Source organism: Antechinus flavipes, chromosome 2, assembly GCF_016432865.1.
Source record: "Antechinus flavipes isolate AdamAnt ecotype Samford, QLD, Australia chromosome 2, AdamAnt_v2, whole genome shotgun sequence".
Taxonomy (NCBI): Eukaryota; Metazoa; Chordata; class Mammalia; order Dasyuromorphia; family Dasyuridae; genus Antechinus; species Antechinus flavipes.
This window is the reverse complement of record NC_067399.1, coordinates 449,953,474-450,025,562: the sequence shown is the minus strand read 5'-3', so window position 1 is coordinate 450,025,562 and position 72,089 is coordinate 449,953,474. Positions and strand designations below refer to the sequence as shown.

The window sequence follows — 72,089 nt, the reverse complement described above, 5'->3', positions numbered from 1 at the left end:
CCTCATATAGGATGCTAGGTTAAAGGTCAGCTGCCTCTTTAAACTTGGGGATCACCCCTAAGCATACCTGATTAGAAGCAGATACTGGCAAGCTGAAGGAGAAATAAGATAGGATGGAAGATCTAAAGAAAAAAAAGACATTCAGATTTTCAGGTAATGATTACTGGCTTAAACATCACTAGGGGTACAATTCTCACAGTCTGCTCATTCCCAAATGAGACATTTGGCTTCTTAACCTGAATCTAAAATAGCTTTTTCAGAAATCAACAATCTGGTGTGGGGGGGGGGGGGGAAGCGGAAGAGGGGGAGGTGTAATTTATTGTTGTTCTGTTTTGTTTTAGTAGAATGAAAGTTTAGTGAAAGTCAACAGTGTAACAGAGCATGCAAGTCGCATAAACTCATGGTATCTTAGACTGAATTAAGAGAAGAATAGTGTCCATAAAGGAGATTATCGTACTGCTCTTCTCATGAGACCACATAGGGAGTTCTGTGTTCAGTTCTAGTGGGCTGGTAAGGGGCCTTGAATTTATGCCAAATGAAGCCTGGATAAAGAAACTGGACCTGGTTAGCTGTCTTTGAAGGTTTGTCCCAGGAAAGGTGGATTAGACTAGTTCTGCTTGGCTCTCACGAGGAGCAGTGGGTACAGTGCAAAGAAGTAGCTTTAGGTAGGTTTCAGAAATACAGTTTCCTAAATGTGCTTCCTAGTTTGGAGATAATAGATTCTCCCTCAATGAAATTCTTCAAGCAAAGGCTGGGGGACCTCTTATCAGGCACATTGTGGAAAGGATGCTTGTTCAGATGGGAACTGGACTCTTTCAACTCTGAAATTCCCAGTCTGTCCTCCCTGAAGTCCTACTGTGTCTATGTTACAGAAAGAAGAATGCCCTATTGATTTCCCAAATCCTTGGTGCAAAAATGGTGAGTGCTACAAACCCAAAACCACTGGATAACTAATTTTAAATGATGAAATGCCTCTGATAACGCTGAGTCCTCATTACGTAGACTAAAGATAATGGTTATGAAATCAATATAAAAGCAAAAGGGGTTCTCTAAGAGGCTGAGTTCTGTCATTCCTACAAGGCTTTCAGGTTTACGAAGCACTTCCTTCCCAACCATGTCAGGTAGTATGAGCATCATTATTCCCATTTTGCAGAGGAAGAAACTGAGGCTTAGAAAGATTATTTCAATGCTATTCCAACAGCAAGTTCTGAAGCTGATGCCTTAGAGGTTCTTTAAACCAGAGGCCCTTAATCCTTTTGTTGTATCAGATTCCCTTGTTAATCTGGTCAAGTCTGTACTCTTTCTTACAATTGTGTTTTTGAAGAGAATATTAGATTTCAGCTAGAAATTAGTGAAAAACAAAGCTAACTTTTTCCCATCGAAAGGAATTGTATTCATGTACTATTTGGGGATTCATTGACCTCAGGTGAAGAACCCCTCTTCTAAACTAAAATACTCTTTTCTAAGGTTTTCTAAATTTTCTAAGATCCCCTTTGTCCTAGTGGACAGGAAAAACACTTTTCTTGGGTCAGAGTATATCAGCATTCAGGTCAGCTCTGCTACTTAACCACATGAACCACATGACTAAAAATGAGCCCTTTCCCTCGCTGCATATATCAAGAGCTTCCTCTGTAAAAGGTAGGGATTGGATTAAATTAGTGATGTCAGACCCAAATAGAAATGGGGACCACTCAGCCATACATGAGGATCCTGGTAGATCATATGTTGACTTAGAAAACCATAAATTAGTATCATCCATGTTTTTATTGTGTTTTTATTCATTTTATTAATATTTCCCAATGATATTTCAATCTGGCTCAGGCTGTACTTGGCACTTTGCAGCCTGCTGCTCTTGTGCTTCATATCTCTGGATTAGAAGATTCTAAAGATCCCAATTCCATGTTTCTATAATCTACATAAATGGTCACCTAGATCGTGGTTGCTTTTGTCTAAGTCATTTCCATTTGCAAATTATTGGGACTGATGCTGAGATTCTTTGATTGATTAATATATTGCACACAATAGAACTTTAATAAATGCTTGGCATAATGTATGAATACAATCATGCACATGTGCCAGATCACCCGGGCAGAAGTTCTGTTCTGCCCCCAAATGCCCTGAAATCAATTATTCAATTGACTATTTGGATGGAGGATTTTCGGGGTGAGGGAAGCATATGATATGAGAGAACAGTCTGAACAAAAGGACAAAGAGAGTCCATCACCTTGGCTGGAATGAAAGCTTTATGAAAGGAAATCTCCCAAAGGTAATATAGCACCTAGAACACAGGAATTATTCAAGTGTTTCTTGAATGAATGAATGAATGGGAAGTTCATTGGTACAAGGTCAAGGAAGGGTTTGATTGCTAAGCCAAAGAGTCCAGACTTTTATTTTATGGGCAATAAATTGCTCATAAACCTTGCTTCTTCATCTGTAAAATGAGGGTATTAGACTGATTGGGCAGCCAGGTGGTGTAGTGAATGGATGCTGGTCCTGGAGTCTGGCCTCCGATACCTAAATGAGCAAGTCATTGAACCTTATCTGCTTTCATTTTCTCATCTGTCAAATGATCTATGTCTTGTGTGTGTGTGTGTGTGTGTGTGTGTGTGTGTGTGTGTGCTATAAAATGTATGATCTTTGGTGCTCTTTGGAATCAGGCTCCATAAACTAACCTTATTATATACACCAGCTACTGAGACGGTTTATCCTTCAGCAAAATGATTTTGGATGTAAACCCCATCGTCTAAACTCAGTGACTGTTTAACTTTTGTTGACACGGTTCTAACATTTTCTTTCTGTGTCTGCCATCAGCAACTGTACCTGATAAAGAAGATTTATTTAAATACACTTTTAAAAGCTGCAGTTTCATCTCTAAGAGCTGTGTGTGTGCCTATTGTGTAAGTGCTATTTTTCATACAATGGTGAGACTAAAATTGAATGTGTTTCTGAATTAAAATATTTTCTAGTAGAATAGGAAACTAGATCCATCTCCTGTCTGATCCCTATTCCTTGAATATGGGTCCATCTGGCTCCAATTCTGGGGCACTGGACAAATATCAGGAGCAGCTAAATGAGATTTCTTATTCATTTTCCTCCATAATAGGTTAAGCAAGTGGCTGGGATGGAAATCAACCAACAAGTTTACATTGATGATGCCCCCAGATTAGTGCCAAGTTGTAGGGAGGGTGAAAGGGGGCAAACAAAAAAAAGAGGGTAAATGCAGCTGGGAATCTGGGAATTTACAGTATGGCTAAAGAAATGTCTTATTCACAAAAACTATTAGAAACCAAAATTTGTAGTTCTCATATTCAATATGACTATATTTCCCAAATAAAAACTCAAGGCATACAGCCTGATTCTTTTCTTTAATGTGCAAATTTATTTTTAAGAAATCTTACAAATATTTTTAAAAATTAAATTGTGCTGAATCTTTTATTTGAAGAATGACTGAGAGGAAGATACTCACATAGAATTAGGTAGATTATTTGAAATTGATCCAATCTGTGGAAAATCCCAAGTCTGGTTGCTGGCTACATTGAGGCTGTACAATTTGGGCTGGTCCCTTATGGCACCAAATCTTATGAGCTTATGAGGGAGTTAAGAGTAGCAGAAAGTCAGGGGGCCCAAGGCAATATAGGAAGACTACAGAGAGGATGAATAACTGGAGTTAGGCAGGATTTGGAAAAGTAGACAGGAAGGGGACAATTTTCCAAGTGGGCGGGAGTGGGGTGGGGCTGGATGGACAGACAGGACACAGAAAAGGGACAAAGCATGATATTTGAGGGACAGCTAGAAGACAGAACTTCCTGGAATAGAAAAGTGCCATCTGTTGTCAGATGACAAAGATCTTTAAATGCCAGGCTTAGGACTTGTGACACTGAACCAATCTCCTTGATTTTCCTAGCATTCCAAGGAGAGACTTGAACTGAGCTTTGGGAGAGGCAGACAAAACTAGAAAACTGTAATTCGCCAATCCAAGAAGACAGTTAGGGAACTGACTTTGCAGTGTTTATTTTACTCCACTCTGAGTCTTTGGTTGGCACTTTCAAAGCCTTCTTTGCATGAGTCTGTTCATGAAATTTAGAATTACAGTCCCTGCTAAGCTCTTGGAAATGGGTTTTTGAGCCAGGAAGTGCAGTGCATCTAAAATGCATTTCATGTCTTTACCTAAGATTGGTAGCTGAGTTTTTCCTGATTTCCCAAAGAGCCTCAAGTATAATGCTGAGCAAGATCGTGAATCAGCAGAGACTTAAGCGATACCCAAGCCGATGGGCGTGTTGCTTAGAATGTGAAATACTGACTCTCTGACTTTCTCTCTAGGCTGAGATAAATTATAATGATAAATCAGTCCCTGTGGCAGGTGGACAACCTTCTAAATCGCAGGCAGGTACTGATGCTGCCTTGGAATGGCATCACCACCTGGTAAAGGCAGCAATTACTCATACTATGAAGAAAGTCTCTGTAAAGGTAAGCATTGTCAAGAGAGATTTCCAAAGGAAATATCCTTGGGGCAGCTAGGTGGTACAGTGGATAGAGAACCGACCCTGAAGTCAGGACGACCCCAAGTTCAAATCTCACCTCAGATACTTAACACTTCCTGGCTGTGTAACCTTGGGAAAGTCACTTAATCCTAATTGCCTCAGAAAAAATTTTTAAAAAAGAAAGGAAATATCCTTGGTCTGGGCCCCTTTCATTCTGAACTCATTTGAAAAGCCATTTTGTTTTTAAATCTCTTTAAGATAGAGTAGTGTAGTAGAAAAGGGCCTGCAATCAGATTTGAAAGGCCTGAGTACTATATTTACTAAGTTAGGTGGCATAGTGGAGAAAATACTGGTCTGGAGACCGGAAAACCCGGGTTCAAATCTGCTCTCATTTGCTTTAGCTGTGTGATTTTTGGCAAGCTGGTAAACCTCTCTCTGAGCCTCAGCTATAAACGTGGGATAATAATAATAGTATCTACTGCCTGCTTCCTTCCATTCCTTCTTCCCCCAAATTTGGCTCCAAAGGATAACAGAATAACAATTCACATAGAACTTTACATATATTATGTCATTTGAGTCTCACAACAAACCCAATATGGTAAGAGCTTTTGTCTCAGTTTTATGGTGAGAAAACAGATTGAGAGAAATGAATTTCCCATGGTCATAGAACTAGGGACAACTGAGGCAGTGCTTAAATTCAGCTCTTCCTATCCACTACATTAATAGTCCCTTCATATAAGTGGAATCCACACCCCCTTCTTGGTAGAGGTGGGGGGTTATGGGTTTAAAGCACAGAATTCAATATGGACTTTTTTCTTCGTATACATTAGTTTTATTGAACCGTTTTTTCCCCTCTCTCTTATTATTTGTTATAAGGGATTGCCCTCTTGAAGGGCACAATCAGAATATTATACAGGGACACAATCAGAAATATAGATGTAATAAAAAAAAAAGAACCCAGAAGATACCAATAAGATTTTTAAAAAATATATTAACAATCCTTTTTTATCTTTATATCCTGTTATTTTCTTTTCATGAACAGACAAACGGTACGGTACTTCAAATAACAACAGTGAAATATAAACTAAGTGACCAAAAATTGGAATTATATTTACTAACAGATGTGATACAGAATGGTGTCAAGATTGGTGAAATAAAATTTGTGAGTACTGAGAAGAGAGTTTGAATTCAGTGACTCTGAAAATTAGACAGATGAATCATTGGGAGAGGTCAAAGGAGACTTGTGCCGCAGGGGAAAGAACATGATTTGAATACAGCTCTGTAGCTTATCTTCTGTATGATCTTGAGAAGATCACTTAATCTTGCCTGGGTTGTAATGACTTCATCTATGAAATCCAGACGAGATGATTTGTAAGACTCCCTCCAGTTCCAAATTCTATCCTTTAAGTTGGACAGTGAAGTAAGGAAGGCAATTTGATTGATGGAGAGAATGAGGAGGGTGAGTTTGAATGTGAAATGGGTTAGATTCAAAGGCATGGGACCAGAGGGTAGAGAAGAAAGGTTATTGTTCAAGATGTCTTATGAAACTACTTTGTAATGTGTAGATTCAAGAGAATTGCAGAGCCAATTATCATTTCTAATTCACTTTATTTTTTCTCTCAATTTAGAAGCTTGTATTTTCACATCATGGTATGATTGATGGTCGTAACCATTTGAGTGGCAGTATGAACCTTATAAGGTATTATATAAATGGCATCACCTATCTAGTACTTAGTAGAATTTCAGGCCATGTTTAGAGGGACCTGTGATAAGAGGCATAAGAAGGAAAAATAGACTGATGTAATAGAGTCTGACTTAGTGATTGTGTGGCTTCTGCTAAGTCAGTCCACCTCTGAGCTTTGTATTTCTTATCTCTAAAATAGGGAAAATATTATTTGCACTCCCTATTTCAAAGATTTGAGGAAACTTTTTATAAACCTCAGAAAGCTATAGAAATTTATTGTTACTATTATTGTTACTGTCATTATCACATCATCATCATCATCATCAACAACAACATCAACAATCATGACATAATGGATTTGATTCTGGGCTTGAAATCAGGAAGACCTGAGTTTGCTAATGCTTATTAGTAATGTGTACCTCTTGCAACAGCTGGTATCAATGATACAGTGCTGGGCCTAGAATCAAAGAGACCTAAGTTCGAAGCCAGCTTTAGAAACTTACTAGCTATGTGACTCTTGGCAAGTCACTTCACCCTGTTTACCTTGCTTTCCTCTCCTGTAATATGAACTGGAAAAGGAAATGGCAAACCTCTCCAATATCTGTCAAGAAAACCCTAAAAGGGATCATGAAGAGTTAGGCACAATTGAAATGACTAATCAACATCACCTTTGGCAACTAGACAAGACAAACATGCTAAATTATAGAGGACTTAATCTGCTGGTGGTGCAGAGAATTCCCAAACAGGAGTTTCCCATGTTGATAAAATCATAGATCGTTCCTGTATCCATATCACATTATTATTAGTTGGGAGATTTTTGATTGGTTAAGGATGGCAGATGAGTCAGTAAGTGATTAACCCAAAAGTCTTAAAAATCATCTGCTCTTGTCCAGTCATCTAGTTATTTCATTAACTATTTCCTAATGTATACTGGAACTCCTGAACTTTGAAGCTTATTGTAGACTGGGAAAAATGAAAGGGAACTACTAACAAAAATCTAAAAATGAAAAAATCTTGTTTAGCAGAGGGATGAAAAACACCAAATAAAACCAAACTTTTCTCATATTTCTTTTCCTGACAGTTCTGAATACAAGTTAGAACCTGAGGTAAGTCAAATAGTTTTGTATCTAAAATCATGACCTAAGTGCATACTATGTACACTATAGTTCAGAAGGAAGAATTAATATGGTTCAAAAGAGAGAAAACAGAAAGCAGGGTGAATCAAAAGTAAAACAGTCAGAAGAATTAGGGTTTAACTCTAGGTTTTTCACTAATAGTGAGCGACCAGAGACAAGCTATTTCTCACCCTCTGCTTCCTGGTCTTAAAATGAAGTAGTTGAACATATGCCTTTACAGGGTCAGTTGAAGGAATTGAGGATGTTTAATGCAGAGAAAATTCAGCATGGCTGAATTCAGAATGGCAAGGTAACTAGCTCTATTCAAATATTTGAAAAGGCTTCAGTGTTGAACTAGGGTTAGTCTTGTCTTGCTAGATGTGGAAGTTTTAATGAAGAAAATTTAGGCTTGATATTAGGAAAAGCTACCTAATAGAGATAGCTAAAGGTAGAATAGGCTGCCAAGATAGCAGCAAGTTCCTCCTGCGTGGCAATCTTCAATGAGAAACTAAGTGACCACTTATCAGTCAAATGGGAATTCTTTTTATGGTATGAGTTCAATTAAAGAGCCACTGAGGTCCTTTATAGTTCTAAAATTAAATGAGGTCATGACCAAATGCTTCTTAATGAATATCCTTTCCTGTTCTGACATCCTATCTTAGATTCCTCTAAACTCTCATGTTCTAAGGTATCTTTCAGCTATAACACTATATATTTTAAGATTCACTTCCAGTGCTAACATGAACATTTTCAGAGAAAGCCTGAGGATAATTCTAATATTGCATTGTTAGAACAATGCTTTCTCTTCTGGGGATGGAACTTGGTCAAGGCTGAACATAGTTTTGTGGAATTATGGGAAAAGATTCATGACTCTATACCTCTCATCATGATTGTCTCCTTATAAGGCAGAAGAGTAAGCATCAGAAAACATTTCTAAGCCCCAGTCATTAGCATAATTCCTTACTTTCATTAGTAATTTCAATTTCAATTCATTTATTTGAAAATTTAAAATTTAATTTAAAAATGAAAAATTATTTTAAAATGTGATGATGACCAAATTATATATCAATCAAATTTACAGAATCATGGAATTTTCACATTTAAAATAATCTTTCAAAATTGCTAAACAGTTTCTATACCCTACATCAGACATGAATCCTGTGCAACATAATTCGTAGATGACAATTGACTTCCAGCTAAAGATTGAGAACTCTGCTATGAAATGCTTTATTTCAACTCTCTTAACTGTCTTAGACTTATTCACCCCCAATAACTGTGCAGTTTATTCATACAACTTTGCTAGAAACAGAAATTATATAAGACAGTTCTGATCTTGGGGAATGTTTTACATATATATCCAATGTTGAGTTAAATAAATGAATAAAAGCTGATTTATCTAGTAAATTGCATATTCGGTAGACAATTTTTAGCTGGAAGAGAGAAACTATAAGGAAACTAGCTAAGTCAATACAAACATTTATTAACCACCTATGTATTTATCTAGTAGGGATTTATCAAAAAGGCAGTTAGTTCCCAATGTATGGCATGGAGCTGGGGCCAATTTCAATTTAAATGCAATAAAAAAGAAATAGTATGGTGTCTTGGGTCTAGATTATAGAAGATCTGAGTTAAAATTCAGTCTCAGAAATGTACTAGCTATATGATCTTGGGCAGGTCCCAACTTCTGCATGCTTCAGTTTCCTTAAGTATAAAATAGGGATAATAACAACATCTACCTCACAGGATTGTTGTGAGGATATATTGAGACAATAATTGTAAAGCATATAGCACAATGACTGGAACATAATAGGAGCTTAGTAAATGCTTCTTCTCACTTCCTAACCTTTTACTAGAGTGAACAAAGGTTTTGAACTCAGAGGACTCAGTCAAAATGTGAATGAATTCCAGCTCTGCCATTTTACTGTATGAGCTGGAGCACATGATTTGATTTCTCTAAATCTCAGTTTAAAAATTAAATGAGGAAGTTAAAGTAGACTATCTCTAAATCCTCTGGGCATGTGAACTATTACTCATAAATCCTTACTACTTTCCCAGTACATTCTGAATCTCTGAATGTTGCAGTTAGGTATACAATCATGTTGAATGTAAATGTACTTTAACATGTTTCAGCTCTCTGAAAATGATAATCCACATCTAGCATATATAGGAACTCATCATGAACCAGATTATTCTTTTCATCAACTATAGTGGAGAGTAGAGTTAGCAGAGACATCAATAAATTGAAGCATATCTGAAGGAAGACGATGAGAGGGAATGGGAGGAGAAACATCAGTTTAAGGAATTAGGTAAATTAGGGAAGAGAAAACTTGAGGGTTGGGGTAAAGAGGAGAAAAGGATGTGAACATAGACTTCAAGTATCTGGGGTTGTCATGTGGAAGAATTAGGTTTGTTCAGCTTGGCCCTAGGAGTCAGTGAAAATGGAGTGCTGGACTTGAGGGCAGGAGCTCCTCAGCTCAGAGGATTAATAGCTATGTGATCCTGGGCAAGTCATTTAATGTCTACTTGTTTCAAGTAGTTTCCCTGGATGTAAAATAAACATACTAACATCACCTATCTCATAGGGTTGTTGTGAGGACCATGTGCTTTGCAAACCTTCAAGTGCTTGTACAAATTCCAGGAACTATTAGCCTTAGAGGGAAGAACAAAGACCAACAGAAAAAGATTATAGAGAAGCACACAGAGCAATAGAAAGAAAAGTTTTCTTATGAAGGGAGCTGTCATTGTGTGGAGAAGGGTCTCTCCAGAATCCCATTCCTCAAGGTCTTTCAATGGAGCACTCTGAGAATGTCACAGAGGAAGCCCCAGCATAAGCAGAAGCTGTATTGGGCACTTCTGAGGTTCCTTCCAATGTGAAGCCCTTTGGACTGATCAGGAGATGAAAATCAAATGAATCGAGCTCCATATCAAGTTCTTTATACCACCTTTAGTAATCAAGTGGTAGCATGGGAATATCCATCACAATAACACTTAGAAAAATGAATTCTTATACTCTGGTAAATGCTGTTACCCCCAAAGGGTGATGCTGAAGTATTATTTCTATCCCTAGACAGAGCAGTGATAGACTAGACGTGTAGAATGATAGATTTTTTTTCAGACAAAACTAAAGTGAAGATTAATTTGGCTAGACTATGCTTTTTATTGGGGTTTTCTTTACGCAGGAGAGTTGGTAATGAAGATGTCAAAAAGAAAAGAAAAAAAGAGCATTAATGAAATATTTTGTTAAATGTATGAAACAGTACAGTGGGCAATTCAAAAGAGACAGCATTGAAAAAGACAACTTTGGAATATGTTAAACTTAAATATCTATATATCTATCTTTATAGTCATGTATAGTGTGTATCTCTCTCTCTCTCTCTCTCTATATATATATATATACATATATATATATATAAATATATGGTCATGATATATATATATATTATACAATGTATATTTTAGTATATATGTGACATAACATTATATTATATATATGTACATATATATCAAACTATACTTGAGACTTGTATTTTTATATAATCCTTTTTTCTTTTTTCTATGTGAAATTGTTCTTTGCTTGATATCTGTGAAGTTCATAACTTTAAAAAATAAAATCATAAAAATAAATATTCTTGCTTTTCTTGCAGAATGATAATATCAAAGAATTGGCAAAACAGTTGCCGATGAAAGTGATGACTCTAATAAATGGTATGTTGAATTGTCTATCTGTAAACTTAGAGGAGTAAATAATATAATGTTTGATCAGTAATGATATAAACTGCATGGTCTAAGTCGCTGGAGATACCATAGCTTCCAAGTGCATATTTAATTCTACCATCGTAAGGTCATTTTTTTGTTTTATATAACCTGCCATTTGAAGGCATAATCTTCACAGTGGCCAAGAGTCAGGTCTTAATAAAGATGTGAAGTGTTCCATTGCACTGTTGAAAGAGGGCTCAGGCCAAATTCAATCAACAGCACTGAAGGCAGAGCAGCAGAGCAGAAAAAAAACCCAGTGAATCTGGTATCTTAAAATCTGTTTTGTTTAGCCCTACTCTGGGAACTTGGACAAGCCAGTGTCTTATGAGCTGCAGGGATTTGACTAAATGCTTTCCATTCTATGATTTTATGTAAACTGAGTTCTTGAGAAACTCTAAAAGTTAAATAAGTAACTCTAGTATCCTACACCAAAGAATGACTTATTTGTGTATCTGATTCATTAGCACAGACCACAAAAGTGTGGCGCAAATGAAGACAAATGAGAATTTCCTACTTCCCTATGGTCAGTTAGTGTTGCGAGAAAAATCATTCCCCACATCATCACATACCAGAAGGCTGGAAGAAATGTGTGAATGCTTGAATGCACTCCATGCCCACTGCTGGAGAAACAACTATACTCAGATGTCTGCCCTCTTTCGTCGTCTTCATACTCCATTAGATCTTAATATCAAGTTTCTCAACCCTAATGCTTATATAAATTTGAGCTAGTCACTTAACTTGTCTGGGCCTTGATTTCTCTTCTATAAAATGAAGGTGTTAGATTCAACATTTCTAAGGTCCCTTCTTGCTTTAAATCTTGATTCTATGTATACTGAGACTTAGTGTGAAAATCCAGAGACACTTTAATTCAAATATAGAAACACTGGGAGAGAGCCAAGAACTTTTAAGTCCTTCACAGGAAATCATTTTCCATGTGCAAAATGGGATACAAAGGTCGTTTCTGAAATTGCCCTTGGTTAGGATGACAGCTCCTCAAATCCCATGAAAGTTTAATCCAATTTCCTTTAACTTTTACATCTCACTAGAGTGTTTTCTTTCATTGCAGATGATTTGCATCACATCAATATGCCATACAGTCTAATGTCTGACTCTTTAAAAGGTAGCCCTGTTCACGCTGATGCTCAGGTAAGAAAGCTTCTTTTATCTTTTTCAGGATCCCTGGAGATCTTTCCAGGAAGACCAAGAACCCTCCTCCTGTCATCTTCTTAAAAACTGTTTCTCTTCCTAGTTAGAATCAGGGTTCTGTATCCCCTAGAATTATCATCCTGGCTTCTCTTCTCTATTCTCTCTATACTCTTATTATGATCTTATCTGCTTCCCTAAACTCAATTATACCTATGATGACGCTGTCAATACAACCCTAGCCTCTGTCCTGGATCTTCAGTCTCACATCATTGATTATCTATAGCATATTTTAAACTGGAAATCTGTGTATCAAATTTAACATGTCCATAATACAACTCATCTTTTTCCCCAAAACTATCCCTATTCTAAATTTCCCTATTTCTACTGTCACTACTGTCAAGGACATACTGTCTTTCCAAGGACCCAGATTCAGAAACTTAGTCTGAGTGTTCTTCCCATATAAGCAACTAGTTGCCAAATCCTCTCATTTTCTCAAATCCATTGCTTCAGTATGTACACTGTTACCCCAGGCTCTCACCACATCAGGCATGTACTACTGTAATGGGCTCCTAGTTAATTAGCATCCCTGCCCCAAGTATCCTAATCTCTATCCCTTCACACAGCTGGGAGGGTAACTTTCCCAAAGTTAGGTCTGACCAAGGCACTCCCTAAACCTGTGGCTTCCTACAACTTGGTACCAATTACTTTTCCAGCTCTATTAGTATCTCTTCCTTCCATTTACTCTACTGCCTAATCAAACAGGACCTCTTACCATTACACAACACTCCATGTTCCGTGCCTGGAATTTCATTTTTCCTCAACTCTATCTCTTAGAATTCCTGGCTTTCTTTGTGATCAAGTTCAAATGCCATCTTTTGGATATGGTCCCCCTGGCTATTACACAGACTTCTTCACTCTCATCCTTCACCAAGTTACCTTGTTTGTTGTATATATACTTGTGCATGTTTTCTATCCCATTTAAGTTCTCTTTTGAGAGCATTTCCATTGGTTTAGTAGTGTCTGGCATCTAGTAGGTGCTTTATAAATGCTTGTTAATTGATCAGATATCATCTAAGATCCCTTACAACTCTATAAGCCTGATGTGCCTAACATTGTAGAGGATATAAATCCTTTTACTCATTAAATCCTACACAGGGGACACTAAATCAGATATTATGCTAGGGAAGCTACTGTCAATTCAAGAGGTGTTCAGAGGAAGGTGAGCTCAGGAAGACTGGGATGCCCATGGAAAGTTTTCTGGAGAAGTGAGATGAGCTAAATAATCAATAGGCTTTGAAAAGAAGTGGGAAGAAGACTTCAGTTAGGTGCTGGGCGTTTGGATAGAAGGAGGACCTGAATCTGAGATTGGCTGGGGCCAGATAATGGAAAGTCTCCAAAAGCAGCATCCATCATTCTTCTTGGTTAGGACAATCACGATCTAATTCCCTGGTCCTCTCATCTCATCATCTTGTTTTTCATGGAAAGAATTATTAACAAACCCTTAACAGTATCTATTTCTTGGTCTCATAAAGATCCATGTTTAGCATGGTGTAGGAGGAAGAACAATGGACACCCAGGTTCACAGTTTCACCTTTTACCAATGGATGACCTCAAAGAATCTCTATCTCTTGGGGCTTATGTTTTTTACATATAAAACAATGATACTAGCTCTGATGCAATTAACTCATAGGAATGTTGTAAGGAACAAATGAATATTAAATACTTTATAATCCTAAGAAGTTATCCTATGAACAATGATTATTCTCTTCTCCCACCTCCTCAGGGTAATCTCATAGCAAGTCAATAAAACCAACATGAAGCCAAGAGGAATTTTTCCAGCCTTCACCAGAAGAGCTCAGCAAGATTACCAAGTCCTGACTGACATACCTTTTTTTTTCCTAATATTTTGAGCCAAGAGCATCCACATGATTGTAGACATTTTGGCATGTCAAAGCACAACTGATTACTGGTATTTTAATCTAACTAATCATTTTTAATCAAATATGCAAAAAGTTCTAAGTACATCTTGGTAATACATACATTTTACATTTCTGTCACTGTTTCTTCAATAAATGACCTCATTTCTTTGCAAAAAAAAAGTAACTTGTTTCACTTAATTTTCCCAAAATAGTGGGATTTAAGCTAATTGTTGATAAAAGCATGAGTTGCTACAGATCTGGGTCATCAACTATACTGATTTAAATAGATAACTTTAAGTATATCATAAACTAGGAAATGGAGTAAGCCATAGACCTACTGCTTAAGTACAGGATAAAGGAAGTTTGATAAGACCATTCACATGCAAGAGCTGTGGAAGTGACAGCAAGCTCAATTATAAATCAATAGTGTGTCAGAGTAACCAAAACTAACACTAGGGAAGTCTTGGGCTTTATCAATGGAAGTTTAATTTTCAGAATGAATGAGAAGATAGTCCTCCTGAGTTCTCCCAACAAACCATATCTGAATAAAAAAAAACATTCAATTTTCAGTAATATGCTTTAGGAAGCATATCAGGAGAGAAGGGGTTTTGAGAGTATGTCATCTGGATCACTTGGATGGAGAAACTAGGGAAATTAAACCTGAAAAGAAAATTTAATGGGGAGGTATAAAATTGAAGTAGCCTTCAACTACTTAAAACATGATCATGAAGGAAAAGGATTAGATTTATTCTTGGTCTCAGAGGGTAGAATTAGGACTAATGGGGGCAGGATGAAAACTATAGTAAAACACCTTTTATTTAAAAATTTAAAACTCATTTAAAATTAGAAGTATCCAAAAATATAATGGACTGTCTGTGGAAGTAGTGAATTTCCTATCACTGAAAGTATTAAAACAGAGATTGGAAAAACACTTGCTAGGAACACTGCAGGTATTCATGCTCATGAACCTCTAAAGTTCACTTCAACTCTTAATTGTGCCCTCAGTGGTTAAGCTTGGAAAAAGGGGAAGGGAGAGGACACAGAGAAAGAAGGAGGAGGGGAGAGTGCAAGTGTTATGGATGAGGCATTGTGCTAAGCACTGGGGATACAAATGTAAGACAAATTCCCTCAAAGAATATATATTCAATCATGAGAAGTCAACACACAAAGGGAAGGGCACATGGGGATAGGGTAGGGAGAAGGAAAAAGAACATTTGTGGCAACATGAGGTAGAGATATCCAGGTGCCATAAAAGATGAGGTGAAAGATTATTAACCCATCTATCACCCATCAACTAAATTAGAAAACTGATGTTCAGAAGATAAAACAAATAATTGACTAAATTTCACAGCATTTAAAAAAAACAAAAAACCATTTTAGCTACAGGGTAATCATTTAATAGTGATTCTTAGAGATGCTTCCATGTAACAGGTAAATCCAGAAGATTCTTTTTCCATCTGACATAAAGTTCCTTCCCTAACTGATGATGATTCCTTGTCAGAGAAATTTTACTATTTAACCAGTCACTTCTCAATTTCTCTTTGACAAAACCTATTCAAGTGCCATTTTATCACAGAATTTCAGAGTTGGAAGTGACCCCAGATTTGTATGTAGTACAATCTGTAGCCACAAGAATCTTCTCACAACATCACTAACAGGGCATCCAGAAGAACTTTGGGGATGTCAATTCAGGTCAGCAACGTGCTGAGAACTCTTGTAGAGATGTTCGGCAGAGAGCAACTCCTTTCAGGCTCTGAGAGTTGGAAGAGGTGATCTGGAAAAAAAGCCACCCAAGAAAAAAACCAAAGTTAACAGGGCCAAAAGCTTCAATTAGTAAAGAATTCATATGTAGCTCTTTGGGGAAAGGGCTACTGTGGAAAAGAGGTATGGTAGCTACTAAAGAATTCCAAGTTACAGTAGTACCAGACAATCCATACAGGAGGACCTATAGAAAAAAAAATTCTGGTGGTCCTCTGGAGAGTAAGAGTTTGCAGAAAGGGGAAAAGAAGGTGGAGAAGTAGATAAGGGAAAGGCAGAGCAATATGACAAGAAGTACAAAATTGGGATGCAAGTCAAAGGAGAACTGAACAAGGCCTGTAGAGAAGAGAGGAGTGAGGACTGTGGTGATGGAAAAAAAAAAAAGGAATGGAGAGTAGTAAGAAGAAAGAACAGGACAGAATTGATTCTCCCAATTCCTTTAAAGTGGGGGAGGAGAGAAGTAAAAGCAAAAAAATTGCTTTTCTCTTCCATTTCTCCTATCATTTTCATATCTCATGCTCTTTGCCAAGAAAAGTATTGAGACAATGGTAAGAAGCCTTTGCCACTCTCCCTTTCTCTTGACTTAGCATCAACTAGCACTGAGTCAAGATAAGAACTAAGAAGCACAGTTTAGAGTAAGTAGAATTTCCATAATACAAATGTGAAGTCAGAAATTGTTGAAATGATTATTGAAACACATTTAATAGAAAAATAAAATGTAAATCATCTAAAGCAAACTTAAACTAAAAATGGATCCATACCTTCACTAATACATAATCTCCTGGCTGGGCTCGGGTTAAGCTCCCAGAGTTAATGCTATCTTCCATCTCGATGTCAGGAAAGATCACTTTAATGTTTCCATCATTCCTTCCACATAACTCAGTGGTAGAGCGCTTACTGGGCTGCAGAGAGAAAAAAATAATGATACTTAGAATAATCACTTGGGATTGGTGAATGGCTGAAAAAATTCAATTACATTAATGGAATATTATAAGAAGTGACATATATGAAGCATATAAAGAAGCAGAAACTTCTATGAAGTGATGAAAACTGAAGCAGAACTAGAGAAACAATATACACGATGACTACAAAAATGGAAATGGAAAGAACAAAAATAACTACATTGAACATAATTATAATGGTCCAACTTGTCAGAAAATGTTTCTTTTCAGAGAAGAAAAGCATGAATATAGAATACTGTACATAGGGTCAGATTTGATTTTCTGATTAGCTTTGCTGAACTGCTTTTCTGCTTTAAAAAAAGTGCTTTGTTACAAGAGATAGGTTTTACAATTTGAAAATTAAGGTGATGTAAAAGATGATGTAAAAACAAATGATATCAATGAACTTTTAAAAAAAGATTTATTACAAGAGGACAGAGCCAAGATGGTAAAGGTAGATATTTGCCGAGTTCTCCCTCAAATCTTGCAAATAGCTTGAAATTATGACTCTAAGCAAATTGTAGAGTGTCAGAATCCACTACAAAATGAAGTTGAACAATTTTCCAGTGGAAGGTAGCTTGTAAAGTCAGCATTGGAGTGGGTCTGGAGCACAATCTTGACATAGGCCAAACCAGCACAGGCCGTAGGACATCTCCATTGGCATCAGTGACAGTAATCTCCAGACCTCTCAGTCCAGAGGTCAAAGACAACTCAGAAAGAAACGTTTGATGTACTAGGATGTCAGGGGAGCCCCTGCTCAGGCTTGGGTTTTAGGAATCAATGAATCAACAGCTACAGCACCAACATTGCAGTAGCAGCATCTGCCATGACAGTAACCAGGAAGCTTCCAGAGATCTCAGCACACAAGTGGAAGGGGGGTGGGGTGGGCATACAACAGCTGGTCAGAGGAAGATTGCAGGGTCTTTTTGCTGGTACTAAGGCAGGACAATTTTCAGGTCTAGGTAACAGTACGGGTTCACAGCACAAGTCTCTAGAAGGATCTCTGAAAAAAGCTGCACAAAACCCCTAAAGCAGAGCCCTGCTTTAAAAAAGAGTTAAAAGCTAAATAAGAGGCTGGGGAAATGAGAAAACAACAGAAAAAATTCTAACCATAGGAAGTTACTATGGAGACAAGGAAGATCAAAACACAGATTCAGCCAAATGGGAAAGGAGGTACAAATGCTAAGGAAAATAATTCCTAAAAATTAGAATTGATCTTATGGAAGGTAATGACTTTATTAGAAATTAAGATATAATAAAACAAAATCAAAAAATGAAAAAATGGGGGGAGGGGAAAGTGAATTCTCTTATTGGGAAAAAAAAAAAAAAAACTGACCTGAAAATCAGTTAAAAATTATTAGTCTACCTGAAAACCATGGTCAAAAAAAGAGCCTGGGCAATGCAGAGGATAAAGAAGTCTTTAAGATGTGGTTCCTGGACATTCAATGAAACTGATGAATTCCATTAATTTTTGATAAAAAGAGCAGAGTTAAACTAAAAAATGTGACCTCCAAATATAGAACTCAAGAGAAGCATAAAAAGGTAAAAAGAAAAAAAAACCGCTTGAGAAATGTATTTCTGTTATGGGTATACATAGAGAGCAAATGTATAATCTGATTTTACTATTATAATATAAAAAAGAAACTAGAGGTGAACAGAGGACAGAAACAAAAGGGGAAAGTAGAGGCAAAGAAAATCTATTATAATTGAGGGAAAGAAGGAAGGATGATGAATATTGTGTGAATTTTAACTCTCATCAGATTCAGCTCAAAGAAGAAATATTAGATATATTTGGTTTCACCGAGAAACTTTTCTCACTCTATTAGAAAAGTGAGAAGGCAAAGGGGAAAAGGGAAGGGGTAGGCTAAATAGAAGGGAAAATAGAAATAGTAGGGGACAAGTATAAGAAAAGGAAAGGAACTTTAAAGGGGGAGGGCTGCTTGAGGCAAGTAGTGCTCATAAGTAAAATACTGGAGAGGAGGTAAAGGGGAAGGAAAGAGAAAAGTATAATTTGGGGTTAATAAGATGGTAGGAAATACAGAATTAGTAGTTTTAACTGTAAATGTGACTGGGACAAACTTTTTCATAAAGCATCAACAGATAGCAGATATCAACACATAGATGGATTAAAAGCTAGAATCCTACAATATGTTGTTTACAATAAACACATTTAAAGCAGAGCGGTACATACAGAGTAAAGGTAAAAGGTTGGAGTAGAATCTATTATGCTTCAGGTGAAGTTAAAAAAGCAGGGGTAGCCAATCCTGATCTCAGATCAAACAAAAGCAAAAATTGATCTAATTAAAAGAGATAAGGAAGGAAACTATATCTTGCTAAAGGGTACAATAGATAATGAAGCAATATCAATACTAAACATATATGCACCAAGTGGTGTAGTATCTACAGGATGAAGGAGAAGTGAAGAGAGTTGCAAGAAAAAATAGTCAGCAAAACAAAAATAGTGAGAGATCTCAACGTTGCACTCTCAGAATCAGATAAATAAAACTACAAAATAAATAAGAAAGAAGTTAAAAGGTAAATAGAATACTAGAAAAACTATATATGATAGATCTTTGGAGAAAATTGAATGGAGACAGAAAGGAGTACACTTTCTTCTCAGCAGTTCCTGGAACCTATACAAAAATTGATCATATATTAGGACATAAAGACCTCAAAATCAAATGCAGAAATGCAGAAATAGGGAAAATATACCAAAAAGTAATTGGAAGCTAAATAATCTCATCTTAAAGAATGAATGGGTGAAACATCAAATCATAGACACAATCAATAATTTTGTCCAAGAGAATGACAATAATGAAGCAACATACCAAAATTTGTGGGATATAGCCAAAGCGGTAATAAGGGGAAATTTTATATCTCTAGATGCTTATTTGAATAAAATAGAGAAAAAAAGATCAATAAATTGGGCTTGCAACTAAAAAAGCTAGAAAAAGAACAAATTAAAAACCCCCAATCAAACACTTAAACTTGAAATTTAAAAATAAAAGAGGTCAATAAAATTGAAATTAAAAAAAACTATTGAATTAATATATAAAACTAAAAGTTGGTTTTATGAAAAAGCCCAACAAAATAGATAAACCTTTAGTTAATTTGATTAGAAAAAGGAAAGAGAAAAATCAAATTGTTAGTCTCAAAAACGAAAAGGGAGGACTATTCACCAATGAAAAGGAAATTAGATCAATAATTAGGAGTTACTTTGCCCAACTTTATGCCAATAAATTTGACAACCTAAGTGAAATGGAGGAATACCTACAAAAATATAGATTGCCCAGATTAACAGAACAGGAAATAAGTTATTTAAATAATCCCATTTTAGAAAAAGAAATAAAACAAGATACTAATTAACTCCCTAAGAAAAAATTCCCAGAACCAAATAGATTTACATGTGAATTCTACCAAACATTCAAAGAATAATTAACTCCAATACTTATAAACTATCTGAAAAAATAGGGAATGAAGGACTCCTACCAAATTTCTTTTATAACACAGACATGGTACTGATATCTAAACCAAGTAGGATGAAAACAGAGAAAGAAAATTATAGACCAATCTTCTTAATGAACATCGATGCAAAAATCTTAAGTAAAATATTAGCAAAGAGATTATAAAAAATCATCCCCAGGATAATATATCACAACCAAGTATGACTTATACTAGGAATGCAGGGCTAGTTCAATATTAGAAAATATTAGCATAATTGACTACATCAATAACCAAATTAACAAAAACCATATGATTACCTCAATAGATGCAGCATCATATGTAATAGGGATAAACTGGAACCATTCCCAATAAGATCAGGGGTGAAACAAGGTTGCCCACTATCACCATTACTATTCAATATTGTATTAGAAATACTAGCTTTGGCAATAAGAAAAAGAGATTAAAGAAATTAGAGTAGGTAATAAAGAAACCAAATTATCACTCTTTGCAGATGATATGATGGTATACTTAGATAACCCCAGAGATTCAACTAAAAAGCTATTAGAAATAATCCACAACTTTACAAAGTTGCAGGATACAAAATAAATCCACATAAATCATCAGCAATTTTATACATTACTAACAAAATCCAACAGCAAGAGATACAAAGAGAAATTCCATTTCAAAGAATTGTCGATAGTATAAAATATTTGGGACTCTATCTGCCAAGGGAAAGTCAGGAATTATATGAGCAAAATTACAAAACACTTTCCACACAAATAAAGTCAGATCTAAACAATTAGAAAAATATCAAGTGCTCTTGGATAGGTTGAGCAAATATAATAAAGATGACAATACTATCTAAACTAATCTATTTAGTGCTATATCAATCAAACTCCCAAGAAACCATTTTAACTGACCTAGAAAAAATAACAACAAAATTCAAATGGAAGAACAAAAGGTCAAGAATTTCAAGGGAATTAAAAAAAAAAAATCAAATGAAGGTAGCCTAACTATACCAGATCTAAAACTATATTATAAAGCAGCGCTCATCAAAACCATTTGGTATTGGCTAAGAAACAGAGCAGTTGATCAATGGAATAGGTTAGGTTCACAGAACAAAATAGTCAATGACTATAGCAATCTAGTGTTTGACATACCCAAAGACCCCAGCTTTTGGGATAAGAATTCACTATTTGACAAAAACCGCTGGGAAAATTGGAAACTAGAATGGCAGAAACTAGACATTGACCCACACCTAATACCACATACCAAGATAAGATCAAAATGGGTTCATGATCTAGACATAAAGAATGATGTTATAAACAAATTAGAAGGACAAAAGCAGCTACACCCAAAGAAAGAACACTGGGAAACGAATGTGAACTATCTGCATTTTTGTTTTTCTTCCCGGATTATTTATACCTTCTGAATCCAATTCTCCCTACGCAACAAGAGAACTGTTCGGTTCTGCAAACATATATTGTATCTAGGATATACTGCAACATATCCAACATATAAAGGACTGCTTGCCATCTAGGGGAGGGGGTGGAGGGAGGGAGGGGAAAAAAAAATCGGAACAGAAATGAGTGTAAATATAATGTAATTATTAAATAAAAAAAATAAATAAATAAATAAACAAATTAGAAGAACGTAGGATGATTTACCTCTCAGATTTGTGGAAGAGGAAGGAATTTGTGACCAAAGAAGAACTAGAGATCATTATTGATCACAAAATAGAAAATTTTGATTATATTAAGTTAAAAAGTTTCTATACAAACAAAACTAATGCAGACAAGATTAGAAGGGAAGCAACAAACTAGGAAAACATTTTTATATCCCAAAGATCTGATAAAGACCTCATTTCTTTTTTTTTTTTTTTTTAAATAACTTTTTATTGATAGAACTCATGCCAGGGTAATTTTTTACAACATTATCCCTTGCATTCACTTCTGTTCCAATTTTTCCCCTCCCTTCCTCCACCCCCTCCCTCAGATGGCAAGCAATCCTTTACATGTTGAATAGGTTACAGTATATCCTGGATACAATATATGTGTGCAGAACTGAACAGTTTTCTTGTTGCACAGGGAGAATTGAATTCAGAAGGTATAAATAATCCGGGAAGAAAAACAAAAATGCAAGCAGTTTATATTCATCTCCCAGTGTTTTTTCTTTGGGTGTAGCTGCTTCTGCCCATCTTTGATCAATTGAAACTGAATTAGCTCTCTTTATCGAAGAGATCCACTTCCATTAGAAAACATCCTCAAACAGTATCATTGTTGAGGTATATAATGATCTCCTGGTTCTGCTCATTTCACTTAGTATCAGTTCATGTAAGTCTCGCCAGGATTTAGTGGGCAACAGACTCACTATGAATCAGAAGTATGAAGTAGAAGCCATAAATTGTTGCAATCATATTAACAAGTAATATGAAATACCTTTTCTAGAAATAAATGGGTATAATACCTTGGTCAAGTAGAAATGTATTCAGCTTTTGGTACTACACTTTGGGAAAGACCCTGGTACAATCAGTAACTGGAGGAAAAAGTCCCTCCATAATGTACCTGGCAAGTATGCCATATCTAGCCTTTACTCAGAGACCTTAATTTCCTCAGATAATTTGAATTCAAAGTACTTAAGCATCCCAATTATCCTTCTTTGTATACTTTCCAGGTTACTTCAGTATAACACAAAATAGAAATATGAGCTATTAGACACAATGAAAGAATCAGCACCGTAGCTGATCTAAATGGCAAGATAATGTTAATTACAGAAACAAAGAGATGATTGCTTGTTCCAGGAACATGCTTATCAGAAATTCCATTGCCACAGTTAGAAATAATATACAAAAGGTAGAGCAAAGATGGTGGAGTAAAGTCAGGGATTCATCTGAGGTCTCCTCCAACATACCCAAAGATCTTTAAATAATGAATGACTGAACAAATTCTAGAGCAGCAAAACACACAAAAAAAAGTCAAACAATTCTCCAGCCCCAGACAATTTAGGTAGTCAGCCTGTTGTCGCAGGATGGGTGGGAAAGACAATCCGATGCAGGCTGCATCAGCATGGCCCCAGCTGCAGCAAATCACGAGCAGGCTTCAGAGTGACTGGATCAGTGGCAGCAGGGATGGTTTCCAGACCTCTCAGATACCAAAGACAACTTAAAAGGTCAGCAGGAAAGGTCCATCTGACCTGCATGGAAGTAGAGAAAAGTCCAACATAGCCCCAGCCCCAGCCAAAAAGGAGCGGGCCTATAAGTCACTGAATCAGCAGGGACAATATCTATTTTGCGAGTCCTCAGCCCACAGATGGTAAGCAGGTCAAACAACTGGTCAGAAGGAGGTTACAGGATCTCTTTGCTAGCATAAGGCAGGATTCTGTTGCTTCATCTATATTCGAGTCACAGGCTAGGACACCAAAGCTTGTGGCCACAGTAGAGCAGGGACCATACCAGGGCAGAAAAGAATGCTCATGATCACTCAGACCAGAGCACAGACCAAGAGAGGAGTCATCACACCTCTCTTTAGATCATACTACATTGGAAGAACTGAAATCTTATAGGTTCCTAGAAGGATCTCTGAAAACAGCTGCACAAAATCCCTGAAACTTGGAATCCTCCACTGGAAACAAAGTCTCGCTTTAAAAAAGTTAAAAAGTCAAGTAATAAGCTAGTTAAATGAGCAAGCTATGGAAAAACATTGTGACCATACTACAGACAAGGAAAATCAAAACACACATGCAGAAGAAAATAACAAAGTCAAAGCACCTATATCCAAAGCCTCTGAGAAAAATAAGAATTGTTCTCAGGCTATGGAAGAGTTCAAAAAGGACTTTGAAAATCAATTACAAGAGATAGAGAAAAAATTGGGAAGAGAAATGAAAATGATGTAAAAAAATCAAGAAAAACAAGTCAACGGCTAGGTAAAGAAGATACAAAAAAATACTAAAACACTTTAAAAAAACAGACTATGCTAAATGGTAATAACAAAAAGCCAATGAGGAGAAAAATGCTTTAAAAAGCAAAGTTGGCCAAACAGAAAGAGAGGCACAAAAAAATCACCAAAGGAAAAAAAATCTTCACAAAAGTGGAAGTAGACAAATGGAAAAGGAGGTACAAAAACTCACTAAAGAAAATAATTCCTTAAAAATTAAAACTGGAGAGGCAGAGCCAAGATGGTAGAGAGTAGACAAGACTTTGCCTTCCTGGCTTCCCTCAGAATCAACAGCAGATCAAGCCTCTGAACAGATTTTGGGGTGACACAACTCACAAATATTTGGAGTGTAACAAATTTCCAGCATAAGATATCTTGGAAGGACTTCAGGAAAGGTCTGTCTTAATTGGACAGGAGAGGAAGTGGCCCAGTGCAAGTGCAGCCCAGGCCCCTCCCACCCCCAATGGGAAATATAGTGGAAGGCTCTTAGCCAAAATGCAGCAGCATTAGCTATTCTGCCCTCATTCAGAAGGCCAGTCAGCAGAGTAATTGTGAGACCTCCAATGCAACTATGGAAAGCAAATAGTGAACCCTGAACCCCAACATAATAGGCATGACTTAATTAGACCCACCTAGAACAGTGGGAAAGCCTGCAGTACCACTGGCCCCAGTGCAGTGAGAAACCTCTGTCTTTCTGTAGAGGAAGTTCAGGACAATCTCCCCTGCTCTAAGGCCTCAACCTTTAAAAATAAGCAAAAAAGCAAAAAGAACTCTGACCACAGATAGCTGCTATAGAGACAGAAAAGAACAGAACCCAAACCCTGAGAATACTAAAGACAAAATGTCTCCAGATGAAGCCTCAAAGGGAGTTATGAACTGGTCTCCAACTCAAAAGGCTCTTTTAGATGAATTCAAAAAGTTTAAAAGAGAGTTAAAGAAAATGGGAAAAGGAAATGAGAGCTCTGCAGGAGAGTTTGGAAAAAGAAACATAGAAATTGACTGAAGGAAAAAAACCTTAAAAAACAAATTTGGTGAAATGGAAAAAAATATATACTGAAGAAAACAACTTTTTAAAAAAAATGGATTTGGCAAAATGGAAAAAGAGAATAACTCCTTAAAAAATAGAATTGGTGAAATAGAAAAACAAATCCAATGAACAAAACAAAGTAGAGTTGGCCAAATGCAAAATGAGGTTAAAAAACTAACTGAAGAAAATACTTCACTAAAAATTGGAATTGGACAAATGAAAGTGAACAACTCAATGAGACATCAAAAATTAGTCAAATAAAACCAAAGAAATGAAATACCTTTTCTAGAAATAAATGGGTATAATACCTTGGTCAAGTAGAAATGTATTCAGCTTTTGGTACTACACTTTGGGAAAGACCCTGGTACAATCAGTAACTGGAGGAAAAAGTCCCTCCATAATGTACCTGGCAAGTATGCCATATCTAGCCTTTACTCAGAGACCTTAATTTCCTCAGATAATTTGAATTAAAAGTACTTAAGCATCCCAATTATCCTTCTTTGTATACTTTCCAGGTTACTTCAGTATAACACAAAATAGAAATATGAGCTATTAGACACAATGAAAGAATCAGCACCGTAGCTGATCTAAATGGCAAGATAATGTTAATTACAGAAACAAAGAGATGATTGCTTGTTCCAGGAACATGCTTATCAGAAATTCCATTGCCACAGTTAGAAATAATATACAAAAGGTAGAGCAAAGATGGTGGAGTAAAGTCAGGGATTCATCTGAGATCTCCTCCAACATACCCAAAGACCTTTAAATAATGAATGACTGAACAAATTCTAGAGCAGCAAAACACACAAAAAAAGTCAAACAATTCTCCAGCCCCAGACAATTTAGGTAGTCAGCCTGTTGTCGCAGGATGGGTGGGAAAGACAATCCGATGCAGGCTGCATCAGCATGGCCCCAGCTGCAGCAAATCACGAGCAGGCTTCAGAGTGACTGGATCAGTGGCAGCAGGGATGGTTTCCAGACCTCTCAGATACCAAAGACAACTTAAAAGGTCAGCAGGAAAGGTCCATCTGACCTGCATGGAAGTAGAGAAAAGTCCAACATAGCCCCAGCCCCAGCCAAAAAGGAGCGGGCCTATAAGTCACTGAATCAGCAGGGACAATATCTATTTTGCGAGTCCTCAGCCCACAGATGGTAAGCAGGTCAAACAACTGGTCAGAAGGAGGTTACAGGATCTCTTTGCTAGCATAAGGCAGGATTCTGTTGCTTCATCTATATTTGAGTCACAGGCTAGGACACCAAAGCTTGTGGCCACAGTAGAGCAGGGACGATATCAGGGCAGAAAAGAATGCTCATGATCATTCAGACCAGAGCACAGACCAAGAGAGGAGTCATCACACCTCTCTTTAGATCATACCACATTGGAAGAACTGAAATCTTATAGGTTCCTAGAAGGACCTCTGAAAACAGCTGCACAAAATCCCTGAAACTTGGAATCCTCCACTGGAAACAAAGTCTTGCTTTAAAAAAGTTAAAAAGTCAAGTAATAAGCTAGTTAAATGAGCAAGCTATGGAAAAACATTGTGACCATACTACAGACAAGGAAAATCAAAACACACATGCAGAAGAAAATAACAAAGTCAAAGCACCTATATCCAAAGCCTCTGAGAAAAATAAGAATTGTTCTCAGGCTATGGAAGAGTTCAAAAAGGACTTTGAAAATCAATTACAAGAGATAGAGAAAAAATTGGGAAGAGAAATGAAAATGATGTAAAAAAATCAAGAAAAACAAGTCAACGGCTAGGTAAAGAAGATACAAAAAAATACTAAAACACTTTAAAAAAACAGACTATGCTAAATGGTAATAACAAAAAGCCAATGAGGAGAAAAATGCTTTAAAAAGCAAACAGAAAGAGAGGCACAAAAAAATCACCAAAGGAAAAAAAATCTTCACAAAAGTGGAAGTAGACAAATGGAAAAGGAGGTACAAAAACTCACTAAAGAAAATAATTCCTTAAAAGTTAAAACTGGAGAGGCAGAGCCAAGATGGTAGAAAGTAGACAAGACTTTGTCTTCCTGGCTTCCCTCAGAATCAACAGCAGATCAAGCCTCTGAACAGATTTTGGGGTGACACTATTTGGAGTGTAACAAATTTCCAGCATAAGATATCTTGGAAGAACTTCAGGAAAGGTCTGTCTTAATTGGACAGGAGAGGAAGTGGCCCAGTGCAAGTGCAGCCCAGGCCCCTCCCACCCCCAATGGGAAATATAGTGAAAGGCTCTTAGCCAAAATGCAGCAGCATTAGCTATTCTGCCCTCATTCAGAAGGCCAGTCAGCAGAGTAATTGTGAGACCTCCAATGCAACTACGGAAAGCAAATAGTGAACCCTGAACCCCAACATAATAGGCATGACTTAATTAGACCCACCTAGAACAGTGGGAAAGCCTGCAGTACCACTGGCCCCAGTGCAGTGAGAAACCTCTGTCTTTCTGTAGAGGAAGTTCAGGACAATCTCCCCTGCTCTAAGGCCTCAACCTTTAAAAATAAGCAAAAAAGCAAAAAGAACTCTGACCACAGATAGCTGCTATAGAGACAGAAAAGAACAGAACCCAAACCCTGAGAATACTAAAGACAAAATGTCTCCAGATGAAGCCTCAAAGGGAGTTATGAACTGGTCTCCAACTCAAAAGGCTCTTTTAGATGAATTCAAAAAGTTTAAAAGAGAGTTAAAGAAAATGGGAAAAGGAAATGAGAGCTCTGCAGGAGAGTTTGGAAAAAGAAACACAGAAATTGACTGAAGGAAAAAAACCTTAAAAAACAAATTTGGTGAAATGGAAAAAAATATATACTGAAGAAAACAACTTTTTAAAAAAAATGGATTTGGCAAAATGGAAAAAGAGAATAACTCCTTAAAAAATAGAATTGGTGAAATAGAAAAACAAATCCAATGAACAAAACAAAGTAGAGTTGGCCAAATGCAAAATGAGGTTAAAAAACTAACTGAAGAAAATACTTCACTAAAAATTGGAATTGGACAAATGAAAGTGAACAACTCAATGAGACATCAAAAATTAGTCAAATAAAACCAAAGAAATGAAAGAACAGAAGAAAATGTAAACTATCTCACTGGCAAAACAACTGACCTGTAAAATAGACCTAGGAGAGTTAGAAAAAGGAAATACAGAAATTATCTGGAAAAACTCCTTAAAAAATAATTTGTGAAATAGAAAAACAACTCCTTGAAAAATAGAATCTGTAAAATGGGAAAAAATTCCAGTGAACAAAAACAACTTAGTTAAGCGTTCAATTGGCCAGATGCAAAAAGAGATAAAAAAGCTAACTGCAGAAAATAATTCACTAAAAATTGGAATTGAACAAATGAAAGAGAATGAGACGTCAAAAATCAGTCAAACAAAACCGAAAAATGAAAAAAAAATAGAAAAGAATATAAAATTCCACACCAGAAAAAAAAAAAAAAAAAAAAAACAACCTAAAAAATAGATACAGGAAAAGCAATCTCAATAATTATTTACTGGACAACCTGAAAACTATGATGGAAAAAAAGAGCCTAGACAATATCTTTCAAGAAATCATCATGGCAAATGCCCTGATGTCCCAGAACCAGAGGGCAAAATAGCCACTGAAAGAATCTAATCACATCCTGAAAGACAAATTTTTTAAAAAAATTATTTATAAATGTTCAAATTTCACCTTTTTCAGGAGATCTTTTCCAGATGCCAGTGGTCTCCTCTCTGAGATTACTTTCCATTTACACACATACTCATGGTTGTGCTCATACTCTCTCACCTTTTCTCTCTGTTTCTCTTTCTTTCAATTTATCTAAACTGACAGATGGATACATAGATATCTTAAGTCTGCATATATATATATATATATATATATATATATATATATATATATACATATATATATATATATATATATATATATATATATTATATATATATATATATATATCATTATCCCCATTGAAATGTGAGCTCTTTGAAGACTGCACATTGAAAGTTGCTTTGAAGGCAACCAGTATTGGTTTTATTTTTATTTGTACCTCAATCTCTCAGCACAGTGGCAGGTATTTAACAACTACTTACCAAATACCTGTTTTTGAGTGAGAAAAATAATATATTGTAACTTGGCCATGTTAAAGCATAACTAATTAATTTAAAAATGTAAATGAATTATGATAATTATAGTGGAAAAGAGATGAAGGGGGAAAGTTAAAAAAAGAAGGAAAAATGTTGGTGACAAGTGAACAAATTACTATTATATAAAATTATATTACCTATATGCCAATAAACTACTAACTTTAAATAAAATGAATTAAGGTTTATAAAAATATAAAATGTCCAGATTAATAGGAAAAGAAGAAAAGAATTTAAATAACTCAACTCAGAAAAATAAGACATAAATTTAAAAACAAAGCTATAAACGAACTTTAAAGAAAAAACTGATATCAAAACATCCACAAATTAATTGTATCAAACATTAATTTTTTGAAAAAAAGTTGGAAAAGAAGTAATCCTACCAAATTCCTTCAATAAAGAACTATGTTCTCATATAAACTCAATTCGCATAGTCTTGATATCTAAATCAGGAATAGTTAAAAAAAAGAGAGAAAGAGAAAGAGAGAGAGAGAAAACAAAAGACCAATATTCCTAGTACATAATGATATTAAAGTTTTAAATAAAATATTAGAAAAGAGGATACAGCAATTTCCATTTATAGCAGGAATGAAAAACTGATTCAGTATTAGGGAAACTATTAATATCATAAATCATATTAACAAGTAAAAAAAAATCATATATCAGTAATAACTACATAAATACATTAATAGAAAAAACTTCTGACAAAAAATACCACCCATCTTTGATAATACCTCCCACTACACAGTAAAATTAACTCCAAGTGACTAAAAGACTTAGAAAAAAATTACATCATGAACAATTTAGATGAACAAAGAAGAAATTACCTTTCAGATCTATGGAAAAGGAAAGAATTCGTGACCCAACAAAGGATAGAGAGGATCACAAAAGATAATTTCAATTAAATAAAATTGAAAAGGTTTTGCATAAAACTAAAATAGCTAAAATTTGAAGGAAACAATTAAATGAGGGGGAAAAATTGAAGCAAGTTACTCTCATAAAAGTTTTATTTCCAAAATATAGGTGGAACTGATTCAAATTTATAAGCATTTAGGAATAGCTGAGGGTGGTAATACATGCCTGTATTGCCTAACTGAGGTTAGTGGACTGCATGATCAGGAGTTTTGAACTTCAGTAGAAAGACTAAAGCTAACCAGGCGTCCATGCTAAATCTGCAATTGAGTTGGTAGGCTCCTGGAAATAGCAAGGACAAGATTAGTCCAAATCTAAAAAAGAATTGGCTCAAGCTACTGTGCTGATCAATAGTGAACTGGGTCTAAGAGTTGTACTCCTGCCTAAGTACAATGGAGAGACCCAAGTTTAAAAAAAAAAAAATTAACAGGTATTTCTCAAATAAAGATACCCAAGCTATCATTTAAAAAAAATGCTAGAAGTCACTAATAGTTAAAGAAATTCAAATTAAAGTAACTTTGAGGTTCTTCTATCTCATAGCTATCATACTGACAATGATGATTAAAATGGAAAATGAAGAATGTTGGAGTTGCTGCAAAACAGGTATATTAATACAATGTTGATGGAGCTATGAATTTACATAGACATTCTAAAAAGGTTACTCACATCTTGACAGAGAGCTGTTAAATTCAAAGATACTGACAGATAGATAGATATAAATATTTGGACATGTGGGAGTTTGTTTTACCATTTGTACTTGTTACAAATGTTTTATTTCTTTTTTTTTCCCCTCTTAAATTGGATATATGATTGGAATTAAGAAAAAATAAATGCTTGTTAATTGAAAAAAAAAAAAAAGACAAATTGTAGGCTTTTTAAACCTATCCCAGAAACAGGCCTATTTATCTTGAAATAATCACAGATAAAATCGTTGTAGTAAGAATTTTTGCCATGTAGCTACAACAAAAACAACTTCATATCATGATAGATATAGATTTTTTGGCAAGATACTTCATTACCAAAAAAGTTTTCTTTTCCAAAAGATAAGAACATACAATTTTATTGGGAAAATAATTGCCATCCTACCTGTTTGGCTAATTTTAATTAAATTTGTACTCCTTGTGCACTCTGCACCTAAAAACTCAGGAACAAGTCATCTAGGAATCTGTTAGGTGAGCAAGTGAAAACAGCCCAGGATAAAATACTGATTAAGATTTTTAGTGTTCTTTTCTCTAAAATAAGATCATTCTCTATGGAGCAGGTTTCTCAGGGGGCTTCTGGAGGCAGCCTTAGTTTTGGTTCAGAGTAATAATCACCTCAAACACAGCCAGAGATTAAAGTACAGTCCTTTAATGTCTTTTCCAAAATAGCCCAATTAGTTTTCTTAGAGGCCTATCTCCCTCGTTGGCTCCAAGAGCTCTTGCAGTTTGTCTGCCATCTTCAGCCTCCACTCTCTTTGAATCTTGGTTCTGAATCTTCTCAACTGACTTCTGGGTCTCAGTCTCTTCAACTGAACTCCTCCACTGACTCAGCTCCTTTTATGCTCTTTTAGAGGTGTAAACTCAAAGGTTGACTCCTTTTCTGAGAGAGTGGGATAGTGGGAGCTGTGACCTGTGAATCTCATACTGAATCCTGAAATCTCCCAAATTTGTGAACTAATGTGTGAACTTTCAAAAGTGTAAATATAAGCATTGTTTCTATCAATTCCATTGAGTTAACACCTTGTTTCAAGTTCTGGCTCATAACAAAGATTAATAGTAATAATAGCTGACATTTTAATCAAGATGCTAGATAAATTGCCACAGGTAATCAAAACTAGCTCTTATTATCCTCAGGGTTCCTCAAACTACAGCCCACGGGCCAGATGCAGCAACTGAGGATGTTTATCCCCCTCACCCAGGGCTATGAAGTTTCTTTATTTAAAGGCTCACAAAACAAAGTTTTTGTTTTTACTATAGTCCGACCCTCCAACAGTTTGAGGGACAGTGAATTGGCTCCTTATTTAAAAAGTTTGAGGATCCCTGTCCTAAGTGATCAGAAACAGAATAAATATTATCTTCAGCTCTATCTTAACATTTCTTCTTCCTACTATTAAGTAGTTGCATTTTTATTTTGGTGCAGAGAAAGCATTGGATCTGAGATGTCTTTGGGAATTCCCAAAGAAGAATCTCTATTGGTGCAGATCAATGTACCTGCTCTGTACTTAGAGCGACTTGCAGAGGGACCCATAGCTTACCCTCTATCCTCTGTGCCAAGCAAATAGATTCACCTGTAAGCCATCACCTAGAGCACTGAGCTTTGGGGTTAGAACCCTTCTCCTTGTTTTGCTACTTAGATACCTAACACTTTGTACCTGGGAAAGGTACATTTGCCAGATTAGATTGCAGGTCCATAAGATTTACATGAATGTTTGGTTACCTGCCAAAAGCTAATCTGAAAATTTGGAAGTCCATGCCTATGATGGGAGAGCAGTGAACAGGGGGAAGTTCATTATATACTTATAAGTAAATATAAAACTGAAGAAAAGCGTCCTACTGCCCTTACCCCTTCCACAAGGATAAGCTGAGTGTGGCCAACCACAGCCATGTTGGCTTCTGCAGCTCCTTCTCGGAAGGCAGTGATCAACTCTGCAAGCCTCCTCTGTTTGACCTCCTCTGGAACATCATCCTGAAGCCTGTGATATGCTCGTGTCTTCTACAATAAGATAGGACAGAGAAGGAGTCAAAAAGACCTGAGTTAATTCAGCTTCTAATGCAGCACATGCAGAATAGAGTACAGTCCTTTCATGCACAAAGCACTATGGAAGCTAGCTAGAGCCACTTTTCTGCCATTGTTTCCCACCTGGAAGCCTGCCACAACCAGACACGAGGACCCAGAACTCACCTGTCTCATACTGTAGGCAAAAAGGAAACCTACATTGTAGCGGACTTCCCGAAGCAAGGACAGAGTTTGGAGGTGATCTTCTTCTGTTTCTCCACAGAATCCAGCAATAAAATCACTGCTGAGGCTCACTCCTGCCATACAAAGTTCACAGAAACTAACAATGAAAGGGACTTCACAGGACATCCAGTCTAAGTTATACCTGACTCTAACATAGCTGACAAGAAGCTATTTAGCCTCTGCCTGAAGACCCCCAGGGAGGAGGATCCATTACTTCCCAAGGCAGTCCATTCTTTCTGGATGACAGTAATTATGTTCTCCTCTCTGCAACTTCTACGTATTACTTTTAATTCTGTTCTTTGGGGACAAGAACACTTCTACTTGTTCCTCTACATGATTGCCTTTCATGTACTTAAAGCCAGCTACCATGCTTTCCCTATACTCTCTCTTCACTGGACTAAGCTAAAATCTAATCAAGTAAAGCTCCTAAGTAACAACTTTTCAAAAAATATTCCAAGTAGGCAAGCAATTAAGGCCCAGTTCCTTCTCCTGAACCTCCAATGACATGGTCTTCAGTTATTTTACCATAATGGTCACTCCTCTCTGAACATGCTCTCACTTTATTGCATTCATCCCAGAAATGTGTATCCTGCCAATAAAGCACAGGACTTTAGGAAGGTGAATCTACTCTGATGATAGTCCATGTACACACCAAGAAGAGTCCTTACTAAGTGCAATACAAATAAAGTGCCTACTTCAATTTTTCTGAGCCTATCACATATAAATTCCATTTACAGTAAGAATGACTAATATTTAGAAATCAAGATTAAACCTACTTAGCCATGTTATAGTTACCATTGGCATTCTACCTGGTTGAAAAAATCAATTTCATTCTAAATGCTGTCTTTAGACTTAAATTCAAGTCCACATTTCTAAATTGGTCTACTTTTAATTCTCATTCACTGATGTATGCCTATGGAATTTCAGTTTAATATTGTTCGTTCTAAAGGAACAGAAAATTTGACAATGTCTTTTGAAATACACCAAAGAAGGTTTCATGTAATGTGTCAATAAAGCAGTTACAATTTGTCTCATGAATTAAAACACAAAATATAAACAACAATCAAGGACAATTGCCAGGTAAATAATTTTTATAATATCAAAACTCAGAATTTAAAAATATACGATATTACATAAGATAATGTGTCTTAATACCTATTAGCTATATGAAATCTGAATCTAAGATTAATTCTTCCAGACCTTGTTTATGCATTTAGAGAGCATAAGCTATATTCTATATGACATGAACCTAATATGGAACTGGACCTGGTAATCTCTATAGCACTAAAGTAAAGCAATTTGCTAACAAATATATGGGTGCAGCAGGACCAACTCTAGAAAGATCAGATGTGATAAGTGACACAAATGTAACTTTGAAATAAAACTTTTCATCTGATCTCTATTTTCTTTATAGATAAAATACAGTTATTTCAATTGATACAGCTTAGTCTCTCACAGTATTCTTAAATTATGATCTTTTTAGGGCTAAAAACAAGGTAAGGAGAAAGGGAGACCAGTACAATTGATTGAATGATCTTAGAAGGCAAGAAAAATGGCACTCTATCTTTATATTCCCAATATCTGGCAGAACACAACACACAAGACAAGAGTTTAATAAATGTTTGCAAGGAAAATCAGGAAACTAAAAGGAATAAAAGCCGAGTATGGTGAAGTGGGCACCTACTTAATAATTGTTTCAGGGGTCCAGAATTACCTATGTTTGGACTAAAGTAATTTGTGATCTTAGGGGAAATATGACCAGAAAAAAAAGGCTAATGAATATTAACCTGGAATGAAAATGCTAGATAAAGTAGGTGAATATTAATAAATGGAAATCTCCCTCCTCCAAAAAGGAAGAAGGGAGACCAAGAGTACAGGCTATATTTGTGTTATTTGATCTTGCTTAATTCAAGATTCTTAAACTGTGGACTTTTTTTTCTTTGTTTTATATTTTGATAATTATATATCAATATAATTGGCTTCCTTATATATTCTATTTTACGCATTTAAAAACATTTAAGAAGGGGTCCATAGGCTCTACTAGATTGCCAAAGGAGTCTATAAACACAAAAAAGATTTAAGAAAGCCTGACAACTATTTTTCTTTATAATGAGGGGAAGTCTGGAAATAGGGGACACATTGGGGAATTTGAGGTAAAAAAAACAAAAGATATTACTTTAAAAAAAGTTTACCTGGAATAGATTCTCTGATATGATGAATCAAGTCCAAATAAGCTTCCCTTGTATATCTACAATGAGAGGTAAGGAAAAGATTAACTCAATCTGAGAGGTTCAAACTAAGTGTCCCCTTTGCCTCTAGAAGTTTTAGGCTCCCTTCCCTATCTAAATCTATAATCCTATGAACTAAATCATATTAGTAAGGGATCCTAAATATTGCGGCTTGCCAAAATTTGCTTCCATTTCACCAAAATATCATACCCAAAGGTTGTGTGTTTTTATAATATGGTTTAAGTAAAAGTCCAGGAAAATCCTGCTATAACCAAAAATCTGTACTGGACTAATCCAGGGACTCAGGATAGTAGTGTTAATTATTTTTACTTCTTTCTTAATAAAGAAAAGAATAAGTAAACATTTAAAGTCATTTCCAAAACTCTGTACCAATGCAGCAAACAAGCCAGATGGTATAGTTTAAACTTGCTCTATACTGAATTATCTTCCTTAGCCTCTGTTAACTCTGCAGTGTTAATTTCCATGGGAAAAGATAAGTAAACAAGGGCTGTTAATGTTTTTTTTTTTAGTTGTAATAATTTTTTTATTGACAGGGTAATTTTTTACAACATTATCCCTTGCACTCACTTCTGTTCCGATTTTTCCCCTTTCTCCCTCCACCTCCTCCCCTAGATGGCAAGCAGTCCTATATATGTTAAATATGTCACAGTATATACTAGATACAATATATGTGTACAGAACTGAACAGTTCTCTTATTGCACAGGGAGAATTAGATTCAGAAGACAGAAATAACCCAGGAAGAAAAACAGAAATGCAAACAGTTTACATTCATTTGCTAGTGTTCTTTCTTTGGGTGTAGCTGCTTCTGTCCATCATTGATCAATTGAAACTGAGTTAGGTCTCTTTGTCAAAGAAATGCACTTCCATCAGAATACATCTTCATACGGTATATAATGATCTCCTGGTTCTGCTCATTTCATTTAGCATCAGTTTATGTAAGTCTCTCCAAGCCTCTCTGTATTCATCCTTCTGGTCATTTCTTACAGAACAATAATATTCCATAACATTCATATACCACAATTTACCCAACTATTCTCCAATTGATGGACATCCATTCATTTTCCAGCTTTTAGCCACTACAAACAGGACTGCCACAAACATTTTGGCACATACAGGTCCCTTTCCCTTCTTAGTATCTCTTTGGGGTATAAGCCCAGTAGTAGCACTGCTGGATCAAAGGGTATGCAGTTTGATAACTTTTTGGGCATAATTCCAGATTGCTCTCCAGAATGGTTGGATTTGTTCACAACTCCACCAACAATGCATCAGTGTCCCAGTTTTCCCGCATCTCCTCCAACATTCATCATTATTTTTTCCTGTCATCTTAGCCAATCTGACAGGTGTGTAGTGGTATCACAGAGCTGTCTTAATTTGCATTTCTCTGGTCAATAGTGATTTGGAACACTCTTTCATATGAGTGGTAATAGTTTCAATTTCATCATCTGAAAATTGTCTGTTTATATCCTTTGACCATTTATCAATTAGAGAATGGCTTGATTTCTTTAATAAATTAGAGTCAATTCCAGGAAAAAATAATGATAAATGTTGGAGGGGATGTGGGAAAACAGGGACACTGATGCATTGTTGGTGGAGTTGTGAACGAATCCAACCATTCTGGAGAGCAATTTGGAACTATGCTCAAAAAGTTATCAAACTGTGCATACCCTTTGATTCAGCAGTGCTACTACTGGGCTTATACCCCAAAGAGATACTAAAGAAGGGAAAGGGACCTGTATGTGCCAAAATGTTTGTGGCAGCCCTGTTTGTAGTGGCTAGAAACTAGAAACTGAATGGATGCTCATCAACTGGAGAAGGGTTGGGTAAATTGTGGTATATGAATGTTATGGAATATTATTGTTCTGTAAGAAATGACCAGCAAGATGAATACAGAGAGGTTTGGAGAGACTTACATGAACTGATGTAAGTGAAATGAACAGAACCAGGAGATCATTATATATTTCAACAACGATACTGTGTGAAGATGTATTCTGATAGAAGTGGATTTCTTTGACAAAGAGACCTGACTGAGTTTCAATTGATAAATGATGGACAGAACAGCTATACCCAAAGAAAGAACACTGGGGAATGAATGTAAACTGTTTGAATTTTTGTTTTTCTTCCCGGGTTATTTTTACCTTCTGAGTCCAATTCTCCCTGTGGAACAAGAGAACTGTTCGGTTCTGCAAACATATATTGTATTTAGGATATACTGCAACATATTTAACATATATAGGACTGCTTGCCATCTAGGGGAGGGAGTGGAAGGAGGAAGGGAAAAATCGAAACAGAAGGGAGTGCAAGGGATAATGTTGTAAAAAAATTACCCTGGCATGGGTAGTGTCAATAAAAAGTTATTCTATAAAAATAAATAAATTAGAGTCAATTCTCTATATATTTTGGAAATGAGGCCTTTATCAGAACCTTTAACTGTGAAGATGTTTTAAAGGCTGTTAATGTTAAAAAAATAAAAATAAATGTATATCTGCTTTTCAGGTTTTTGCTTTGTCAAACATATGCTAAATTCCAAAGTCTACAGATTCATGAGCAATGCTGAAACTAAGACAAGCAAAAATACATAGCAATTTATGGTGGTAAGTCAATAGTCCCAAACAAGCCTGACCCTCTTCTCATGATTTCCAAAATCCGGCTGCTTCCACTCTGAGCTGGCAAATGGATCTGTTTACAAATATTATTCCGCTCCTGGATCAAATGTAGAACCTGGACCAAAGAGAACAATTGAAAGAGTCATTAAAGTTTCAACAAATAGTACTGCTTCTTCTATGGCTAACAGCTAACAATTCTTACTTTTCATAGTCAATTACCGAGTAAGTGGGAATTGACCAAAGAGAAGTAGGGATAGTATTAGCTTGGGTTGCCTAGACCACAGCTTCTTAACCTGTGAGTCATGACCCCATATGGGGTCTCGTAACTGAATGTGGGAGGAAATCATGAAATTATGATTTATCATCAGTAAATATTTGATTTGCATATCTATTTTATATACATATGTGCAGAGGGTCATGTAAAAATTTCTCAGAGAAAAGGAGCTATAAGTGGAAAAAGTTTAAGAAGCCCTGGTTCAAACCGTGGTTTTATTCTTCCTCCTTTCTAGTATGTCATAGCACTTCCACAAAAATGAAAGGGGAAGAAAAATAAAAGATTTGCAAGTTATTACTGCGCAGGCAAAAAGTTCAGTCAGGGAGGGCACTGAAACTAAAGGTTAAATTGAGATTTAAAAAATCATTCATGAATTTCTAACCATCCACTAATAACTGAGATTTAAGATCTGGATGAATTTTCTTAAATAAATATATAGTTATTTTCTTATTACTCAAAATGAGTCATACAGTGTGGAAACAATAATGGCCTCAGAGGCATGGGACCTAGATTCCAGGCTCTCCTCTACACTATTAACTACCAGTAATGAGGTCAAGAATATCAAAAGTAACAAAAGGCATTAATTGTTGCTCGTTTCATATGGCTTCAAATTTGTATCTGGCTACAGTTCAATTTCCTTTCATATTAAATTGGTTCTAACTTCACACACCATATTACTTATCCAGGCACATTTTAATAAATACTGATTGACTAAACTCTAACATCTGGTGATTGATTCTCCCACCCTCACCAATTACTGGCACAACAACATAAAATCTTCTGAAAATAGAATAGAAGAACACCCACAGAATGCTACTGTCACAGAATAATGACAACACCTGCTTACATGGATGGCTGTATTAACTTTTATTAAAATAAATGTTATGTTTCTGACGCTGAATTTGTTCCATAGTAAATTTAAGTTCATTAGAATGGAGATGAATTTTTACAGTGGCATTCTAATGAAATTAATTCCCTATGCATTACATCCTGCAACAAGGAAACAGAACTTTACTTTAACAACATAGAAACAGAACTTTACTTTAACAATAAATTAAAAGCTAAAAAATATGTTGAGAAAATAAGCAAACAACAGAAAAAGATTCTGATCACAGAAAGTTACTATGGTGACAAGGAAGATCAAAACACATTCAGAAGATAAAATCAAAGCTCGTACATCCAAAGCCTCCAAGAAAAATAAGATTTGGTCAGGCATGGAAGAGCTCAAAAGGGATTTTGAAAATCAAGTAAGAGAAATAAAGGAGAAATTGGAAGAGAAATGAGAGTGATGTAAAAGGAAATGCAAAAAGTTAATGAAGAAAAGAATGCCTTAAAAAGCAAAATTGGCCTAATGGAAAAGAAAGTACAAAAATTCACTGAAGAAAATAATTCCCTAAAAATTAGAATTGAGCAAATGGAAGATAATAACTTTATGAGAAATCAAGATACAATAAAACAAAACCAAAAGAATGAAAAAATAGAACTCAATGTGAAATATCTTATTGGAAAAACAGATCTAGGAGAGATCATTTAAAAATTATTAGTCTACATGAAAGCCATGATCAAAAAAAGAGCCTAGATATCAACTTTCAAGAAATTATCAAGGAAAATTATTCTTATATTCTACAACCAGAAGGTAAAATAGAAATTTAAAGAATCTACCAATCACCTCCTGAAAGAGATCCCAAGATGAAAACTCTCAGGACTATTACAGCCAAATTCTGGATCTGCCAGGTCAAGGAGAAAATACTGCAAGCATCAAGAAACATACAAATTCAAATATAGTGGAGTCACAGTCAAAATAATACAAGATTTAGCAGTTATTACATTAAAGAATCAGAAGGCTTGGAATATATTCTGGAGAGCAATAGAACTAGAACCAAGAATCGGGTGATAACACCCAGCAAAACTATAATTCGTTGGGGAGAAGATGGACATTCAATGAAATTGAGGACTTTCAGCATTTGTGATGAAAAGATCTGAACTGAATAGAAAATTTGATTTTCAAATACAAGACCCAGGAGAAGCATATAGAGGTAATCAGAAAAGGGAACTCATAAGGGATTTAACAAGGTTTATGTGTTTTACATTACTATATGGGAAGATGATACTTGTAACTCTAAGAACTTTCTTATGGCAGTTAGAAGGAATATAGATAAAAAAGAGGTCAAAGAATGAGGTAACTATGAAGGGATAATATTTTTAAAAAGAAAATTAAGGGATGAGAGAAGAATGTTTTAAGAGAAAGGGAAAGGGAGAGGTCAAATAATGTAAATTATCTGTCATAAAAGAAGCAAGAAAAAGCTCTTACAATGGAGAGGAAGAGGGGGGAGGGAAAGGAGAAGGGGAGTTTGAATGTTACTCTCATCAGAATTGGCTCAAAGAGGAAATAACATACACACTCAATATGGATATAGAAATCTATTTTACCCTGCAGGAAAGTAGGAGGAGAAGAGGATATGAGAAAGGGGGAGGATAAAAGAAGAGGGGGCATATCAGGGGAGGATTTGGTAAGAATCAAAACTATTTTGAGAAGGAACAGAGTGAAAGGAGAGAAAGAATAAAATAAGCAGAAAGAAATACAGTTAGAGCAAAATGCTGGAGGGGATGTGGGAAAACAGGGACACTGATACATTGTTGGTGGAATTGTGAACACATCCAGCCATTCTGGAGAGCAATTTGGAACTATGCTCAAAAAGTTATCAAACTGTGCATACCCTTTGATCCAGCAGTGTTACTACTGAGCTTATATCCCAAAGAGATACTAAAGAAGGGAAAGGGACCTGTATGTGCCAAAATGTTTGTGGCAGCCATGTTTGTAGTGGCTAAAAGCTGGAAAATGAATGGATGCCCATCAATTGGAGAATGGTTGAGTAAATTGTGGTATATGAATGTTATGGAATATTATTGTTCTGTAAGAAATGACCACAGGATGAATACAGAGAGGCTTGGAGAGACTTACATGAACTGATGCTAAGTGAAATGAGCAGAACCAGGAGATCATTATATACCTCAGCAACAATACTGTTTGAGGATGTATTCTGATGGAAGTGGATCTCTTCAACAAGGAGAGCTAATTCAGTTTCAATTGATCAAGGATAGACAGAAGCAGCTACACCCAAAGAAAGAACAGTGGGAAATGAATATAAACTGCTTACATTTTTGTTTTTCTTCCCAGGTTATTTATACCTTCTGAATCCAATTCTCCCTGTGCAGCAAGAGAACTGTTCGGTTCTGCACACATATATTGTATCTAGGATATACTATAACCTATTTAACATGTAAAGGATTGCTTGCCATCTGGGGGAGGGGGTGGAGGGAGTAAGGGGAAAAATCGGAACAGAAGGGAGTGCAAAGGATAATGTTGTAAAAAATTACCCTGGCATGGGTTCTGTCAATAAAAAGTTATTAAAAAAAAAAAAGAAATAGTTAGAAATAGTAATTGTGAAAAGAATTTTGAAGCAAATTTCTCTGATGAAGGCCTCATCTCTCAAATATATAAGAAACTGAGTAAAATTTTAAATATAAAAAAGCCTTTCCCCAATTGATAAATTATCAAAAGATATGAACTATCTCCAAAGGGCTATAACATCATGCATATCTTTTGACCTATCAATACCACTACTGGGCATGAATCCCAAAAGAGATTAAATAAAAAAAAGAAAAGAGCTTATATGTATAGAAATATTTTTATCAACTCTTTTCTCAGAGCAAAGAATTGGAAACTGAGGGAAAGCCCATCAATTGGGGAATGGTTGAATAAATTGTAGTTTGTGATTGTGATTGGAATATTATTGTTCTATAAGAAATGAGGAGGAAGATGCTCATCCATGAACTCAAGCAAAGTGAAGTGTACTGTTTACAAAGTAATAGCAATGTTATGTGATGATCAACTGTTAATGACTTTGCTATTCTCAGCAATACAACAATCCAAGACTACCCTGAAGGACTCAAAATGAAAAATACTATCCATACCCAGTAAAAGAACCGACTGTGTTTGAATACAGACTGAAGCATACTTTTCTTTTTAAACATTGTTCTTCAGGTTTTTTGAGGGAAGAAGGGGAGAATCTGCTTTCTTTCATGATCTAACTTTTATGGAAATGTTTCGTATAATTTCACATGCACATTCTCAATGGGGAGAAGGGAGCAGGAAGGATGAAAATATGAAACTCAAAGTTTTAATACCAAATGTAAAAATTATTTTATATGCAATTAAGGAAAATTTATTTCCTTGAGTAATACAATTAACAAGAGTAATATAAAAACCCTAATGACCAATCTTCTTTTCAGGCTTGCCACTTCTCTCAAAATTCATTTAGCCAACAGTTGGCCCCAATCTTAGGTTCAACTTTCCATCTTTATGCACAGAAGCATTTTACATTCCTACAAAAGAAGAATAGATTTCAATGACAGGGAATAAACTATACCAGCCCTTTGATTTCTTCTTGACCCTGAACCTGTACTTTCTAAAAGTAGGAAAGATTTCCATCAAAATAAAATCAGTTCCTCATAGATTCAACACTTACCTCATCTGGAAAATCCTTGGGGTGGGGAGAAGTGAAGCGAATTCTCATTTCAGGATCGATTCTGGAGACCTGATCTAGAAGATCAGCAAATCGAAGGCCTCCTTTCTTCATCTTATAATTCGTACTAAATCCTCGACTTAAATTAGTAGGTGCTGCATTATTGAATTGGATTTCTGAGTTGTCTCGGTAGCTGTTGACATTCTGTCCAAGGAGTGTCACTTCTTTCAGACCCTGCATAATGGCACAAATATATAACAAGAGGAATTAGGAAATACTCACTTTACCTTCATACCAAACCACTACTTTGGAAATAAAGTGGATAAATAAAACAGAAGTTTAAATTTTAAGCAATTATATCATATTAAGCACCTGATAAAATGTGACTAAAAATATTTTGGTATGACTGCCATTCAGATTTACCAATACGCTCCCACAAACGATGGAACAATTTAGATACTCTTAACAGATCTGACCCAATAGCAACCTAAATTAAAAAGGGACTATATTCCTCCTGCTTCTGCCTGTTCGAAAGAGAATCTATTATTCACATGTAATAGTTTTTCTTTTTTTTTATTGAAAGTTTATTTGTTTTTATTTTTAAAAAGCTTTTTATTTTCAAAACATATGCATGGATAATTTGACAGCATTGGTTTTTGCATAGTCTTGTGTTTCAGATTTTCTCATCCTTCACCCAACGCCTTTCCCTAGATGGCAAGAAATCCAATATATGTTAAACATCATATGTAATATTAAAAAGAAAGACATCTATGTTCCAGAATCTCAGGACATCCAATTTCTTTCTTCTTAATGGGATTAAAAATTTTAGATTCTGCAAAGATTTACATGAATTGATGCTGAGTGAAGCAAACAGAACCAGGAAAACACTGTACACAGAAACAAGACTGTGTTGATGATCAACCATAATAATTCTGGTTCTTCTCAGCAATTCAAATAAACTTTGGATGGAAACTGTCATCTGCATCCAAAGAGAGAACTATGGAGACTGAATGTAGATTAACATATACTATTTTCACCCTTTTTTCCTGTCTTCCCCCCCCCCCCTTATGGTTTTTCTCTTTTGTTCTGATTTTTCCCATTATCACTCATATGGAAATATTCAAAAATGAATGTACACACATAATCTAAAAAAAAAAAAGAACAAAGAAAATTTGAACGAAAATAAAAGAATTTCAGGCTCAACATTAAAAGGAAACCAAATTAAATTTGCACCTTCTACCTCCTTTGTCATTGAAGTATATGAGAAGTTCCTTATTAATCATAATTTCGGAGGGAGGATTCTGGGAAGATGGAAGAGAAGACTGGTAAATTTCAAGCTCTTTAGATTTCTTCCACAAATAGAACAAATTTGATCCTCATGATCATAGGCTGGTGAAAAATCAAGGCTTGGGGTAGAACAGGAGATTTCTGGTGCCACTCAAGAAGATCTGAAGAAAATCCCTAGTCTGGGGATTAATTTATATAAAGGGCAAATACCTTTAGCTGCACCTAAACAAGTAGGGAGTCTGGGGCTAGCTGGGTGTGGTGGGAGCCTCAGCAGGAACTATAGACACTTTCACCTTCTCCACTGCTTGAAAAGTTGGGAGTCTGATCCTGGGAAGACTGGGTGAACTTCGACTGATGAGGGACGCTAGGCCCAGCTGTTTGCCTGACTCAAGGAGGAACCAGCATACCTGGTAAGTGCAGAGGTAGGGGAGCAGGCTGCAGGTACTTGCAGAAGAGGGGAGCTTTTGGTTTGAGATACCAGATTACCATTCCCTTACCACATGATTAGAGATACTTATACTAATATCCCTTATTTAAAAAAAAATGAACTGGCAAAACAGAATCCAATCATAGAAACTTACTATAGGAACAGGGAAGACTTGGGATTCATTTTCAGAGGAGGACACTGAAAGTAAAAAAAGCTTCTACCCCAAAGGATAACATTAAATAACTCCCTACCCAGAATTTTTATAATTCTATAAAAAGAATTTATAGAAGAATTCAAAAAAGAATTTAAAAATCAAATGAGAGACATTGAGGAAAAACTAAAATAATAACAATAATAATAATAATAAACATCCAAGAAAAACAAGATTATGAAAGAAAAGTCAACCAACTAAAAAGAAGATACAGTCTCAAAGATGAAAATAATTCTTTGAAAATTAGAATTGAGCAAGGGGAAGCCAACGAAACTATGAGACACTAAGAAATAACAAAATAGATTATAAAGAATGAAAAAAACAGAACAGAATGTGAAACATAAAAAAAGAGAGACATAGAGAACAGATGAAGAAGAGAAAATATAAGAATAAGTGGACTGCCTAAAAGTTGTGAACAAAAAAAGAACCTTGACACAATGCAAGAAGGATTCCAAGAAAAGTGTCCTGGAACAATGGACCATGAAGGGAAAGTAGAAATAGGAAAAAAATCTACTGATCACCACACCGCAACAAAATCCTTTGTGGAAAACACATAGAAATACTATTCCCAAATTTCAAGATCCTGATATCAAACAAAAAATTTAGCAAGAAACAAGAAAAAAAAATTCAAATACACTGGAACTACAATTAGAATTGTTCAGAATTTATCAGCAGTCACAATAAAAGACCACAGGTCCTGGAATCATATCTATTGACAATCAAAAAATTAGGCCTGTCATGGACCCACACTTAACACCATCTAACCAAGATAAGATCAAAATGGTTCCATGATTTAGGCATAAAGAACAAGATTATAAATAAATTAGAGGAACATAAGATAGTTTATCTCTCAAACTTGTGGAGGAGAAAGAAATTTGTGACCAAAGATGAATTACTGATCATTATTGATCACAAAATAGAAAATTTTGGTTACATCAAATTAAAAAGCCTGTATACAAACAAAAGTAATGCAAACAAGATTAGAAGGGAAGCAATAAACTGGGAAAACATTTTCACAGTTAAGGGTTCTGATAAAAGCCTTATTTCCAAAATACATAGAGAATTGACTCCAATTTACAAGAAATCAAGCCATTCTCCAGTTGATAAATGGTCAAAGGATACGAACAGACCATTTTCAGATGATGAAATTGAAACTATTTCTAGCCATATGAAAAGATGCTCCAAGTCACTATTAATCAGAGAAATGTAAATTAAGATAACTCCGAGAAACCACTACACATCTGTCAGATTGGCTAAGATGACAGGAAAAAATAATGACAAATGTTGGAGGGGATGTGGGAAAACTGGGACACTGAAGCATTGTTGGTGGAATTATGAATGAATCCAACCATTCTGGAGAGCAATCTGGAATTATGCCCCCAAAGTTATCAAACTGTGCATACCCTTTGATCCAGCAGTGCTATTACTGGGCTTATACCCAAAGAGATACTAAAGAAGGGAAAGGGACCTGTATGTACCAAAATGTTTGTGGCAGCCCTGCTTGTGGTGGTTAGAAACTGAAAAATGAATGGATGCCCATCAATTGAGAATGGTTGGGTAAATTGTGGTATATGAATGCTATGGAATATTATTGTTCTGTAAGAAATGACCAGCAGGATGAATACAGAGAGGACTGGCGAGACTTACATGAACTGATGCTAAGTGAAATGAGCAGAACCAGGAGATCATTATATACTTCAACAATGATACATATGAGGATGTATTCTGATGGAAATGGATTTCTTCAACAAAGAGAAGATCTAACTCAGTTTCAATTGATCAACGAGGGACAGAAGCAGCTACACCCAAAGAAAGAACACTGGAAAATGAATGTAAACTGTTTGCATTTTGGTTCTTCTTCCCGGGTTATTTTTACCTTCTGAATCCAATTCTTCCCATCCAACAAGAGAAATATTCTGTTCTGCACACATATATTGCATCTAGGATATACTGTGATATATTTAACACGTATAGGACTGCTTGCCATCTCCGGGAGGGGATAAAGGGAGGGAGGAGAAAAGTTGAAACAGAAGTGAGTGCAAGAGCTAATGTTGTAAAAAATTACCCAGGCATGGGCTCTGTCAATAAAAAGTTATAATTATTAAAAAAAAAAAAAATTAGGCCTGTGACCAAAAAATATTATAGCCAGCAAAATTGTCTATAATATTAAATGAGAAAAATGGACATTCAATGAACTTGCAGATTTTCAGGACTTTCTCTCAGGACATACGCAAATTCAATAGGATATTTAACATATAAGAGCCAATATCAAAGACTGATTTTAAGGAACTTAACATGGACAAATTGTTTATGATTTTTTTAATATGGGAAATGTATACCATATGTTCAAGATTGACATCAACAATAGCGTAGCTCAAAAGATTGGGGCAGAGTTAAGGTAAAAGGACTAATTATGTAATGCAAAGGAGGTACAGAAGAATAGACACAGAGGCATTAAAGGGAAGAGGGCTCGTAGTTCTGAAAATCTACTCACATCAGAAATGTATTAAATAAGAAACACTATATACATATCATGAAAGGTATAGCATCCTCCAAAATCTATAAATAAATAACAGGGGAGGGAGGGATAGACAGAAGGGAAAGCAAAGAGTGAGGAAAAAAGACAAGGGAAGAATCCTGGAGTAGGGGAAGTTAAGTAATAGCAAGGCAAATTAGGAACAGAATTAAAGCAAAAACTCAGCAGGGATAGGAAAGATATTTATGATTGGGGTGGGGGCAAAGGGTGAGGTATATATATATATTTATCTATCTATATGTATATATCTATATAACTATACATAAATATATCTTTCCTTAATTATGGCTTATTTGGGCATGATGAGGGGATAAAAGCAGGGACAAAAGTTGCACAGCAAAAAAACCAAAAGAACAATTTACATGGATGTAAAAAAAAGATGGACATTCATGAGTATAATTTCTTCCTCTAATTTCTTGAATTGGCAATTTGTTGTTATATATTTTGAATCCTGCCTGATGTTCTGCTAGGCACATGACAATGTTTTCTTTTGTTTTTGTATTCCTTTTCTGTTTTTTTTTTTTTAATAAAATAAATTTTTAAAAAATCAATTATAACTTCAACATCATCAAATTTATTTTTCAGGATTGGAGTGGACTACAAATTCAATGTGAAATTTTAATAAGGGGGAAAAAAAATCGATCTTAAGATGCATTGACATACTGTTCATAATGAGGGAAGAGATGACTCTGTTTTAATTTGATGACATTTAGATTACTACACTTAAATCATCATATGAAATTTTTGAGTTGACACTAATAAGCTGTAGTGATCAAGATGATTATGGCACTGAACACCCCATCACATAAGGATGAAGAGAAGGAACTGAGGAACTCTACTCTAGTAACTTCTGAGGTATCTTCTAAGTTTAAGATTTTAGCATTCTCTGATTGAATAAATACTAATGAGACAATCCTAATTTAACTTCAACTTTTTAAAAAAGTATAGATTTTTAAAAATGTTAAAAGAATGGCACCAGCACTCTTTCTTTAGTCACATTGCTAAATATTTGTTTCTGATATTCAAAAGAGATGATCACAAAAGATACTAATAAACTGTTTATTTATATTATCAAATAAGATCTATATAAGAACTGGAAATAGCCTCTGCTGAAATGTTGGTGAAGATCCCAGTTTTGCAAAGCAGCATGATTTTCAAATAATGTTCTTTCCAATTTGACAGCACTAAATGAACATATATCTGACCAAGCTAGGTGAATATGAAACTATGAAGAATGAGTATAAATAATGCTCATGAGTACAGTTACAGGCTTGAACAAGAATGAGCTACATGACATTCTTGTTCTTCAAATCTCATAACAAATTCCAAAGATGATGTCTGAGAAAAGATTTTCAAATTTGACAAGTAAAAGATAATTGATAACTTTGGAAAGAGCAGTTTCAATTTAGTTTAGAAGACAGACTGTAAAGTTCCAAGAAGTGAGTGAGAAAAGAAAGAGAACCAGTGAGTGAAAACTATCTTTTGGAAGTTTGGCTGAGAAAGGAAGAAGAGAGATAGGATGTAGGATAAATTTTTTTTCTTATACTTTTTTATTTACAAGATATATGCATGGGTAATTTTTCAGCATTGATCCTTGCAAAACCTTCTGTCCCAACTTTTCCCCTCCTTACCCCCACCCTGTCCCCTAGATGGCAGGTAGACCAATACATGTCAAATATGCTAAAGTATATGTTAAATACAATATATGTATACATATATAGGATAATATTTTAAGGAAATAAGAAGATCCTAAAGCATTTTTAAGGATTGAGAAGAGTTGGGTATATTTGAAGACAAAAGAGAAATTATTAGTTGACATCAAGAAGTTAAAGATACATACATAATCATATCAACTACCTAGAGATCTTTTATTTAACACCAGTTGAGAAGTTTCCTCTTCCAACTTTTAGGTCCTTCATTTATGGGATTAGCAGACTACATCAGCCTCTTACTTTCCCACAGTACTAAAAAGGAATAATGCACAAATAATATATCACCTGCTCAGAGAGTTTCTTCACTTCCTCCAGAATGGAGGCAACTGGCCGGCTCCTTTCACGACCCCGTGTGAAAGGAACGATGCAGTAACTACACATGTTGTCACAACCTCGCATAATTGACCTGGGGATAAAAGCATCAGAATTTATCAAAGGATGTTCTTTGAGATACAAAAAATAATTAAAAGGTTCCCAACATTGCCATCTTTCATTGTTCTGAGTTTCTTTTAGGGTACATACCCACACAAGATTACATTCAGATTTTAGAGACATGTAGAAACTTGTCCTCTTTCAGAATTAAGGCATAAAACATAAGACTCTACTTTGTATCATTTGTATCTGAACTAATACAAGAATCATCAAAAGGAGATCTTCAAACTCATCACTGAGGAAATACTCACACAAATGCTGATGTGGCATTTGGACTTGTCTGAACGGGCATGATGTCTGCATAGGTCTCTTCCAGTGAAAGCAGAACGTTAGCAGATCGCTGGCCAGAGTCAGCTAAAGTCAGCAGTCGAGGAAGATCCCGGTAAGAGTCTGGCCCAGCTATAATGTCCACCAATTGTTCCCTCTGCAGGATCTCTTCTTTCAACCTTTCAGCCATACATCCTGGGAAAGGGAAAATATAGCTATGCAGTGGTGTTTCTCAGAGCTCATGCTAAACACACAAACCTACACCCCCCACTATGAATATTTTTCTGCACAAATAAATCGAGAAGAAGCTTAGATCCTCAAAGTGGTCATCTGAGTGCCAAACATCTGAGGAAAAGGAAACAGCCACTTATTCAGAAACCTTTTAAATACATGAGCCTTAAATTGAACCGACCATTATCTGTAATGATTTATAGGCCAAAAATAATACAGTAATAGGAAGGGTTTTTTTTTTCCCCTACACCTATGTCAATGCCTTTTCTTCTTTCAACCCCTTTCCCAATGGGTGTTGCTTTTAGAAATATGGGAAATATATGACCTATGTTTGAGAGTCCCCCCATAGTGCTTGGCTATAAGGAGGATGTGTCTCAAGTTTCCAGAATAAATCTTCTTGGATGGTATCTAAGACATACTTAACTATAAGCAAAAAACCTGGAGCATTTGACAATGAACTGATAATGATATAGAGGCTACTCTGGGTTCTCAAAGGGTAGGCCAGGATGCATAAACTCTGGCTAAGATAGCACGCTAAAAAGGACTTATTGATAGATTTATGTTTTTCTTACACAAAGATAAACTCAATTCAGAAAGATTTGTTACTATTGTTTGCAATGTGATGAGTTTTTCAAACACAACAGTTCTCAAAATATTTTTGCTAAACCAAAGGAGTTACCCACATTGGTAGAAAAATGACTACCAATACAGATTAATGAAATATTTGAAGAAGTTTTAAAATGTATCTTAATATATATTACTTAAGAGAAATTCCCAAGAAGTTCATGATAGCATGAGAAGCCAAAAGATTGTAAACTTAGGACTGGACAAGGCTTTATGATGAGGAAAATGAGATCCAGAGACATTAAGGGTCTTGTGTAAGGTTTCACAAGTAGTAAATATAAGAGGTGAACCTTAAACCAAGTCCTATGACTCCAGTCAAAAGACTCTATTACCACTGTATGATCTATCTTTTTCAACAATGTGCTGTAGGAAAACCTTCATTAAAGTGCTACTCTGATAAGTCATGGCATAGAGGTGACCACAAACTCTGGGAAGGTCATACCACATGATAAGAATTGTTGTCTCAATATAAAGGTCCCTGAGACCAGGGACCAGCTTTATGTTGTGATTGTTGTTGAAAAACTAGGCTTCAATTTTTTCACCTACTAAAGAAGGGAAGAGGAGAAGATATTCTCCAAGGCTCCTTTTAGCTCTAAATCCTAAGGAGAGTCTATTTAAGCTCAAAAAAGGCTCATAACTAGGGGGTTGGCCACCAGATGATGACTTTTTGGTCATGGCAAGTATGAATATCTTTAACTATAATATGTAGAATTGTGATCTCCGTGGAGAAAGTACTCGCACTAATAAAATGATACTCTTATGGGGTAACTAAGGCACTGTCCCACTCAGCCTTCTTTTATTACACATACTCCCTAGGTACATAGGGGCATGTGTTTCCTTCATTCCTTCAGACTGCCAATTGCTCAAAGAAACTACATTTTCTTTATTCTCTATTTTCTTTTCCAACACTGTAATATACAAGACTTTGCACAATGGGAGGCTTTGGTATAGTAAAGTCAAGATACAATGATGTCCTATTGGATCTGCTCAAGAGCTCACAAGTGGCTATCTCCAAGGAAGAATCTATATTCCAGCATATATAAAGCCCATATAAAGCCCAATCCACCAAAATGACTGTCACTTCCAAACTTTAGGATACCTAGAATCCCAATTCGAAGAGGAACTTGTGATTTGAGCCGTCTGGCCTTTACAGATTTAAGTCGTTTTAAACGATGCCAGATAGCCTGTTCAGCCTTCTCCCTGTAGCATAAAACAACAGCCCAAGTTAGAATTAAAATGATCGGCACATTTAAAAGTAGCAACCCTTTAAATAAGTGGAGGAAGAGAAAATAATGTTATAAATTACTTTGGTCCTCTCAGTAGCCTTGCAGAGAGGGATCATTCATGTAATGTAATTTTAATGTAATTACTGATAGAAAAATAACTATGAAAAATATGCATGAACTGATGTTAAGCAAAGTAAGCAGAAGAAACATTTTAAACAGTAACATAAAGGAAAACAATATGGAAAGGCTTCAGAACTCTGCTCAATGCAGTAACTAATAGTGACTTCAGAAGTCTGACCATCAATCAAACCTTTGGCCACTTGTAGACAAGATTTGGATGACAGATATGGAATGTAGCATACATTTTCAGACATGGCTAACATCAGTTTGTTTTGCATAACTGAATTTTATTATTGGGTTTTCTATGACTAGGGAGAGAGACATTGGAAACTGACAATTTTCTAAAAGGAGCATTATTAAAACATACAGTCATATTTAGAAAGGAAAACAAGAACAGAACACCTATGTTTAACTCAAAAAACACCTATATTTAACTAGAAAAGGATGCTAGTAAGACCTAGGTGCCTAACTTCAATTGGGGGAAAATTAGGTCCTCTGAACATACAGTATATCCTTAGTCCTAGAATCAAAAGAACTATTTAAAGGATGAAGAAAACTGAGCATAAGTCAATCCCCATTCCCACTATTAGGATTGATCTTAGGATTGCATTACAACTTACAGTTATTCAATAAACATTTATTAAGAACCTTTTAAGTGCCTAGTACCATATAGCCTACAGATGGCAGGTCAACATTCCATAATATGATGACAGTGAATTATTCTTATCTGCTAATATGGACAAATCCTTACCTGATTGAACATGTGACAAGAAGAATCACATCAGCCTGAGATGAAAGCAAGAAAAAAAAGAAAAGAAAAATGATCATTTTTGAAGTCAAGGAATTCCTTGAAGAATTATTAGTACAAATTCCATCTATGCCTCTCCATCCTTATGACAAGCTCTGGTCATTCTGTCCTGCCCTGATCTTCTTCAAGTCTGTCTTCTCTGGAATCCTTTCAACAACTTATACTCAGGCCTCTACCCTTGAATCTTCTGAATCATTATTCTATCACTCAAAAGTCCAATCCTAGTGGCAACCAGTACATAAAGACAGAGATAGAAGATGAAATATTAGGTACGAGAAACAGTAATTAGGTCGATTTGGCTGGACTGTAGAGTTGAGGAGAGTAATGTGAAATAAGGCTGGGAAGGTAAACCATAATCAAGTTATAAAGAACTTTTAATGTCAAAGGAAGATTCTAGAGACAACAGAGAACAAGTAAAGTTTACTGAGTTAGGGGAGTGACAAGGACAAAGAAAATCACTTTGGCAGTTATATAGAGGATGCATGGAGTGGAGATGAGGCAAGGAAACCAATTAGAATGCTATTGCAAGAAAGGAATAAAGGACAAGAAAAGGGGGTGGATGTGTAAGCAGACAAAAAGTAAAGAGAATTAAGATTTATTTAAGAGATTTATATTTATTTAAGAGATATTATACAGGTGGATATGACAGGATTTATGGAATGATAAATTAAGGAAATAAGGATATTATTAACAGTAATAAAAATTCAGAAGAGGATTGTGTTTGGTGATTTGAGAGGAAGACAATGAATTGTGTTTTTAACACATTAAATTAAAGATTAAGTTTAAAATGTCCAACAGATGATGCAGGAGTTTCATTCAGAAAGGAGAACAGAGCAGGATACAACAGATTGGAGTCAACTGGAGTCATAACTTATCCCCCTTCTATCTTTCTAGTCTTCTTACACTTTACTCCCTAGCATGAACTTACTCTTCAAGCCAATGACCCTGACTTTCTTGGTGTTCCACAAACAAGATACTCCATATCTGTCCCAAATACATTCTCCAAGTAACTGTCCATGTCTGGAAGGTTCTCCTTCATCATCTCTAGTTACTGGCTTCTTAAGTACCAACTAAAATCTCATCTTTTACAGAACATCTTGTCCAACCTGTCTTAACTCTAGTGCCTTCTCTGCATGCTAATGATTTCCTACTGATCCTGTATATACTTTGTTCTGTAGCTGTTTGCTTGTTGCCTCCCCATCATATTGTGAACTACTTCAAGGGTGGGATTGTCTTTTGCTTTTTTTTTTTTTTCCTATCATCAACCCTTAGTATAGTGCCTGGCACATAGCAGGCACTTAAATATTTGCTGTTTTATTGAATGAATTGTATGCATCTGATCATTAAACCCAATAAAGGGAAAAGCAGGTGGAAGACAAAATTTTAGAGCACATCCACAGTTATGTGGTATGAGGGATGATGACTAAACAAAGGAAATCAAAAATATAATAAATAAGAGGAAACCAAAAGAGAACTGTATCTTGAAAACTTAGAGATTATATAGGAGGAGAGGACTGTCATTGGAGTCAATGTTTTCAGGGAAGTCAAGAAGGACAAAAATTAAGAAAAAGCCTCGACATCTGATAACTAAAAGGTCACTGGTAACTTCTGGGAGAACAGTATGGGAGGATGAGGTGGCCTTCCAAATGCTAAATCATATACATCTCATCCCTTTTCCTCTTCCCTGGGATTTTGTTCCAAAAATCATTCTCAGCCTCTCTCTCATCATATTTAATTCCTCCCTATCAGCTTTCCCTATCTCCATCACTTACAAATCTACTACTAAAGATCAAACCTTGAACCTGACATTCCCTTAAACTAATAGCCAATAGCTCAACACCTTAATTGCTTAACCTCTAAAAAAGAAAATCAACACTCCAATGATTCCACTAATTTCCTCACTACCCACTCACTCCTCCAACCTTGGTGAACCAGTTTCTGACGCCAGTGCTATAATGAAAACTCTTCTCTCCAGATAACCAATCACCTCCAAATTGTAAAACTAGCAGCCTCCAAATCTTTATCGTCTGCTGTGTTTGCAATAATCACACTATTTACCATCTCCTTGTTTTCAATATTTTTCTTTTGTTTCCATGAAAACATTTATATGTAGAGTATCTAACTTATAAAAAATATTTAATGGCTAATGAATTTAATAAAACATCTCATACATAAGAGTTTTTTTCCCTTTAACAAGACTTCAATGTACATCCCCTACAACTTTTTTTGATATTTTAAAAAAATTTACTCATTCTTTTTTCATAAATTATTTCCTAATAAGCACCATCTTTCTAAATCAATAAATCTTTTCTCACACAACAAAGAAAAAGTTAAATAAAACCAACTGACAAAACAATTATGCCTGATAGCTTAAGCAACATTTTGTTCTCACAATTTTCCACCTTTCTACCAAGAGAAGGAAAGTATACTTCATTATTTCTTCTATATAACCAATATTCCAAACCATATTTAGGAACTTCTAGGCCCATGGTATAAGAAAAATTAAAATGATATCGTACCTCATGAAGGTTCTTAGTTCTCAAGTAGCCATTCTTCTCCAGAATGGACCAAGCAATCTCTGCATCATTAACATTCATTTGGCAGCCATATGTCTCCAGATAGACTAGAAAAAGAAAGGAAATCATATATGAACACAATACATAGGAGAGAGAAAACAAAGAAAGGGTTATAGATAAGAATACTTTTTAAAATGCCCTGACAACACCTGAAACTACATTGACATATCAGGTTTACTAGTAATGGCGTTACATAAACATTAACAGAGTCATATCATCATATATCAGTTATCTCATCTATAAAATGAGAAAAGGAGTTGAGCCAGATAATTTATTCAAGTAGCTACCAGCTATGGGATCTGTAATCCTGCTACTCTGAAATAACAATATCAATTTTACAAAACTCTTCATAAAGCTAAAAAGTGTGACTAAGGTTTTGCTGATTCCCCTATTTAAATATGAACAGTGAATATTTAACATCATAAGCCTAAATGATTCTTTATTCTTTTATACCTTTTGGCAATCATTTCAACAATTAAAAGAACAGAAACTATACAAAGATCATATAGCAAGACAAAGGCATACTAAAAGAATAAATTTCCAAGAATTCAAACCATAGGCAAGCTGAACATAAATTTCCTCTTTGTTAATATGCAAGTCTATAAAATTTAATATTTGCAATACTTTCAAAGTTTCTTCCATGGAAATATCTAATTGTATAATGAACCTCTACTGGAGCCAAATCTTCTGAACCCTTCAGGCTCAGGACCATTATGAAGCAGTATGACAGATACTAAAAATTAAGTTAAAACTAGAGGTTCTAATTAACAGAAAATAAAAATGAATGATCTTTATTTTAATAATTAAATGTCACAGACATACAAAATAAAACAAAAGAGAGAAAAAAAATGTAACAGTAATCAATAGTTAAGACCTGGGACATGTAAACTATATTAACACTGAGGCATACCAGAGACAGAAAGGAAGTAAAAACAGACCTTTTCTCCTTTTTCCTACAAGGGCTTCTGTAGAAAGGTAAGGGGGCATATCCTCTACTGCTGCAGAGGAATCAGATTTTTCTGATTCCTCTTGAGGTGTTAAGACATTTCTTAAAAAGTGCTGAAATGTTGGTCCTGTAGCCAGTCTGGAGCTGAAATCCCTCTGGACACCATTATCTTGCTGTTTTTCTAAGTCTGGATATACTTTTGTCTTGAAATTACTTGTTGTTCTGTAAGTTCTGAAGATCTGCCAGATTACCAAGGACAACGGACTCTGCCTCAGAGTCTGACTGGTTTTCAAGGCGTATTTTAAAGGTTGCATGTCGAGAGGAAGAGATCCAAACTGCACAAAGATTAAAAAATGACAAACATATTATAATCAAATTACTTTCAATGAATAATCTCTATTTAAGTCCACTTCTGATGCCCTCCTTATTACATGAAGATAAAACTGAATCCACAGTTTTGGGCCAGGGTAATGCTTCCCTTCTGAAACCTCTGCCCATTGCTCCTAATTCTAACTTTCGGGAACAAGCGGGGCAAAAATATTCTGCTTCCATATCAAACTACCACAGAATGGGACTATAATAGCATGTGCAAATTTTGGTTATCTTACCAAGCCAAAAAGACTCAAGTATGGACTTAGTGACCAACTGTATGTTGGCTATTCAGCAGATCTGCCTAAGTTCATAAAGGGTCAGAATGGCTAATAGAAGATAATTTTTTTTTTTTTTAAATAATGAAAGCGCCTCTGAAGAGGCATCTATCAAATTAAAAAGGAGTGCAATTTAAAGGGTGTGTTCACATCGACAAAATTATTGATCTCCAGTTTCAAAGTAAGATAAATGAAACCAAATTTTTGAAAAATAATAAATACTTGAAACTTGAGATATTTCCTTTGTAATTCTCTCAGATTATGCCATTTAAAGTGAAGTATTACATATACATTTCCTTGCACAAAGCCCCTCAAAAGTCCCTCAGGGCACAAACTTTTTACTACATTCCTCTCCAACTCATGCCAGGTAAGCGTCATTATATTCTAGCAAAGGAACTTCTCATTCTCCTCACATTATAGATGTCATGCTCCACATCTAGAATACCACCCCTACTCATCTACACTTTCCCATTCCAAAACTGCATGAAAATTTGCCATTTTTACAAGAAATTTACCAATTAATCTCACCTTACTCCAGGACTGTAACATATATGATGTCTCTAAGATAACATTCATTTCTATACCTCATGATTATTTATTACCAAATAATTCTGCATATTTCCATCAAAATTAAGGAAGATAAGTGTCCCCTCCACTATTGGTGCACTTGGTGATATACCCTTGTTAACTAAGACAATGTAACGTCCTACGTTCTACCATCTAGAGTAGGTAGGCGGAGCGTTCATTTTTACTGTGCTCTTCCACTTTGCTAACACTTACAAAGAACGAACAAAGTCAAGGTGTAGTGGGGCAAGTGCTGAAAACGGAAGCGGGACATCGGACACTTCCTAGGGGTTCTGGTTTAACGTTTCTCTCGGTGTGTCCCTACCCCAGACCGGGTACTAGTCACTTCAGACGCGGCTTGTGCAGTCACCTATCCCTTTCCCCCCGGCCCCAAATGTAGTGACTGCCCGCGAGTCCCCTAGAGGTCACATCTAAAACCAGGGTGGGGGGGAGCGGGGGTGGAACCGTCTGGAACACTCAAGATCGCATGGGAGAGGGGCAGGGGTGGAACAGAGAGAGTTTGAGAACATGTGCGGGACGTCTATTAATACGACTCGGTCCAATCAAACGGTGTTAGGGTCCTTAATCCGCTGAAAATGTCGCTCCTTCCTACCTGTCAGTCCGTGGTCACCTTCCCGACTTTGGCAAGGACGCTGGGAAACTAACGTAAAGGGAGCCAGCAGCAAACTCGATCATGTCACAGGCTCTAAGTGGCTGCGCAGGCGCGCTACTCCCATAGTGCAAGTAGTCCTCCCGGAAACAAGCCCCTTGAGATGAGTTCCGCCCGGCTTCCCTGCAACAGGAAAAGTCTTCCTTTCCCAGCTACGGTTAATAATCGTCCTCTCCCCAAGAAAATATTGATAAGGAAATATGGAGGGCCTGCGGCGGGGGAAGGAATCCTATGCCTTGTAATATTAGGGATTTTCCACGGACTGACCTTCCTTCCACTAAAGAATTGGGGATCTTGAGCCTAAAGAAGAACCTTGGGGGAAACATAAGAAGGTCCCATTCTGTGGCAGTTGGATGTGGAAGCGGAATATTTTTGCCCCGCTTGTTCCGGGAAGTTAGAATTAGGAGCAATGGGTGGAGGTTTCAGAAGGGAAGCATTACCCTGGCCCAAAGAAAATTATTAGGGATTGTAAAAATCCACCGTTTGTAATCATCCGTGAGGACCTGAAAAATTGTGTGCAGTAGTTAAAATCATGGGACTTTATTTCGAGGCCAAACCTATGGTCTTTTAGAAACTCTGCAATTTCCCCAAAGCTTTTTTTCCTCCTTTTGCGAAATTTTGGTCGAAAGCCTTTGTCCATTTTGCAGGGCCTCTCCAAAACATTAGTGCTGATGGAAAAGCTCTAGGATGCGCACAACTACAAAACACTTTTCACACAAAGTGAAAATAATAAAAATAACAATACTACCTAACTTAATCTACTTATTCAGTGCTGAACGAGATAAGGTGAGATCTTTCTCCTGAAAAATCGAGTTGTGAAAATCGAGTAAAGCTTCATCTATTTCAAAGTTTGAGTAGGCCTGAAGGACTTGAAGCATTAAGTCAAATTAAAGCATTAAGTTAAGTTAAAGAGTCTCCTCCCTGTATTCTCCTAAGGACATTCTTAAAGTCTCCTCCCGGTTATCCCCCTAAGGGCGTATTTAAGTCCCCTTCTTGTTATCCTCCTTATTTCAACCAAATATGGGCAACTATGTACTTATTGGTCAAGTTCAATTTCTTGGGTAGTTCCCACTTAGAATGTAAGATCCTCAGCCAATAAGGATGAGGGTCAGTGGTGGGAGGAGAATTTGCTTTAGGGATTAAAAGCGTTGACCCTGCCCCCTACGGGTGCTTCCTCCCTTCTATTGTGTGCTCCATGGGTGGGATGCCCATCTCAGGAGAATATATAATAAACTTTGCTTTGCTTCTAGAGATCTCTCCAGCTTTTTTTATTAAATGGTTTCTGGCCCACACAGTGCCATTCCAATCAAATTCCCTAGAAGTTATTTTACAGATCTAAAAAAATAAAGTTCATCTGGAAGGAAAAAAGGTCAAGGATTTCAAGGGATAATGGGGAAAAAAACATCAGTGAAGGTGACCTAGCTGTGCCAGATCTAAAACATATTATAAAGCAGTGGTCATCAAAACCATTTGATACTGAGAGTAGTTGATCAGAATAGTTTGGTTCACAAGACACAACAGCCAATGACTATAATAATCTAGTGTTTGACAAACCAAAGAGCCCAGCTTTGGGGATAAGAATTCACTATTTGACAAAAACTGCTGGGAAAATTGGAAACTAGTATGGCAGAAACTAGGCACACCTACCACCATATAACAAGATAAGGATCAAAATGGGCTTATGGTTTAGACATAAAGAGTGATATTATAAGTAAATGAGAAGAACATAGAATAATTTACTTCTCAGATCTGTGGAGAAGGAAGGAATTTGTGACCAAAGAAGAACTAGAATTCATAATTGAAAACTGATAGATAATTTTAATTATATTAAGCTAAAAAGTTTTTGTACAAACGAAACTAATGTAGACAAGATTAGAAGGGAAGCAATAAATTGGGAAAACATCTTTATATTTAAGGATTCTGATAATGGCCTCATTTCTAAAATATATAGAGAATTGACTCAAATTTATAAGAATTCAAGCCATTCTCCAAATGATAAATGGTCAAAAAATATGAACAATTTTCAGATGAAGAAATTGAAACCGTTTCTAGTCGTGTGAAAAGATGCTCTAGATCACTATTGATCAGAGAAATGCAAATTAAGACAACTCGGAGGTACCACTACGAACTCTCAGATTGGCTAAGATGACAGGAAAAGATAATGACTAATGTTGAAAGGGGTGTGGGAAAACTAGAACACTAATATATTGTTGGTGGAATTGTGAATTGTTCCAATGATTCTGGAGAGCAGTTTAGAACTATGCTCAAAACGTTATCAAACAGTGCATACCCTTCCTTTGATTCAGCAGCATTTCTACTGGGATTATATCCCAAAGAGATCTTAAAGGAGAGGAAAGGACCCAAATGTGCAAAAATGTTTGTGGCAGTCCTTTTTATAATGTCAAGAAACTGGAAGTCCATCAGTTGGAGAATGGCTGAATCAGTTATGGCATATAAAAATTATGAAATATTATTGTTCTGTAAGAAATGATCAGCAGGATGATTTCAGAGAGGCCTGGAGAGACTCACATGAACTGATGCTGAGTGAAATGAGCAGAACCAGGAGATCATTGTGTATGGCAACAGCAAAATTATATGATGATCAATTCTAATGGGCATGCTCTTTTCAACAATGAGATAATTCAGGCCAGTTTAAATGATCTTGTGATAATGAGAGCCATCTACACCCAGAGAGAGGACTGTGTGAACTGAGTATGGTTCACAACATAGCATTTTTCACTTCTTTTGTTGTTGTTTGCTCAAATTTTATTTTCTTTCACATTTTTTCTTCTTTTTGATCTCATTTTTGTTGTGCAGCTTGATAATTTTATAAATATGTATGCCTATATTGGATTTACATATATTTTTCTACCATGTTTAATATATATTGGATTACTTGCCATCTAGGTAAGGGGGTAGGGGGAAGAAGGGAAAATTGGAACACAAGGTTTTACAAAGGTCAATGTTGAAAAATTATCCTTGCATATGTTCAATAGAAAAAGGAAAAGCTCTAGGGAATATTTGTTCCAATACATGTCTTAATAATGGACAATAAGCATTGCTTTGTGTTTTCCTCCCATGTAGCTCATCAGGCCAAACTGAGTGATTTTAGAATGTTTAGAGTATTCTACAATGTTTCAGGGTTTAATACGAAATACACAAATCTCATCTGCAAACAGCAATACCTAGAAGACTTCAGTATCTATAAGCAAATCTTCAATTTGGACTCTGCATTGGATATTCTCCCTGCCTATTGCAAACACCTTCAGGGAACATGATAAAAGGAAACTATGCCAAATCCCTAGAAAAAGATGTCTTCATTCATTCTTCCATCCTCTGTAATTTTGGTAGTGTCTTCTTTCTGTTTACCTGTATACATCCTGTTTGTACATATTTTTTGGTAAATTGTCTCCATTATACTGTGAGGTCCTTGATAGAAGGGAATGGTTTTATATCCCTAGCAATTAGCTCAGTGCCTAACACATATTGAATGCTTAATGAATGTTTATTGAGTGACCACTTTCTCACTTTAACTTCTCAATCCCTTACAATCCAGTTTTCCTCACCATACAAGTGGAAGTGCTGCAAAGAGGTTAACAATGATCTCTTGATTGCCAAACCTTGTCAATTCTAAATTCCATAATGTATTTTGCATCTGTTATTCATATTACAATCACCCTAATTCAGGCCTTTATCACCTCTCACTTCTACTACTTCAATATCTTCCTAATTGAGCTCCCTGATCTTTCCTCCTCCTTCCATATAACTCTACCTTCCCTTTCTAGTCTTATTACCCACATTATTCCTTTTCATGTGCTCTACATGGTAAATGTTTAACAACCTGCTCACAAAAAAAAAAATTAATACCCATGGCATATTTTAAAAATTTAATCGTTATTAACATTTTCTCCATTTCTTTTTTAAGTCTCTCCAACAGCAACAACAAAAATCATAATAAACCAATCCCTAATTGGTAGTGTTTGCTCATTTAGGAAGAGTAAGCTCTATTAATCCAGTAGGAGATAGTCCCATAAACTATAATTCCCAACTCCATGTCTTTATATACGATATGACCCCTACTGGAAATGTACCTTTCCTAGGCTTAGCTTCCTTCAAATTTCAACTCAATTATTATTCCCTACATGAGAGTTGAACCTAATCTTTCCAGTTTTTCATGCCCTTGAATCTAGAAACTATTTTTGTTCTTTTCATATATAATTTGAATCTAAATGCCTCGAGGGCAGAAATTGGTACCTTTTCCCCTTTTGCATCTTTAGCATTTATCACAGTATCTAGCACATTTTAAGGGCTTAATAATTATCACTGACTGAATGAATGAATGAATCTGCAGAGGGCCAGGAGGTAAGAATCCATTCCAGGTCTTGAATCTTATAGTAACTTGGCTCACCAAAACTCCCTTTTCTTATTGAAGTAGCAGAGACTGCTTGTCCATATAATAAACTAATAATCTAATGACTGAAGCAAATTGCAAACACTATTTTTTGGATTAAAGGCAAACCTTTGAATTTAGGACAGGAAAAAGAGCCCACAATAGAGACTAAAAGCATTTGGGAGAAAGATACATAAGACAATGATATGATAAACTTTACCCTGATGTGTATCTCAGCTATTTGCATATCTGTCTAATTAACCAAGATCTGGGGCTTAATCATTTATATCTCAGTAGATCTTGTTTGTTAGAGAAAACTATAGGAACTTCAAAGAGTGTACTTTGTATCAAGTCTATGAGCATTTGAGATATTTATTATATTTGTGATCCTGATCAATAAACTTCAAAGGTTCATATTTGAGACTCTGCCTGGCCCTGATAAAAATCACTCCCTTCATCTCACTACAGGAGCTGAACTCTAACATGAATCCTTTACTTAATATTAACAATTAGGGTCAAACAAAAGTATCTTTGTTTTTATATTTTTCAAGGAATTTTGTATTATTTTTGACATGCATGAGAGACAACTTGTTAGGAAAAAGTCTTTAAAGTGATATGTTTCTCTACTAAGTCAAATTGTCTTTAGGTTCCAAATCCCTGCTCCTACTTCCCTTTTCTGTATGATTCAGAGCCAGTCTTCTGAAGCAAAAATCCTTCTCTTCACTGTCCTTGGTGTCTTCTTTCATTAGTCAATGTCATTTTCAATTCTGTAATTAATTTAGTTTAAGGAACCGTTAAAGCATGAATTTCTAACTGAAGAAATGAAGCTAACTGATGCATTAATTCATTATTATTGTAGTGGTTACTATTTATTCTCTACTGAAACTGTATAGTAATCTCCATTTTAAATTTCCTAAAAACAAAAAAACCTTTTTATTAAGTTATTGCAATCCTTTTTGCTTGCATATTAAAGTCAATAATTTTCTTTGATACTTAGTCATTTATAACCTCACAAATTTGCTTGTCAGAAGTTTAACCGGTTTCCTCCCCTTTTTTTCTAACTTCTTCAAAAGAATTCCTTTAGACTTCATCTTCAATCTCCTCCCTCTTTCATTCATGTGCAAGGGGATGGGAGATGGAGATGTGGTGTACAATCATATCCTTCAGAAAACAGTAGTGTCTGTCAAGGCCACTCTCAGGATTTTATTAGTACTGAAACTCAACAGACTACACAGCCTAAGACAACTCCCACTTCCCAATGCCACTAACCATATATAATCCTTCAGTTAAATAGAACTAAACCAGTTCACCATTGGTTTCCTTCAGACAAAAGGCATCTGTCTATATCTGAGACCCCTGAAAGTAAAGGACCATTCACAAGGACAGAAAACATTGTCAGCTAGGTAGAAAAGTGTGCTCAGGCCAATTATCATTCAGAAAAAAATTAGTCCAGGAATTCAAACTCATCAACCCTAGCCAATATCACTTACAAGCATTCAAGAACATCTGGAAGGAGAGGAATCAGGGTTTATTTATTGATAAAGATACATCAGAACAGGTACTTTTTTCTCTCTCAGAGCAATCAAGTCTTAAACTGCACTGTTGCTAAAAACAAAACAAAAACCACATTCTTTCACATTGTAAAGTCCTTCATCACACCCACCAGCTTCTTTTTTGTTCCTATTGTTTTGTCAGTAAGAGGTAGCCTTCTTCCTAAGGCAACTTCTCTCCTTTGTGCTTGTGGTACCATCCCCTCCTACCTCCTTTGGGAATTTGCCTCATAAATCATTGCTTCCACCTCCCTTATCTTCCTTTTTGTTTTTTGTTTATTTGTTTTTAATATTTTTATTTTCTTCAGTTATATGTAAAACAATTTGTTTACATTTGTTTTTAAAACTTTGAGTCCCAGATTCTTTCTCTTCCCCCTTATACCCCCCCTTGAGAAGGCACATGTGAAGTTATGCAATGTTATAATATAAAAGAAAACATAGATCTGCCTCCAAAAGGCCCTCAAGGAAAAAAAAAGTGTGTTTCAGCCTGTATTCAGACACAATCAGTTTTTTTTCTCTGGGTATGGATAGCATTTTTCATCACAAGTATTTCAGAGTAGTCTTAGATCATTGTTATTACTGAAAATAGCAAAGGCATGCACAGTTTATCACCCCACAACTTTGCTATTACTTTGTACACAGTACATTTCACTTTGCTTAAGCTCATGGAGGTTTTTCTGATAGCATCCTGGTCATTATTTCTTATAGGACAATAATAATCCATCACAATCACCTACCATAATTTATTCAGTCATTCTCCAGTGAATGAGTATTCCCTCAATTTCCCATTCTTTGGCCTGAGAAAAGAGCTGATACAGATATTTTTGTACATATAAATCTTTTTCCTTCCTGACTCTATTCTTTCTATCCACTGCCCAAATATTCATTAAGTACCCATAATCTGAAGGATTTAATGCTAAAAACCAAGGATTTAGAGACAAAAACAGAGCCTTACATTTAAGAAGGAGTGATATGTCACTAATGCAGATGAGTATATTAAAGCTGATTTGAGAATGGAAACAGCATTGCCACAGGAAGATCAGGAAAAGCTTCACAAAGATGGTACTCCACGAGCTATAGGATGGGAATATGTTAAAGGTACAAAAGATAGTTTGAGCAAAGGCTCAGAGATGGGAGATAGAATGGCAAGTGTGGCTAGTATGATTAGAATTTTTCAGGGCACAAAGCAAAAATAATCTAAAAGTGGGAGAGAGATTTTTAAGGAATTTAATAGCAGACTGAGGAATTTGCATGTTTCCTTAGAAGGAAATGGGAGCCATAAGAGATTTTTGAGCAGAGAAATAACCTTTGTATTTTTATCTGTTAACAGTGCCTAGAAATTTCCAAGGAGACAGACAGGTGAACCATAATTTGTAAGATACCTCAAAATAAAACTACTAATCCTCTAAAACAAAGAGAGCAAGGAAAACTATACTACCCTAAGGACATCTCAGTGTAGGAACAGACATGATATATATCCTGTGGCTGCCAAGATTCCTAGATGAACAAAGAGGATGGTGTCCTATCCTTCAATGACCTAGTCCTAACAGAGATATAGGGCATAGGCTGCAAGATTTGCCTTGAGGCAAGCAGTAGAGACAATTTTGGTCGCATTTCTCAGGAAGCACTGCCTAATTTACTGGAAAGGAATATCTTTATACCGTGATTTGAATATACTTTGGAGATACTACAGAAAGGACAAATACCCAATAAGGAAAAATAGAAATTCTTCATTTTTTGTATATATATATATATATGTGTGTGTGTGTGTGTGTGTGTGTGTGTGTGTGTGTGTGTATTTCCAGTTTTTTATGTAAAACTTTTTTTACATTTGTTTTTAAAACTTTGACTTACAGATTCTTTCCCTTCCTCTCTTCCTCCCTCATCCCATTGAGAAGGCAGGTGTGAAGTTATGTAAAACATTTCCATAAAAGTCATGTCTCAAAAGAAAAGATTCCCCTCCTCCCACAAAAAAAAAACCTTAAGAAAAATAGTTTTTAAATTTTGCTTTAAGTTGTTGTCAAGATCAAGGTGGTAGAGTTATCTTATTCCATCCTCTTACCCTCTATTTTCTCCATTTTTTTTTTTTGGCAAATCTAGTTTTTGCAAGTTTCAAATTCCAATTTTTACCTTTGTCTATCTCATGAACTATCAATTGAGATTTGGAAAGAAGAGATTATTGGAGAAGGAATTATTTTTAGTTTTGCTATATGCTCACATATAACTTTACTTGTATTATTTTACTAGGTTTAAAAAACCAAGTTTCCGTCGACAAATCAATTATCTTGTGAATGAGACTGATCAATAAAAAACAGATTTCCCAGAGTTGATGTGGGATGAGAGAATTCATGATTTTAATATTTCAGATTCAGAATATTCCTTTTCTTTCCCCCAAACTAAAATTCAAAGCTAGCTAGTTAGTGAATGTGACTAAAACTGCCCAGCTATCCTTAAGATGTGAAAGAGAGTATCTATGAGTTTATAGGTGAATGGTCTCTGTTGAGATCAAGAATGCTTCCTTTGGTAAAGTTTACTAGTACATGTTTAATAGAAACCCTCTGAATTTAACTAGTGGTTTAAGGCAGTGGTTCTCAAAGTATGGGCTAGACTCACAGGGGTCCTCAAACTACGGCCCCCCGGCCAGATGCGGCAGTGGAGGACGATTATCCCCCTCACCCAGGGCTATGAAGTTTCTTTATTTAAAAGCCCACAAAACTTTGTTTTTGCTATATTCCGGCCCTCCAACAGTCTGAGGGACAATGAACTGGCCCTCTATATAAAAAGTTTGAGGACCCCTGAATCCTGGGGATCTCTGAAACCCTTTTAGAGGGTCTACAAATTCAAAAATACTTTTTATTTCCAATATAGTAAATGTCTATAAATATAGTCCAGATAAACAAAAACTCTTTGGAGATATTCTCAATTTTTAATGGGATAAAGATACTGAAAACAAAATAGAGAACCATTGGTAAGGTTTGAGATTTGAGGATGGAGTCATCTGGTGGCCAATATGCATACTGCACTCTTTTCTGTGGATTTGCTGAAAGCAGAACCTTGAGGTGGGCTATTACCACAAATAATGCAATATAGGATAAGAGATGTGTCCGAGCCAGCTCATATATCAACTGGCCAGAGCGAAGCGCTAAATCGTCAGCGTGAACATTTACTCCTCCAAAATCGGCGAATTAGGACTTAATTTACTCTAGACTTAAAAAAAGATGGAAAAAGTTAATAATGCAGATTAAACTCACACGTATGTTGTATTTATTAGAGATCTGGTTATTAAAGAATTCTAGTTCTCAAAAGAAAAGAAGGGAACTATTAATATCTATGTGGGGAAATGCTCCAAAATGCCAACAAAAGAAGTTAAAATTAAAACACCTCTGAGCTTCTTCCTTATCCCCATCAAATTGACAAAAATGATTTGATTTTTAAAAAGGAAAATAATTATTAGTAGGACTTTGGAATGATAGGCATTTTAATGTACCTGATGGTGGAGCTATGAAGTAATTTAACTTTTCTGGAAAGCAACTTGTAACTATAACAAAAATTCACTGAAATGTGTATAATCTCTGATCATTATACCTCTAATAAGATGTACACCCTCAAAGAGATCAAAGGCAGGCTTAAATGATACCAATGTGCAAAAACATTTATTCCAATAATTTTTGTTATAGCAAAGAAAGGGAAATAAAGTGAGTGTCCAGTAATTGGAAAAGTAGCTGAATAAATTATGGGATATAAATGTAAGAGAACATTATTGTGTTTTAAGAAGTGATAAAAGGACAGATTCTGATAAACTTGGAAAGATTTATATAAAGCAGAGTGAAGAGAATTAGGAGAATAATTTATATTAGAGAATACAGATTTTCAGGTTTGCCTCAATTTCTAGGAGATCCTTGCCAGGGAAATAAACTTGGAAATGTGAGAAAAAAATTCTCATAACTTAATCCCACCCATGAGAAGAACTATATAAGTCCCCAGAGGCAACAAGCAATCCAGTGTGGTAGGAGAACCCATGAACTAGTCCTTACTGGTGCCTTTGCTTTCTGTTCTCCCAAGCACACATGAGCACTAGGGTGGAAAATGTTGAGAGGAAAAATGAAGACAAGGGCAGAGAAAGCTGCAAGAGGGAAGAATATAGCAGATTGCTACTATATATACTAGTCTAATTCTTATGAAAATGTGTTCATATGAATATCCTAATAAGGGTTAGACTTTTACTATCCAATAGTATCCCATTATATAAATATTCTTGAAAAACTCTTAACTGAATAGAAAATGTGAAATGGAACCATAGGAACCAAGAGAAATATAAAAAAAGGTAAATACACTTAATTGGAAAGAGCTAAATAAGAATGTGACTTGGATAAATTCACCTATAAAGTGAAAGAGGATTCTCTGTATCTCTGTTTTTTCATCTGTAAAATGATGTTGGATGGCATTATCTCAAAGTCCCCATTGAGCTTTGTTATTATAATTATATAATATTTGATTTGGGATTTTTTTGTTCTTTCTATTTACATTACTGTAGCGATCATTTGTATAGTGTTCCTGATTCATATTTATTTCATTCTGCATTAGATCATATCTTTCCATGGTTTTCTGAATTCTTCATGGTAATCATTCCTTATGTCACTATATTTTTTTAAAACATTTTTTCATATACACACTTTGTTGAGTCATTTCTCAATTGATGGACATCTGCTTTTTTCCATTCCTTAGGTACCACAAAAGTGCTACTCTGTATATTTGGTGAGGGCAGGGAAAACCTATTTTTCTATCTTTGACTTCTTTAGGATATATATCTAGTTTGGGATCTTCACCATCACTAAGGAAGTCTTAGTTACTTTCTCAGGATAACAGCTCATTGTTTCACAGATTATATGCAATTTCAAAACCAACAACATTTTAAAGTATGTTTGAATTCTTGCAGCCTTTCTAATATTATTATCTCAATTAGGTTACATGATTCCCAGTCTAAAATGAGATGAAGATATGAGATAATGATTAACATCCATAAAAATGTAGATATTCACATATAAATTTACTTAAAATAAGGCATATATATACTTGTATATGTATATTTATATGTATTTATGCAAACACATTATATATTTAGTGTTTTATATATATATGTATACAATGTATATAATTGTTAGAAGAAAGGAGAATGGCTACTTTCTATCTTTGTGATTTTATGCAAAGCCTTTTCCATTTATGGGTCTCAACTGTCTTCTCCATAAAATGAGGAACTAGAGTCCTAGATAAATTCTGAAGATTCTCTTCAAATCTAAATCACATAATTTTATGATGTTGTGTTGAACAGAGATCAGTGTCACGCACATGAGTAGTTATCACCATCCAAACAGAACTACAAGAGGAAACCATAATGGGGAACTTAGAGCCATTTTCTCCCCTAGCCATACCAAAATGGAGTGTTAGGAAAAGAAAATTCTACATAGTTTATTTTCTCTATGGCATAAAATCTGAGTTATAAATGGGACGATAGAAGCCACATCTTCCAAGATCCTGCCTTTCTCTAAATAGTCTATGCATACTTCAAAACTCAGCTTGTAGCCTATTCTCCTCCATGAGAGCTCCATTGGCTACTGCAGCTCTTTCTATCAATATATTTTTTGACCCTGCTTTCCCCTCTGTCCTTTACTATGTGCACCCTTCATTGGACATTTGGAACTTCATGACTTATATCTTGTAATTTAATTGGGTGTGGGACTTATGTCCTATGACTTTTGTTCTATCACTTATGTTCTGATATTTAGTTGGATATGAAATAATTCATTCAAGAAAAAATTGTTGATTTCTCTTTATGTATGACCAGGTTTCTATGAAAAGCTATGCTGTAAGCAGAGATGAATATGGCAAAGACTTTGCCTTCAAGGAGAATGCTGGGTTTGTGGTTAGGTGACTATGTCCAGATATTCCCGGGAATAAATATCATTAATTATCTTTCAGAACTCAGGCAAAGTACTTAGCATCTCTGAACATTTATGCTAAAGGACAGATTGGATTAGATGATTTCTAAAGTCTCTTCTAACTCTATTATTAACCAAATGATAAAAATGGAGGAGGTGATAACAAATATGACAAAAGTAAACTAAGACAGAGGACTGTGAGGTAGGGTTCCTTGGAACAAAAATTATATACTACACCTCTGAATGAACTGTGAATTGCTTGAAGGGAAAGGCTTTGCCTTATTCACCTCTATATCTTTATTCTCCCCATAGCAAAGCCAAGTTCACTGTAAAGTGAGAACTCAGTAAATGTTGAATAAATGAATGAAAACTCATTCCCTGGTCCCTGAATGGTCCCCGAAGCTGCTTTTATGGCAATATTTCAATCCTAATATGTTTAGACAATTTAGACAATGTTTCTAATGCATGCAAGAAAGCTGGTATCCCCATAGAAGAAATGACTATATTTTTTTCCATCATATTCTTAAGACTAGACAAAAAAACAAAAGAATAATTCAAGCCCTGATTTGTGGCTTGATGATTTCTAAAGTGTAAATGATGGTCAAAGGATATGAAAAGTTAATTTTCAAATGATGAAATTAAAGCCATTTATAGTCATATAAAAATGCTTTAAATCACCACGGATTAGAGAAATACAAAATAAAGTAACTGCATTCCTACCTCACACCACTCCAATTGGCTAAGATAACAGGAAAAGATAATTATAAATGTTGGAGACGATGTGGGGAAACTTGCACACTAATGCATTGCTGGTGAAGTTATGAAATGATCCAATCATTCTGGAGGCCAATTTTGAATTAAACTCAAAGGGCTATGAAACTGTGCACACTCTTTGACACAGCAATGCTACTACTGAGTCTGTATCCCAAAGAAATCATAACGGAGGAGAAAGGACCCACATATGCAAAAATGTTTGTAGCAACTTTTTTTGTGGTAACAAAGAATTGGAAAATGAATAGATGCCCATCAGTTGGGGAATAGCTGAATAAGTTGTAGTAATTGAAGGTAATGGAATATTATTGTTCTATAAAAAATGATGAACAACATATTTTTAGAAAGGCCTGGAAAGATTTACAAAAACCAGTGCTGAGTAAAACAAGCAGACCCAGGAATACATTGTACACAATAACAGCAAGAATATGTGATGATCAATTATGAAAGACTTGGTTCTTCTCAGTAGTTCAATCATCCAAGGCAATCCTTGTAGACTTTGGACAGAAAATGCCATCTGCATCCAGAAAAAGAACTATGGAGATTTAATGTAAGTCAGCACATGATGTGTTCACCTCTTTTTTCTGTTTTTTTCTCTCCCAACATGATTCATAAAGCAATGTATATTAAAAATAAATGTTAATTAAAATTTTAATAATTGGCTTGTAAGCTAATTTAACCTGGAAAAAACAACATTGATATTTCCCAGTGTGCCAATATTCTAGGGTGAACATACCTCTATAGCATTCATCTGACCCAGCATCCACATATATCATGATATTTCACTGGTCTTATACCATGTCATTATGGTCCTGTCTCTCCTGCCCATTGCCTAGTGAGAACATGAGCTGGGCAGATTTCCCCTATGAACTTTACCAAACTGAATTTATTTAAATATAATTTAGTAGTTATAATTCTATGAAATCTTCCAAAATTTGAACAAATATGCAAAAAATATTTCCTATCAAAATCAATTGACACCAAAGTTGATGCAACAAATATTTAATGGTTTTTATCTGGAAATAATAAGCAACACAATCTCTTTAAACCTCATGAGCTCCCCTTTCAGGGATGTTAATGGAAAGAAAAAGATGGGATGAGAAAGAGAAAGTATACTTTGGGAGTATCCTGTACTATATTCAAAAGCTGCTTAACAGGAATTACAGAGTCCAGTATCCACCAAAATAGATGAAATACTGCTCAATTCCACAGAAATGGGAATGTGACCTTTTCATTTCCAGACATGTCTTCAATGTTCCACAGCCAGTCTTCACTCTGGTCTACTGCATGTTGACTCCTAACAGCAGAAAGTTCTAGGGGAGGGTCAGA

The 72,089-nt window shown here is 35.6% G+C and overlaps 1 protein-coding gene across 2 annotated transcripts; it reads right to left on the bottom strand.

Moving 5' to 3' along the window:
• Positions 1 to 15,475: 15,475 nt before the first annotated feature.
• Positions 15,476 to 58,159, bottom strand: CDK5RAP1 (CDK5 regulatory subunit associated protein 1). Of its 2 annotated transcripts, none has more exons than XM_051979362.1 (14): positions 58,057 to 58,159; positions 56,225 to 56,567; positions 55,230 to 55,333; positions 52,654 to 52,688; positions 51,656 to 51,756; positions 49,686 to 49,896; positions 49,288 to 49,408; positions 42,833 to 43,063; positions 38,047 to 38,144; positions 35,369 to 35,424; positions 33,120 to 33,250; positions 32,781 to 32,930; positions 16,621 to 16,761; positions 15,476 to 15,875 (listed from the first exon to the last, which is right to left on the bottom strand). In XM_051979362.1, exons 2-14 carry the CDS (start codon positions 56,544 to 56,546, stop codon positions 15,795 to 15,797), a joined length of 1,782 nt encoding a protein of 593 aa, XP_051835322.1. In that variant the 5' UTR covers positions 56,547 to 56,567; positions 58,057 to 58,159; the 3' UTR covers positions 15,476 to 15,794. The 2 variants fall into 2 exon arrangements, with proteins under 2 accessions (XP_051835322.1, XP_051835323.1); XM_051979363.1 differs by lacking the exon at positions 58,057 to 58,159 and adding an exon at positions 57,660 to 58,022.
• Positions 58,160 to 72,089: the final 13,930 nt, after the last annotated feature.

Coding starts and splice junctions, on each gene's coding strand:
- CDK5RAP1 (XM_051979362.1), bottom strand. CDS start 56,546: ATGCAACCTTTAAAATACGCCTTGAAAACCAGTCAGACTCTGAGGCAG. Junction 49,409..49,685: donor AATGCCACATCAGCATTTGT/GTGAGTATTTCC, acceptor TTTTATCCCCAG/GTCAATTATGCGAGGTTGTG. Junction 43,064..49,287: donor TGAAGAAACTCTCTGAGCAG/GTGATATATTAT, acceptor GCCATTATGCAG/GGTCTGAAAGAAGTGACACT.